The sequence below is a fragment of the Carcharodon carcharias genome, chromosome 15 (genome assembly GCF_017639515.1).
Source record: "Carcharodon carcharias isolate sCarCar2 chromosome 15, sCarCar2.pri, whole genome shotgun sequence".
NCBI lineage: Eukaryota > Metazoa > Chordata > Chondrichthyes > Lamniformes > Lamnidae > Carcharodon > Carcharodon carcharias.
The window spans coordinates 129,799,900-129,851,239 of NC_054481.1; the positions used below are offsets into that span (position 1 = coordinate 129,799,900).

At 40.0% G+C, this 51,340-nt stretch overlaps 1 protein-coding gene across 2 annotated transcripts; it reads right to left on the reverse strand.

Moving 5' to 3' along the window:
- Nucleotides 1-900: 900 nt before the first annotated feature.
- si:ch73-236j9.2 (solute carrier family 35 member E2A) lies at nucleotides 901-49,552 on the reverse strand. 2 transcript variants are annotated; one of them, XM_041207371.1, is made up of 9 exons: nucleotides 49,470-49,552; nucleotides 42,437-42,972; nucleotides 40,929-41,064; nucleotides 30,677-30,804; nucleotides 29,617-29,737; nucleotides 11,799-11,852; nucleotides 10,013-10,085; nucleotides 7,529-7,674; nucleotides 901-3,020 (listed from the first exon to the last, which is right to left on the reverse strand). In XM_041207371.1, the coding sequence occupies exons 2-9, from the start codon at nucleotides 42,756-42,758 to the stop codon at nucleotides 2,801-2,803; spliced, it is 1,200 nt and encodes a 399-aa protein (XP_041063305.1). In that variant the 5' UTR covers nucleotides 42,759-42,972; nucleotides 49,470-49,552; the 3' UTR covers nucleotides 901-2,800. The 2 variants fall into 2 exon arrangements, with proteins under 2 accessions (XP_041063305.1, XP_041063304.1); XM_041207370.1 differs by having other exon boundaries at nucleotides 49,313-49,503.
- Nucleotides 49,553-51,340: the final 1,788 nt, after the last annotated feature.

Sequence of the window (51,340 nt, forward strand, 5' to 3'; positions counted from 1 at the left end):
GAGAGGTTTGGGTCATTCTTGCGGACAGACTGAAGGTGTTCTGCAAAGCAGTCACCCAGTCTGCATTTGGTCTCTCCAATGTAGAGGAAACCGCATTGGGAGCAACAAATGCAGTAGACTAAGTTGGGGGAAATGCAAGTGAAATGCTGCTTCACTTGAAAGGAGTGTTTGGGCCCTTGGACGGTGAGGAGAGAGGAAGTGAAGGGGCAGGTATTGCATATTCTGCGTTTGCATGGTGAGGTGCCGTAGGAGAGGGTTGAGGAGTAGGGGAGTGATGGAGGAGTGGACCAGGGTGTCACGGAGAAAACGATCCCTATGGAATGCCGCCGGGGGTGGGGGTGAAGGGAAGATGTGTTTGGTGGTGGCATCATGCTGGAATAGGTGGAAATGGTGGAGGATGATCCTTTGAATGCGGAGGCTGGTGGGGTGATAAGTGAGGACAAGGGGGACCCTATCATGTTTCTGGGAGGGAGGAGAAGGATGTGTAATCTGAACTGACATTTCAATGCAGTACCAAGAGATTGCTGCACTGCCAGAGGCGCTGTCTTTCAGATGGGACATTAAATCAAGGCCCTGTCTGCCTTCTCAGGTGGTGTAAAGAGTTTTCCCTGGTATCCAGGCAAATTTTGATCACTTCATCATTAAATATTATCTGGCCATTTAACTAATTGCTATTTGTGGGATCCTGCTGCACGCAAATTGCCCGCTGCATTTCCATATTGTAACAGGGTTACACTTCAAAAAAGCTTAAATGGATGTGAAGTGCCTTTGGACATTTTAAGGTTATGAAAGGTGTTTATAATTCAAGTTCTTTCTGTGCCCTATTTTCCTGGTACACAAACAAGTTGACAATAAAACATTCAACAGGTGCCATTCAGAAAAAAAACTCAAGTCAGATGATTTTTAATGAAATATTTTATAAAGTTTACTATATATAACAGAGTATTCATATTAATAAATCAAAACTGGCTCCATACAAATGGTGGTACTTGAGCAACAATGGAGATCAGCTCCAGTTGCCAAGCCGGTCACTGCTCAAACATCATTCACCTCATTGATGATATGTATTATCTAGGAAGATAATTTTGGTTTTGTGCAAGTTTAAAAATACAAATTGCTCTTCAACACTATAAACATAAGGAATAACACCGGCTCAAATAAACTCAAAACCAAACCTCAAGTAATCATATAGGAGGACTCCAGTTATTAAGATCACTGGTTTTTGATTTTGATTCCATAATACTGCTCTAGATAGAACAATGAATTAAAAACAGAGTATTTAACCATATACAATTATAAATGATCTTGACAAGGAAAGCCTTTCTCAAGGGCAAAAAAGTTAGGTTTTTAAAATAGTGGTTTACCTTAGCCTTAAAGTGCATTTGGAAGGATAGAATGTGTTTCAATTTGTAAAGCTTCAAGTAATTTCTTAGTCAAGAAGGGCAATTTGTGTCTTAAGTAGCAAGTACTAGACAAGGTTTAGTTGCCTGGAAAGCAGTTACTTGCCCTGGGTAAAGCAGCAATCTTTAATATTGAGCTCAGTTGACAGATTTTTCTTCAGTTGTACTTTCACACAAAATATACTCAAATATTAATTAATTACGTCATATTCAAACTTTCCCCCTAAGTTTAGATTTACATAGTAAACAAGTAATTTCTGTTTCATGTTAAAAGCTCTGTTCTGGACACCAAAAGCACATGGATGGTTTCATTCAACTTAGTTCAAATCTGAATACAAATCCTTGAAACACCACAATACTGTAAACTCTCCATTCATTGAAAGTTTGGCATTTGACAGAAACAGTTCAAACTAGAAAACCCTGAGGAGTAGCTTCAATGATTACACACATCATTACAGCTTTAAACAAATTCTGGGTGCTTAATTTTAGTGAGAAAAAAGCATATTAATGCACAAAATCATTAACTGTTCTCAAGCAAGAAGCAAACAATACATTTAACTGTCGAGTACTGTGCCCATTTCATTGAACAAACAGCAAATTAAGCTGGACAGGTTAACTACTAAATGTTAACAAACAAGAGCACATTTTCTGGACCAAACACAGATCAGAAAGAATAGTTAATTTTCCTTGGTCTCTCAAAGTTATGGTTTGGCTCAAGCAAAAAAGAAACCTTTAGCTTGATACAATGGACAAACTAGTCAGCAGTCCCTCACAGATTCCTCTGATGATTAACCAAATGCACGAACATGTTGCCCTCTCCGGCAATTGAAGCTCAACGCAGTCTTGGTGCCATACTTGGCCCCCGAGATGAGCTTCCAACCACATATCCTTGCCATCACTAAGACCCTTTATTTCCAACTCTAACATTACCCAACTTTCCCCTGCCTCAGCTCATCTGTTGCTGAAATCTTAATCCATGCCTTTGTTACCTCTAGACCTAACTAGTCCAATGCACTCCTGGCCAGCCTCTCACATTCCACCCTCCGTAAACATTAATCATTCCACCATTGGTGGCCATGCCTTCAAACGCCAAGGCCTTAACCTCTGAAGTTTCCTCCCTAAACCACTATCTTTCCTCCTTTAAAATGCTCCATAAAACCTGTGTCTGTGGCCAACCTTCCCTAGTAACTTGTGGCTCTGCGTCAAATTTTGTTCAATTAACACTCCTGTGAAGTGCCTTTGAATGCTTTATTACGTTAAAGACGCATATCAATGAATGTTGTTGATGTTTGTTGTTTCTTAAAGTTTTAAGGAAACAAAATGCCATCTTTTAGAAACAATTACAAATTTTCACAATTGGAATTTTAAAAAATCTTTAAAATGAGTTTACTTTGAGATTATTAAAGGTCCTCGTTCAGCAGAGGCAGAACTTCCTGTCCGTTATTATTGCAAGATACCAAAGCCTGGATTTTCTCTTGTTGATATTGCCGAGCCCGGTTATACAGAAACACTCCAGTGATGACCAAAGCTGTACCAACGGCAGAATATGCAGTAATCTTGTTACTGAAGATGATGATACTAAGCCAAATTGAAAGGGCATGCTTCACAGTGCTGGCAACACTAAATTGTTAGAAGCAAATAATTAAATATCAAACATTGTCAGTACCAAATCTTTATTTCACATTGCAAATATTCACTCAGTCCTCAACCTAAGTTTTCAAACATTCCATCATTTCAACTCTAATTATTAAAATGATAAATTAGCAAAGCAGCATTTCTTAAGGAAAAAAAACTTATTACAGAATGTTGAATTAAATAGGTTGAAATTTTGTGACAAAATGATGCGTCGGCCAAATAAAAATGTCAGGAGAAATTAGTTATAATTAGCTAAAAATAATATAATCTGAATAAATAGTCTGTAAACTAACATTGAATATAAAGATGCATATGTAGCAGATTCAAATGTTCACATGACCTAGGCAAGGCAATTTATTTCTCTAGGTGTGAACTCTCTATGCAGGTAGAAAATGATGGACAAAGGGACTGGAGACAATCAATATGTAGCCACTTCTCAACAGGATGAGCACAAGTAACAAATGGAAAATGCAACATAATATGCAGCTTTAAGGGAAGAAATAATTAATTCATATTTAGATTTCATAACAGATCATGTTGATAAATATGTCAAGACCAAACTTCTGCTGGGAAGTTTTAGTGATGAAAAAATATAGTCTAATATCACAAACAGCAGAAAATGCAGCTTTTGTATTTCAGTGGCCAAAAGCAAGTTTTCTATATTGATATATTTACAACACTAAATTTTGTGTGAACACTTCATCTCAATCTAATGTGAAGATTTCATTCAGGATTTTGAGCTCAATTAACCTTGGGTCAGTTTCTATTTGGGTTGCACCAGGGCCAGTTAGGTCAAGACTCATTACAGCCTAGGTTCAAACATAGACAAAAGAGCTGAGTTCCAGAGTAAGGCGAGAGTTCCTGCCCTTGACATCAAAGCAGCATTTAACTAACTGCGGCATCAAGAAGCCCAAGCAAAATTGAAGTAATTGAGAATTAGGGGGAAACTCTCCACTGGCTAGAGTTACACCTAGCACAAAGGAAGATGGTTGCGCTCGCTGGAGGCCAATCATCTCAGTTCCAGGGTATCGCTGTAGGAGTTCCTCGGTGAAGAGGCATATCAAGATACATCATGGGATTACCCAGGCTTGGCCAAGTTGCAGATATAAAAGTTTACAAGTGTCTGCAGTTTAAAAAAAAAACGAAAATGAAATTGACCATTTGGTCAGGCCTGGAAGTTAATGACTGGCCTGTGGATCAGTCCATGATAAAGCTGAAGGAACGTGGCCTTAGGGTCAGGATAAATAAGTTTGTGCATGGTCCATGAGTTATACCGTAATAAACTGGGTTGCTTAACCTCAGGGTCAAGCTGAGATATGCAGATGAATTAGCACAGCAGTAAAATATCAGGGTAGAGATGCAAAGTTTATTTTAGAATGAACTGTGAACATCGTTTATGCTGAAGGTCAGATCATTGTGTGATTGTTTTACAAATTCCTCCAGAACAGCCAAGGTGAGCAACAGGTCATTCCCTTTTTAAGTTGTAAACTCATTTAATTAAGGATGCGACAATCAGACATACAAGATTAGAACATTGTGAGCTAATGATGAGATACTTAAAAAATGGTATAAATATCTGACAGAAACTGTGTAACCTTGAATTGCCTTTTAGAGCATTTTGAAAGAGCATTTCCCTTGTGTACACTTGTACTAAATAAAGAACTGCTGCTGAATATACCTACAACTGACCCTGTGTCAAGTGTCTTTTAGATATTCCACAACACTTGGGACAGTGTCTTAGGCCCAAGCATCTTCAGCTGCTTCATCACTGAAGAACATCCCTCCACCATAAGGTCAGAAGTGGGAATGTTCACCAATGATTGCACGTTGTTCAATAACGTTCTCAACTCCTCAGACACTGATGAATTCTGTGCCCACATGCAGCAAGACCTGGACAACATTTAGGCTTCGGCTAAGAAGTGACAAGTATTTGACACAACATTTGTGCCAGGCAATGTTTATCTCCAATGAAAGAGAATCTAACCATCTCTCCTTGACATTCAACAGCATTACCATCGCTGAATCCCCCATCATTAACATCCTCAGGGTACTATTGACCAGAGGTATAACTGAGCCTTCCATATAATTACTGTGGCTACAAGAGTAGGTTAGAGGCTGGGAATTCACCTCCCGACTCCCAAAGGTCAATCCATCATCTACAAGGCACAAGATGGAGAGACGACAAACAATGGATGGCTGCTCCAACAACATTTAAAATCAGCTCGGTTTCTCTCGCCACAGATGCTGCCAGACCTGAGTATATCCAGCACTTTGTTTTTTTATTGCATGTTCTTTCATGGTCAGTTTCAAATAGATTCCAAAATTCGTTAGATTCTGGAAAGGTTCTATAATACTGGAAAGTACCAGTATAACCCCTCTATTCAAGAAGGGAGGGAGGCAGAAAACAGGAAGCTATAGGCCAGATAGCTCGACGTCTGTTGTGGGGAAGTTATTAGAATCGATCATTAAGCGGTTACTGCTGGGCACTTAGAAGAGCTCAAGGCAATAGGGAAGAGTCAGCATGGTTTTGTGAAAGGAGAATCATGTTTAACCAATTTATTTGAGTTTTTTGAAGGAGTAACATGCGCAGTGGATAAAAAGGGAGCCTGCAGACATACTGTACTTGGATTTCCAGAAGGCATTTGATAAGGTGCTACATCAAAGATTATTACAGAAAGTAAAAGCGCATGGTGTAGGGGGTAACATATTAGCATGGATAGAAGATTGGCTGGCTGGCAGAAAGCAGAAAGTATGCGTAAATGGGTCTTTTTCTGATTGGCAAGATGTGACAAGTGGAGTACCATAGAAGTCTGTACTGGGGCCTCAACTTTTTACGATTTACATCAATGACTAAGATGAGGGTTGTGAAGACATGGTAGCTAAATTTGCAGATGACACAAAGATAGGTATGAAAGTATGTTGTGAAGAGGTCATGAGGAGGTTGCAGATGGATATAGATAGGTTTAGTGAGTGGGCAAAAATCTGGCAAATGGAGTTTAATGTGGGAAAATGTGAAGCTGTTCACTTTGGCAGGAAGTACAAAAAAGCAGAGTATTATTTAAATGGTGAACAGTTGCATAATTCTGAGATGCAAAGGGACCTAGGTGTTCTAGTACATGAGTGACAAAAAGTTAGTATGCAGGTACAGCAAGTAATTAAGAAGGCTAATGAAATGCTATCATAAGACCATAAGACATAGGAGCAGAAATTAAGCCATTCAGCCCATCGAGTCTGCTCCGCCATTCAATCATGGCTGATAAGTTTCTCAACCTGATTCTCCCGCCTTCTCCCCGTAACCTTTGATCCCCTTACCAATCAAGAACTTATCTAGCTCGGTGTTAAATACACTCAATGACCTGACCTCCACAGCCTTCTGTGGCAATGAATTCAATTATTAACTATCCTTTATTACAAGAGGCATTGAACATAAAAGTAAAGATGTTATGCTTTAGTTATACTGGGCATTGGTGAGATCGCATCTCGAATACTGTGTGCAATTTTGGTCTCCTTGTTTAAGGAAGGATGGAGATGCACTGGAGGCAGTTCAAAGGAGGTTTACTAAACTGATACCTGGAATGAGTGGGTTGTCTTATGAGGAAAGGTTGGACAGACGGGGTTTGTTTCCACTGGAGTTTAGAAGAGTGAGGGGTAATTTGATTGAAGTATACAAGATCCTGAACGGTCTTGACAAGGTGGACATCGAAAGGATGTTTCCTCTTGTAGGCGAGTCCAGAACTAGGGGGGCATGGTTTTAAAATTAGAGGTCGCCCTTTTAGGACAGAGATGAGGAGAAATTTTTTCTCTCAGAGGGTTGTGCGACTTTGGAACTCTCTGCCTCAAAAGGTGGTGGAGGCAGGGTCATTGGATATTTTTAAGGCAGAGGTAGATAGATTCTTGTTAGGCAAGGGAATCAAAGGTTATCATGATTAGATGGGAACGTGGAAATCGAAACACAAGAAAATCAGCCATGATCTTATTGAATGGTAGAACAGGCTTGAGGGGCCGAATGGTCTACTCCTGTTCCTATTTCTTATGTTCTTATTGATGTTTTGAGAATCACTGATTGGATAATATGATTTACTTTAATCTGTGATTCACTGCTATGGAATTGTCCTAGTTTATGTTTTAAATTATAAAAATAATTTATAGTTACAGCAGAATACTTTGGCAATTAAGAGCGAGAGCAAGAACCTACAAATAACTGAATACAGACACTGTAAATTTGCAGCAAAATTTACTGGTATGTGCATGTGTTCCTCTTTTTGTTGATGTTAGTGCGAGAAAACATTAACGTTAACAGAGGAAAATCGATTGGTATTCCAAGGCAGTTACACTTAGCAGATCAGTTGAGCACTGTGTTCTCAGGTTAAGCCTCTTGATGTAATATTTTCTAATAGATAGCCACTGCATAAGTCGAAGACACACCTTCAGTTTTCTATTCAAATTTGTACTCACCATTTTACTGACTTTTACTTCTCTACACATGAGCTTACCTGAAAGTAACAGGTGATATCTTTCCCATTAAAGCATATGCAGTTACACTCTGAATGTGGAATAAGATTCCATCAATAAGGAGCAGCATCACAATGTCTTGGTCAAAACTGAAACTTTGTCCACTCTTTCCAAGAGCTGGAATATCCTACAAAACAAAAGGAATTGGGTTATTGAGCTTTATATCAATTGCACAAAGGTAACCAAAACATAAACTGCTCCAGGTCCATATATTAATCGCTATATCCCAAACGCAAATTAAATCTGCCTAGAGTTAACATAATTACAAATGGCTAGCTCCATTCAATAATTAGAAAGCATAACTATAATTAGCCCTACCATTACAATATTTAGTATGGATACATAAAGCATCACTTACAAGCACAGAAAGCCATTTCCCAGTTGCACAATACCTTTAGGGCATTATATAATAAAAATTGACCTCCTCTGCTGTTGCTAAAAAGGCAAAAAAATGCATCCACCTACAATGCATCATCCTCACTACACTTTTCCAATTAACTTTCATTTCTGATCGCCTTCCTTTTTTGAACACTAAGTTTATGGCTGCAAGACATTTTATGATTGTTATTTTGGCACCTGTCAGCAGGCTATTTTCAGCAAGTCTGTCAATTCTTCTGTTTTGATGTGCATGTCTGTTGTACAGTTTGCGTGTATCTGTTATGTCTTTTCTCAGTGTAGCATTGGGCTGGCATGAAGGGCTTCTGAGAAATCAAATATCAGGGCAACAACAGTGTGGATAAGGATTTTACTGGTAGTAGGGAATGGTGAGGTAAATGCCAAGGCAGAAACAGAAATGAGAAAACTTGATTATATCTTCGATTTCAAACTACAACTGAAAATCAAACAGGACAATTAAGCTAAGCATATAAATCATCCTGAGCTGTCAGATGGGAAAGGGATATAATCAGGTCAAGGTTATCAGCAGAAACTAAGTAGGTAGCTTTAGTCAACCTAATGTTCAGTTGAGTTCTGGCTAATCCATAACGTTAGAAAAGCACAGTGACATTATCAAGTTGCCAACAGAGTCAAGGATGGTGTAAGGGAGATAAATAAGATCTAAAGCTGGATGTTGTTAACATGGCAGTTCACCCCATGGCTATGGAGAACATGCAAATTAGCAAAAGGAAGAGGTTGAGAACAGCACCTTGGGCTATTCCCCAGATGTCCATGAGAGAAGAAATCATTCTTCTGGTGGGTCTATGATTCTGCAGCTGGGATAAGACTGTTCGTTTTAGTTAGAGGAGACAGCCCATTATGCTTGCTTGCTGAGTCTCAGTGTTAAACGTAGATTCCAGTGTGCCTAAAAAGCAGATTCCAAGTCGGAGTATAAAAGCAGAGCTGCACATGGAGAATGCTCTCCTGAAATAGGATGAAATGATAAAAATGCAAGTAAAATCTTTCAACAATAGTTTATGATAAGTTTTGGCTCAGCTAAATTCCTTGAAGCTTTTGTGAGCTACAGTAATAATTCAAATCAAAATTTAAATATTTAAAAAACATCTGCATGAAGGCAATGCACAACATGATATCCAGTTTTAACTAAAGTACCAGAATTTGTCGTGATAATTTGGTGCCCCACCCTGAATTCTTCTTACAGAATGAGAGTCAAAATGTCTGGGAGAGATGGAGGAGGTAACATGCCCATTCTTGCACTAGGTATTGTGGGCGAACCAAAGCAGAGGGAAAGAAAATAAAATTTCATTACAAAAATACCAAATAAAGCTATATTCCACTGGCCAATGCATTTTCCTAAATTTGCTTCACAAAAAATGATTCTCCCCATTTCCTACCAGAATCTATTAAAAAATATTCATGAGAGCCAATACACACAAACAAAAGGGTTCACTAGACAGTGACACTGTCTGCTAATTTTAAGCATTTAGCTTTAGGATGTTAAATTTTGAATGAGGTCCAAGGGAAAGCTGCCTGCCCCATCCTTTCAGCCACAGGCGGTGCATAGCATAGGAAGGGCCACTAAATGGACAATTTTTTTTTCCAAAAGGGCGCATAACAGCACTGGGGTGTACCCATGCCACATGGACCGCAGCGGTTCAAGAAGGCAGCTCACCACCACCTTCTCAAGGGCAAGTAGGGATGAACAATAAATGCTGGCCTAGCCAGTGACAGCCACATCCATGAATGAATGAAAAAAAAATTACCCCCACATTTAGAAATTGAGACATGAAAATGGCTTTAAAACAAAACACTAGACCATTGTAAGTAAAAGATACTTCAATCCGGTTGCACGATGTCTAGTTTCTCAGCTACATCCAGGATAAGCAGCTTACATAAAAGATAAAAACCTTGCACTTTGACAGAAATTTTAAAAATGAGGTATTCCTTGAGCTCTATTCCTCAACATATATCTATATATTCAAAAATAAAGGCACTTAGATTTTGGAGGAAACACATCTATTTTTGGCTAGCTGAAAACTAATTCTACAGGTTTTAATAAGTTCTCTTACCATAAGAAAAATCCATGTCGGAATTAGCATTACCACGGCAGCAGCACTGGTGTAGAACTGCAGTTCAGGCGGTCTAGAAATCCAAAGAGAAAGCATTATAAAATACATAGAAATGACAGAATGATTGCAGCACAAGGAAGGGTCATTTGGCCCTTCATGTCTGTCCTGTCTGTCTGCAAGAACAACTCAGCTTGTCCCCCTTCCCCAACCTTTTTTGTAGGCCTGCAAATTTTTTCCCTTCAGATAATTATCCCATTTCCTTTTGAAAGGCACGAATGAATTTGCTTCCACCACAAAGTGCATCCCAGATTCTAACCGCTTGCTGTGTAACAAGTTTTTCCTCATGTCATCTTTGAGCTTTTTGTCATTCCCTTAACTCGGTGTTCACTGGTTCTCGATCATTCCACCGAGAGCAGTTTCTCCCTATGTACTCTGTCCAGATCCCTCAAGATCTTGCACACAATCCTACAACACAGTTTTCAATCATCCTACATTGCAGTAAACCAATTTTGCTGAAGCAAATTGGAATGTAACTCTCAACTGCAGTCTTACACAACTGTAAAAATATTAAATGAAGAGTTTCTGTGTAGCTTCAGAGGTGAATAATTATACATTATAGATTGCTCCAGGCTAAAAGTTAAAATTACAAATGCATACAAATGGATAAAAGTATGTGGCAGTATAAATGCTGTTGCAACAACAGTACTTAGGTAGAATTCTATAGTTATCCTGTAAGTCTAATACCAGCCAGAAATACATTTTCAATTCTGCTACTGGGCAATTAGTACAACTAATTTAAATAAAACACATTTCATTATTTGCTAGCTTCTACCACTAGGAAACAATTTCTTTACATTCACTGGTATATATTGATTAAAATGATGTGTTTATATCTAAATCAATGAAAATCTTGCATTTAATGACCAAAATGAGACTTGCAGCATCCTTTACTTTTCATCAATGAAAATTTCAAGTAGTTTATCCAATTTATATCATTTGACTGCAGGATGGTGGTCGCCAGGATGCATTTATACCAGAAAACGTGGTGGAAGTTGAATCCATAAATAAGTTTATAAGGAAATTAAACAGGTATTTGAGATTGAGGAACTTACAGGGTACAAATAATAAGCAGGAATGTAGGACTAAGCAAAACAGCTCTAACAGCCACACAGCTCTTTCTGTGCTGTAAGTTATGATCAAATAAGCCAAGTAAAATTGCTCTAACATCCACTTCTGGATTGAAAAGTCAATTTACACAGCCTCACCTAAAATTCAGTCCTACTTCCTAACTTTCAAGGCACTCTTAAGTTCATTGACATTGTTGTGTCATCGTATGTGATGCAGTCAAAGCCCAAGCTCATCACTACTGTAGTCTTTGAAGTCCAAACTGCAAAAAATTGTTTATGCCGCAGCCTGGGATCAGTTGTTCAGGGTTTTTAAACATATAAACAGCCAAACTAGGGATGGCAGCACAGCCCCAAACTTTACTACAACATTCTTGAAATTCATCCGTTCCCCCACATTTTGCATGCAGTAATGACAAAATGCAACACAAGGGAATCTGAGCTCAGGGAAAATGATTAAAGCAGCACATTCTGGCATAAGGACGCAACAAAAAGACAGAGAAAATGCATTGGTGGGAGGGAGACTCGGATAGTATTGGTTAGTAAATAGAGGAAGGAATTACGCAAGTTTGACTTTATTTTGATCATAGTACATGATACAGATCGAGTCACATCAAGTAAATTAACTGCAATACCAAAAAGGTTAAATGATTGATACTTACGAGAATTTATATTTGTCTCCACTAAGCAGCTTTTTAGAGAAGACATTCTGTAAACTAAAAAAAAGTGTGTTATCATAGGTAGCATCAGCATGCTTCAACATAACAGACATGTTTACTGAGCTAAATTAGCAATTATTTTCTTGGCTGGAAATCCAATTTAAAATTAGTCTCTTATTACAATATGATATAATTCTATTAATTTTTTAATTCATTCATGGGATGTAGGCGTTGCTGGCTCGGTAAGCATTTATTGCCCATCCTGAATTGCCCTTGTTCAGAGGGAATTCACAGTCAACCACAATAGTGTGGGTCTGGAGTCACAAGTAGGCCACATCAGGAAGGACAGCAGATTTCCTTCCCTAAAGGACATTTGTGAACCAGATGGGTTTTTACAACAATCGGCAATGGTTTCATGGTTATCATTAGACTTTTAATAAACTCAAATTTGGATTTGAACCTGGGTCCCCATAGCATTACCCTGGGTTTCTGGATTACTAGACCAGCGACAATACCACTATGCCATTGCCTTCCCCATTAATGAGGCAAATTGCAATGTAAGCGGGAAGCAGGAATTTAGAGTGTTAAAACGAGTCAACGATGTAACTACTATAGCACACAGGAATTCAACGTTAGACTTAAAGGTTGGATTTGCAGCAATTAAACTACTTTATTTGAAAAGGGTTTGAGATTGCTGCTGATTTTAACAGAACGAGGAAGAAAAAAGGGACAACTTTTCAAAAACCTAACTAGAGTTTTCGGTTAAGGGCATTTTTGCTTTGTATTCATGTTTGTTTTTTAAAAACAATAGGTGCGAGTAAACAGGGAGTTAAACTAATAGGAAGCCAAAGAGACCTTGGTCTCAGCAATGCTGAGACTTGCTGATGCTAAGATGTGCTTAAAAATAAAATGAGCTTTTTAAAAGCTATTTAAGTCAGCAAGAAGAATTGTGTGGAGGTGAGGGGAAAATGGGAACAAAAGTTAACTCACGTGTAATCCTGAGAGTTAATACAGAAAAGGGAAAGATTTTAATAACTAGGATTTTCTTTTAAAATAAACATTTGGAATTATAATAATTGTTTTGTATGCAGCAATTCAAGGCAGATGGTCAATAAATATTTATCTGAAATCTATTGCATAGGGCATAGAATTTATAGCACAGATACAGGCCATTAGGCCCAAATGGTCCATGCCAATATTTAAACTCTGCACAAGCCTTTTCCCACACCTTTTCATCTCACCTAATAAATGGAATTTCCTCTCCTTTTCCCCTTCATATGTTTATCAGGTTTTCCTTTATAGGCATCAATGATATTTACCTCAGCTAATCTCTGCGGTACCGAGTTTCACATCTCACCATTCTCTGTGTAAAGAAGTTTCTCCTGAATTCCCAATTGATTTAATAGTGACAATCTTATATTTATGGCCCGTGGGCAGAATTTTCATCCCTACAGGCAGGTGCGCACCCGACCCGCTCGAGTGTGAAATGACACGCATTGACATCGGGCGAGCACTCACTCACGTGCATGCACAAAGTTCCCTGCCTGCCCTCCTCCCCCACCCGCACAGACAGGACTGAGCGTTGCTGCTTGCGTTTCAAGCTGGACAGGCCTTAATTAGCCTGCCAGTTTGAAGTCACAGTCCGGCCCTGATCACGAGTGGCGGTCGGCTTCCCAATCGCCCCTGCCGAGCCCGCCTGACAAGGGCAAGATTCTGCCCTGTCTGTTTGTAAAAACATATTTTCTACATCTACCCTACCAAACCCTTTCATAATCTTAAAGGCCAATATTACCCCTGAACCTCTTACTTTCCAGAGAAGAGAGTCCCAGCCTGTTTGACCTTTCCTGGTTAATCTAGCCTACCAGTTCCAGTGCCATATTTGTAAATCTTCTTTTGCACCATCTCCACCACCTCTATATCCTTTTAATATTATGGAAACCAGAACTGTGAACAGTACTTCAAGTGTGCTTTAACCAAGGTTCTGTACAGGTTTAACATAACGTTACTGCTTTTCATTTCTATGCCTCCAGAAATGAACCCCAGTATTTTGTATTTTTGTTTTCATGGCCTTGTAAACCTGCAGCTCTACTTTTAGTGATTTGTGTTTCCGTACCCTTAGAGTCCTTTGCTCTTCTACCTCATTTAGATACTTTGTTTCTCAGGTATATGAAGCTTTCTTATTCTTCTTAATAAAATACACCTCACAACTGAATTAAAATTCATTTGTCAATTACCCATTCTGCAAGTATATTAATTACTTTTTGTATCTCGTCACAGTCCTCCCGAATATTAACAACACTTCCCAATTTGATTGTCATAAAACTAACTTTTTAAAATTATATTATTGTGGTCTATTGTAAAGTAGGTTTATGGGTGCAAGTCTGTCTGGGTGATTTAATTGAATTAAAGTCAGATAAACTTCAAGCTTGAAATTATCAAAAGTTAGGTGTCAAAGCGTTTGAAATGCTAATGAGCAGACATGGATATGGGCAGCATGTAGGCTATGAAAGAAATTTGCATTTTTAGATAAGTGAAGGGGCTGTTTAGGTTTCAAAGGGACGATAGGATGTTTACAACTAACAAGATAAGCAAGGCCAAGCAGTATGTTTATTTTTCCCAAAGGTGTTGCCAATATGAAAGATTTTTATATTATGGGAAAAATAAATTTCCAAAGACGTATAGAACAATGGAATTTACAGATTAAAGAGAGAAAAACATTTATAAAGAAGAATGAAAGGCTATGTTGGGGGTGCCATGTAAAACCTAAAAGGAACGTGTAAAACAGCCTTGGGAAAAAACCTCCAGCTACTTTTGCAGAAGTCTGGCTTGTCCAGTAACCAAAATTGGAGACCAGCCTTTGGAATTCCACTGTCAAGTGGTTGCTGTGGTAAACTTGCTGGATTGCCTATCTACGTTAAAAATCTATTTTGGACTGTTGCCTTAAAGGGGGTGTGTAGTTGGGAGTCAGGTAATTAGAAATTTTAGGATTTGTTACAGTATTAAATAACTGTAATTTTATGTATGTGCTTGAAATCTTTTCTTTCATTAATAAATGTTTTAGTTTATTTTTTTAAATCTCTAAAGGTGCTAGTAGGCTCATTACTTCTGAATTCAGCACAAAATCTTCTCATAATAAACATAAATTGCAAAACCATTGTGAGTTTCCCTTGTGGATTTGGTCCACCTGGCGCACATCACTTGCCATGTCATAACACGATGTCCGCAAATTTTGAAATTGGACTTCTGCTTCCCATGTCCAAATTATTTAAGTAAATAGCCCAAATAATTTATCTAAACACTGCTTATACCTTTTGATATACAGCTGGTTTTAGGTGCAATAAGTTAATTACCCAGCGTCAGTTTCTGCTTCCAGGATGGAATGACCTACTCAAACGTTTCTTGGGAAATTTAAATTTGCAGATATAATCTAATTTCCCTGAACAATTTAGCTACATTCCTGGATCCTGTCCTTAACGGTTAATGCTAAACTCATCACATTTGGACTGTAAATTTGAATGTAATTAACTATAATGAACATGATTAAGTCCACCGAATTTTCTGAGATTGACATGCAAAATGTATCTTGCTTGTGGAACGCCATCCCTAAACCAAGAGAACTTGATCACTTTTCAGCATCAGGTCTTCCTGTCTAGATACACCTGAGCTTCACGAAGGGAAAAAATTGCAGGGCCAGAGAGTGGGACTAGCTAAATTGTTCTTGCAGAGCCCCAGCATGCACTTGACTGGCTGAAGGGCCTCTTTTGCGCAGCAATCATTCTATGATTCTATTTGATTCATGAGTAAACTGGCATTTGGTACATTTTCATTAAGCCATTTTGTCTACTTCACAGCTACATCATAGAAATCTATGTTACTCAGTTGTTTAATGACATTTTAAATTAACCACTGGAGCAGAAGTGTGAAAGGAACTTATGTTCAACGTGGTTACTTTTCTATCGCAGAAGTGCAACCTCAATTATATTGACCCACACTGTGGTTATTGAATTTTATTATAAGACAATAAGACGTAGGAGCAGAAGTAGGCCATTTAGGTCTGCTCTGCCATTCAATGAGATCATGGCTGATCTGATAATCCTCAACTCAACTTTCCTGCCTTTTTCCCATCACCTTCGATTCCCTTACTGATTAAAAATCTGTCTAACTCAGCCTTGAATATACTTAACGACCCAGCCTCTAAAGCTGTCAGTGGTAAAGAATTCCATAGATTAACTCCCTCTGATAGAAGAAACTGCTCCTCATCTCTGTCTTAACTAGGGGAGCCTTTACTCTGAGATTATGTCCTCTGGTCCTAGACTCTCCCACAAGGGAAAGCAACCTCTCACCATCTACCCTGTCAAGCCCCCTAAGAATCTTATATGTTTCAATAAGGTCGCCTCTCATTCTTCCACACGCCAATGAGTGCAGGCCCAACCTACTCAACCTCTTCTCATAAGAAAATCCTTCCATACCTGGGATCAAACTAGTGAACCTTCTTTGGACTGCCTCCAATGCCAGTACATCTTTTCTTAGATAAAGAGACAAAAACTGTTCAGAGTATTCTAGGTGTGGTGTAACTAGTGCCTTGTTTGGTTTTAGCAAGGCTTTCCTATTTTTATACTCCATTCCCTTTGAAACAAAGGCCAACGTTCCTTCTGCCTTCCCTATTACCTGTTGAATTTATATTCTAGCTTTTTGAGATTTATGCACGAGGACCCCCAAATCCCTCTGTGTTGCAACTTTCTGCAGTTTTCTCCATTTAAATAATATTCAGCTCTACTATTCTTCCTGCTGAAGTGCATAACCTCACACTTTCTCACAAAAATACATACCATCTGCCAAGTTTTTGCCCACCCACTTAACCGGTCTACATCCTTCTGTAGACTGCCATCCTCACTGCTTGCCATCCAACCTATTTTTGTGTCATCCGCAAACTTGGCAATAGTACATTCATTTTGCTCATCCAAGTCATTAATATATATTATAAATAATTGTGGCCCCAGCACTGATCCCTGTGGCACTCCACTAGTTACAGGTTGCCATCCTGAAATTGCCCCCCTTATTCCAACTCTCTGTCTTCTATTAGTTAACCAATTCTCTATCCTTGCTAATATACTACCCCAACACCATGAGTTCTTAACTTATTAAGTAGCCTTATATGCGGTACCTTATCAAATGCCTTTTGGAAATTCAAATATATTACATCTATTGGCTCCCCTTTATCAATCCTGCTTGTTACCTCCTCAAATAATTCTAATAAATTTGTCAGGCATGATTTCCCCTTCATAAAACCATGCTGACTCTGCTTGATTATATTAAGCATTTCTAAATGCTCTGCTATTACATCCTTTATAATAGATTCTAACATTTTCCCAATGACAGATGTTAAGCTAATTGGCCTGCTTTTTGGCTCCCTCCCTTTTTGAATAAGGGTGTTACATTGGCAGTTTTCCAATCCTCTGGAACTTTTCCAGAATCTAAGGATTCTTGGAAGATTCCTACCAGTGCATCCACTTTCTCTGCAGTTACTTACTTTAATATCCTAGGATGCAACCCATCAGTTCCAGGGGTCTTATCGGCCTTTAGCCCCATTAGCTTCCCTAGTACTTTTTCTCTAGTGATCGTTATTGTATTTGTTTCCTCCCCCAACTTTTGCCCCTTGATTATTTAGTATTTTTGGAATGCTATTAGTGTCTTCCACAGTGAAGACTGATACAAAGTATATATTCAACTCCTCTGCAATTTCAAAGTTCCCCATTATTATTTCCCCAGCCACATTCTCTAAGGGACCTATGTTCACTTTGGCCTCTCTCTTCCTTTTTAAATATTTAAAGAAGCCTTTACTGTCCATTTTTATATTACTTGCTAGTTTACCCTCAAAGTTTATTTTCTCCCTCTATTATTTTTTGGTCATCTTCTGTTGGTTTTTAAAACTTTCCCAATCCTCTGGCTTACCACTAATCTTTGCCACATTGTATGTCTTTTCTTTCAATTTCATACACTCCTTAACTTCCTTGTTTAACCATGGTTGGTTTATCCCCTTCCTAGAGTTCTTCCTCCTCACTGGGATATATTTTTATTGAGTCATGAACTATTTTCTTAAACGCCTGCCATTGTTCATTAACTGTGTTTTCTACTAAACTCCTTTCCAAGTCCACTCTAGCTAACTCTGCCCTCATTCCTTTGTAATTACCCTTAGTTGCTTCCAACCCATTTCTCACTCTCAAACTGAATGCTAAATTCTACTGTTATGGTCAGTTTTCTAGCGGATCTTTTACTCAGACCATTTATTAAACCTGCCTCCTTACACATTGCCAGGGATCAAAATAGCCTGATCCCTGGTTGGATCCACAACATATTGTTCTAGGAAACTATCCCGAATACTATGAATTCTTGCTCATGGTTACCTCTGCCAATTTGATTTTCCTAATCTACAAGACTAAAGTCAGCCATGATTAATGTACTGCCTTTTTTACATGCCATCATTATCTCCTGCTTTATTCTCTGTCCTACAATATTGCTACTGTTGGGGGGCCTGTAGACTACTTCCACCAGTGTTGTCTTCCCCTTGTCATTTCTTACCTCCACCCTTTTGGATTCTACATCTTCCAATCCAAGGTCATTTCTTGTTATCGTACTTATTCCATCTCGTGCTAAAAAGGCTACCTCATCACCCTTTCCTTCCTGCCTGTCCTTTGGAAAAGTCAATACCCCTGGTTCCCAGCTTTGATTGCCTTGTAATTATGTCTCTGTAATGGCTATAATATCATACCATTAAGGTCTGTGCCGTTAATTAATTAATTTTGTTCTGAATACTATGTGCATTAAAGTAAAGAGCCATTCATTTTGACTTTTCATCATTTTTCCTCTTTTGACCCTATTTGCTGCTGTTTTTTAATGTTTGGATACTCTTTCCCTTCCTGTCACACTCTGGGTATCATTGCCTAAATAGCCGTCCTGCAAAGCTGCCATATCCATTTGCTTTGTAAGCCTACATATCCCCTCACCAGAACCCTCCCCGCATCTATTTAGTTTAAAGTCCTCTCTACAGCCGTAGTTATTCGATTCGCCAGGATATTGGTCCCAGCATGGTTCAAGTGAAGCCCGTCCCACCAGAACAGCTCCCTTCTACCCAGTACTGATGCCAATGCCCCATGAACTGAAACCCAATCCTCCCACACCAATCTTTGAGCCACACATTTAACTCTTTGACTTTATTTACCCTATGCCAGCTTGCCTGTGGCTCGGATAGTAATCCTGAGATTACAACCTTGGAAGTTCTGCTTTTTAATTTAGCTCCTAACTGTTCAAATTCTTTCAGCAGAATCTCCTTTCTAGTCCTATCAATGTCATTGATACCAACGTGGATGACAACAATGACTAATTCAGCAGGGGGAGGGGACACAGAATGTTAGCAGAATAGGGACACGTCATAATACAGTAAAACAATCAAGTCAGAGGGACTACAGCTGCATTAAGTTTCAAGGGAGTAAGGCAAGGTTGGATGGACTCTACTTTAATGCCAGGAATATTACAGGTAAAACGGATGAGTCAAGGCTGAGGATTGAAACGTGGAATTGTGACATAGCAGCCATCACTGAGACGTGGTTGAGGGAAGGGCAGGATTGGCAGCTCAACATTCCGGGATACAGAATCTTAAGGCGAGACAGGGGAGGGGGTATAAGAGGAGGAGGCATTGCATTATTAGTTGTTAAGGAGTCAGTTACTGCAGTAAGGAGAGATGATACCTTGGAGGGGGCATCGAATGAAGCTTTGTGGGTAGAGCTTAGGAATAAAAAAGGGACAGCCACATTCTTAGGTGTTTACTATAGACCCCCACTTAGTCAACGGGAAATTGAGGAGCAAGTATGTGCACAATTTGTGGAGGTGTGTAAAAACAAAAACAATAGGGTAATTATATTAGGTGATTTCAACTTTCCCAACATTAATTGGGATAGACATAGTGTTAAGGGCTTGGATGGAGTGGATTTCTTGAAATATATACAGGAGAACTCTTTAGGTCAATATGTAGAGGGTCCAACAAGGGATGGCTCAGTGCTGGACCTAATTCTGGGGAATGAAGCTGGACAGGTGACTGAGGTGGTGGAGGGGGAGCATTTTAGCGAAAGCGACCACAACATGGTACAATTTAAGTTTGTTATGGACAAAGAAATAAACAAGTTGCAAAAAAATGTTTTGGATTGGGGGAAGAGTGGATTTTAGTAAAATAAGGCAGGATCTGGCCAAGATAGACTGCAACAGTTACTTGTGGGGAAATCTACAGAGGAACAGTGGGGGGGGGGGGGGGTTCAAAAAGGAAACGGGGAGGATACAGGCTCAACATGTTCCCTCTAGGGCGATAGGAAGGAGTAACAAGCCCAAAGAGCCATGGATGACCAGAGATATTCAGGTTACGCTGAGAAGGAAAACAGAGGCTTTTAGCAGGTACAAAGGAAACAAATCTGCAGAGGCATTAGTGCAGTACAGAAAGTGCAGGGTGGAGCTTAAGAAAGCAATTAGGAGTGCAAAGAGGGATATGAGAAAGCTCTGGCTGGTAAAAGTAGGGAAAATCCCAAGATATTCTATAAGTATATCAATGGGAAGAGGATAACCAGGGAAAGAATAGGGCCCATAAGGGACCAGGGGGCAATCTATGGGTGGAGCCAGAGGACATCACTAGATTGTTGAACGAATACTTCACATCCGTCTTCACCCAAGAGAACGAGGATGAAGGTATTGAACTCTGGGAGAGAGACTGTGAGGTTCTTAAGCAAATTGATATAGGGAATGACGATATTGGAGGTGTTGGCAGGCTTAAAAGTGGACAAATCTCCAGGTCCAGATGATTTGGGTCCCAGACTGCTGAGGGAGGCAAGGGAGGAGATCGCACGGGCTCTGATCCAAACTTTTAATTCCTCTTTGGCCACGAGGGAGGTGCCAGAGGACTGGAGAACAGCTAATGTGGTTCCACTATTTAAGAAGGGTTGTAGAGATAAGACAGGAACTATAGGCCAGTAAGCCTCACGTCAGTGGTAGGGAAACTATTGGAGAAAGTTCTGAAGGAGAGTATCTATTTCCACTTGGAAAGGCAAGGTTTGATCAGGGATAGTCAGCATGGCTTTGTCAGAGGGAGGTCATGCCTAACAAATTTGATTGCATTTTTTGAGGAGGTGACCAGGTGTTTAGATGCGAGTAGTGCAGTTGATGTAGTTTATATGGATTTCAGCAAAGTCTGTGACAAGATCCCACATGGGAGACTTACAAAGAAGGCAAATGCACATGGGATACAGGGTAATTTGATAAGGTGGATTCAAAATTGGCTTAGTTGTAGGAGGCAGAGGGTGATGACAAAAGGATGCTTTAGTGACTGGAAGCCAGTGTCCAGTGGCGTACCACAGGGGTCTGTGCTCGGTCCCCTATTATTTGTCATTTATATAAACAACGTAGATAACTATGTGGGGGGTAGGATTAGTAAGTTTGCGGATGACACAAAGATTGGCCACGTGGTTAACAGTGAGGTTGAGTGTCTTGGGCTACAGGAAGATATAGACGGAATGGTCAGATGGGCAGATAGAATTTAACCCTGAAAAATGAGAGGTGATACATTTGGAAGGAGTAATTTGACAAGGAAGTATTCAGTGAACGGCATGACACTAGGAAATTCCAAGGAACAAAGGGACCTTAGCGTGTGTGTCCATCGATCTCTGAAGGCAGAGGGTCATGTTAGTGGGGTGGTGAAATAGGCATATGGGACACTTGCCTTTATCAATCAAAGCATAGATTACAAAAGTAGGGAGGTCATGTTGGAGTTGTATAGAACCTTGGTGAGGCCACAGCTGGAGTACTGTGTGCAGTTCTGGTCGTCACATTATAGGATGGGAGGGGGTGCAGAGGAGATTTACCAGGATGTTGCCTGGGATGAAACATTTAAGTTATGAAGAGAGGTTGGATAGACTTGGGTTGTTTTCCTTAGAGCAGAGAAGACTGAGGGGCGACCTGATCAAGGTGTACAAAATTATGAGGGGCATGGACAGGATGGATAGGGAGCAGCTGTTCCCTTTAGTTGAAGGATCAGTCACAAGGGGGAATAAGTTCAAGATCAGGGGCAGGAGGTTTAGGGGGATTGTGAGGAAAAACTTTTTTACCCAGAGGGTGGTGACGGTCTGGAATGCACTGCCTGGGAGGGTGGTGGAGGTGGGTTGCCTCACATCCTTTAAGAAGTACCTGGATGAGCACCTGGCACGTCATAACATTCAAGGCTATGGGCCAAGTACTGGCAAATGGGATTAGGTAGGTAGGTCAGGTGTTTCCCACGAGTCGGTGCAGACTCGATGAGCCAAAGGGCCTCTTCTGCAATGTGATTCTGTGACATTGGATCTCTCCCCTCCCACTCCAAATTCCTCTCCAGCCCCGAAGAGATGTCCTTAACCCTGGCACCGGACAGGCAACACAGCCTAAGGAACTCATGCTCACAACTGCAGAGGGCAGTATCTATCCCCCTAATTATACTGTCCCCTATCACTACAACGTTCTCCCCACTTGAATGACTCCCTGTACTACAGGGCTGAGTTGAGGTCGCTCATCCTCACTGTAGTCCCTGTTCTCGTCCACACAGCTTGCAAGAACCTCGTAACTGTTGGACTATTGCAGGGGTTGAGCTCCTCGAATGTTACCCCATGGGTCCCCATACCTGCCTCACCTGCAGTCACACCTTCCTGAATTTGAATGACCTAATCTGAGGGGTGTGACCACCTTCTGGAGCAAAGTGTCCAGGTAACTGTCCCCATCCTTGACGTGGCGCAATGACTGCAGCTCGGACTCCAACTTGGATCCCAAGTTCCTTGAGCTGCAAACATTCACTACAGACGTGTTCACTCTGGATCATCTTGGTGTCCAGCAGATCCCACATGCTGCAGCTGCAACACATCACCTGTCTTGCCATCGCTAACTTATTTTATTTGATTAATTGATTAGTTACTCTAGCATCCCCTCTCTTTATGCTTTATTGTAATTTTTTTTACACCAGTATCGATCTTATGCTTAACAAGTTATTTTTAAGAAAGAGAAAATAAAGACTAGAGACCTAAACACAAACTTAATTTTATTTTAAAGTCTAGAAATACTCATCAATCAGCTACTCTCTCCGCTCTTTTTAAATGAAATCTTCCCTCTCTTTGTTTAAAATGAATTCTCCACACTCGCCCCGCTCGGTTTTTAAAATGAATTCTCCACACTCACCCTGCGCAGTTTTTAAATGAATTCTTGTACGTGCTCATGTGTATTATTAATGCCAATCTGGCCTAAGCTGGTTTTCTGTCATTCTAATCAAATTTGTATTACACAAAAAATAATAAAATTGTATTTTAATTTGATTCAACTGAATTACATGAGAACACTACACTCAGCCCTTTGTAACATTGTTAAAAAGATAAATTTGCAGATTTTGAGAATGCAAATTAAAAACACAAAATGTTGGAACTACAGAGCCGGCAGTTAACATCTGTAAAGAGAAAAGGCAGGTCGACATTTCAGAACAATGTTGAATGCTGCACACATGGAATATCATAACCTACCTTTTTTATAGATACCAATTGAGCTGCTGTGGCTGTTAGTTGGCTTATTTAGAAACTGGATATTATTTTTAAAATGTTTTAGTCTTATAATTATCCATTTAGTACAAGTCACAAGGGTTATATTTGCCCATGAACCCTTGTTAGCAAAATATTGTACTATAACCATGAAGTATCTTCAGATTAACTTTTATATATCATGAGTCAATTGAAGTGTACTTGGAAAATGTACACCTGGATGAGCAGTGCAAAACTTGAAGTAAATGGGAAAGAAATACAAACTTTATTTCTGAATCAGATGAACGTCTTCCCACTATCATCCAGTAGTGTGGGACTGCACTCACCTGGTTCCATTCTTATCTATTTAATCATAGCCAAAGTATCACTTACAATGGATTCTCTTCCTGCTCCTGCAAGAAATTACCTCTGATGTCCTCCAAGGATCTATCCTTGGCTCACTTATATTTCTCATCTAAATGCTGCCCCTTGCAACATCATCCAAAAACAAAGCATTAGTTTCAATACGTCTGCTAGCGACACCCAGGTCTACCTCACCACCACCTCTTTCGATTCCTCCACTGTTGCTAAATTTTCATACTGCTTATTTGTACCGGTAATGGGTGAGCATAAATTTTCTCCAATTAAATATTGAAAAGACAAAAGCCATTGTCTTCAGTCTCCCCTAAAAATTCCATGACTTAGCCACTGTCTCCATCCCTCTCCCTGGCAACTGTCTGAGGCTGAACCAGACTATGCACAATCTGAGTGTCATATTTGACCCCAAAATGAGTTCCATATATGCGCCATCACTAAGATTGCTTCTTTCCACCTCTATAACGTCACCTGAGTCTGCCCTGTTTCAGCTGATCTACTGCTAAGCCCTCACCCACGCCATTGCCACCTCTAGGCTTGACTATTCTAATCTACTCTTGGCTGGCTACCCACGTTTTACACTCTGTAAACTTGAAGTCATCCAAAACCCTGTTGCTCATGTCTTAACTCGCACCAAGTCCTGTTTATCCACAATCTTGTGCTCGTTGACCTACATTGAGCTATTCCTTGACTGTGAGCCAATCGTGAAATTCTCATCTTGTTTTCAAATCCCTCCTTGGCTTTGCCCCTCTCTGACAATACAAACCCCTCCAGCCCGCCCCACAACTCTCCGAGATATAATTTCAGCCTTTTCAGCATCTCCAAGTTTAACTGTCCCACTATTGGCAGCCGTGCCTAAAGCAGTTTAGGCCCCAGTCTATGGAATTCTATAGTTCCATGTCAAAATTTTCCTTGATAATTTTCTAGTGAAGCACTTTGGTACATTTGATTACATTAAAAGTGCTATATAAAGTTAAGTTGTTATAACTATTAAAGCTTAAAAAACAGAAATGCATTGCCATTTCTGACCTGTAATCCTGCCACTTATGTCAACATGCAGTGGGAAACGTAACACTAAACATGTAAAATGTATTCTGTATATTCTAATAACATTAAACCAATGCTTTTAATTCACATTAAAAACTAATTAGAATCAATAAACAATAATATTATTCATTTGCTATACAGTAGAAGCCTATATTCAAGTCAAAAATTGAACTAAAACTGCATGCCTAGAAGACTCATTTGTTGACACTAGAACTAGCAGATAGAACTCCACAGCACCGGAACAATACATGGCTTTGGAATACATTGCCTATAAGGTAATGGATACAGATTCAACGGTAGCGTCCACGAGGAAATATTATAAATACTAGAAGGAGAAAAAGATTGCAGGGACATAGGTAAAATATTGGGGAATGGGGCTAACTGAAGTACTCTTTGAAACAGCCAGTACAGAATCAATAGACTGAATGGCCTCCACTATGCTGTACCATTTTATGATTGTATATCAGAAATCCATGGATTCATGCCCTACTCCAGGAAATAATCACAATCTGATGAGTAATAAGGAACCTATGCATCCTTAAGAGTTCTTAGTTCCCAAATTAAATCATGTCCCAGGAACTCTTTCTGGGGTTCTAGCCAACATTTCTACCTCAACTCCCTCTCTTTAGGTACCCTACAAAGGGCACTGGCGACCGTGGATTCCCAAGTGTTGGTCCATGACAAGGTACTGCAGTGGCTTACCATTGTCTTCCGCAGGCTCAGACAGACCAGGAAACCTTCCTGCTCTTACCACCTGATATAGATACATAAGAAGGATTTGCAGGTTAACAATGTTTGATCACATTATGAACGCACCATCTGCGGTCATCAAGTCTGAGTGAGACTCAAAGCCAGAGCTTCTGGTTCAGAGGTAGGGACTCTACCTACTATGTCACAAGGCATCCCTCCCTCCTTCCCTCAACTACCAAAAACTGGTTAATCATTTATCTAAGTAATGTATGAGAGATTTTGCTGCATTTATCAAGATAACAGTGATTGCAGTCAGTATAAGAATCATTAAAGAGATATGACAAGGCAATTGTCATGAAGAGATATTAATGTCTATAATGTTATTGGAAATTTAAAAGTTCTAGTGGGGTCTGTGTTTACATGTGTGTCTTAATTGGATTAAAGCCAGCTAGTCTGGGTGCTTTGAAGTATGGTACTTTTGAGATGTTAATTAGGTAAATATAAGGAGGGTAGTTGGTAAAGTGTAAATTTGCATTTGTTAAAAGAAACTATTCAAGATTGCGGGTGAAATCTTGCACCTAGCTAGAAGACACCAAGCAATCAATATTTTGCCTCAGTTTTCACAGTGGAGGACACTAGTACCACCCCAATAGTAACAAGTAATGCAGAGAATATAGAGAAGGAACTTAGAACAATCACCATCACTAGAAGTATACTTTGAAGTATAGTAGTTTTGAGATGTTAATTAGGTAAATTAAGGAGGGTAGCAGGTAACATCACTAGAGAAAAAGTACTGAGCAGTTGCGAAGAATGGGTCTGGTCACGCTGCCGTGGAACGCTCCAAGTAGTTGGACTGTGCCGTACCACCTGTCCCTCGTGGAAAAATTTATACAGGGAATCACCTTTGACCACAAGTCCATCAGGCAGTGGTCGGCACGTAACGTCTTAGAGGTCCTAAGGGAAAAGGAGATGGTGGATCCGGTGGGATGGTTCCCCGAGCAGACTGTCAAAGTCATTTGGCAGAATGCCTCATCGCCAGAACTTTCCAACAAGCACCAAGACGTAGCTTAGCTGGTGGTGAGAAAGGCCCTCCCTGTCAGATCCTTCCTACACACCAGGAATCTCACCCCCTCTGCACGTTGCCCTTGAGGTGGCTGTGATGGGGAAGAGACCATTGTTCACCTCCTTGTAGACTGTGCCTTTGCAAAGAAGGTCTGGAGAGAGATGCAGTGGTTTCTGTCGAGGTTCATCCCGAGCAGTTCTATGACACAGGACTCTGTGCTCTACGGGCTGTTCCCAGGGACACACACCGAGACAAACATCAACTGCAGCTGGAGGATCATCAACTCGATGAAAGACGCTCTTTGGTCTGCCCGTAACTTGTTGGTCTTCCAGCGTAAAGAGTTGTCCCCAACCGAGTGTTGCAGACTGGCACATTCCAAAGTCCAGGACTACGTGCTGAGGGACGCACTAGAGCTTGGGGCAGCTGCCGCAAAGGCGCAATGGGGAAAGGTCGCTGCCTGAGACCTTTCTGCCACAGTGCACTGAGGGGCTGGGAACTGTAAGGAGCCCCTCGGGATGTATTGCTCAAAATGAATGTTTGCCAATGATTGTAATATTCATTGTTTGTACTAATACACCTTGTGATTCATGTTGTAAAAGTTGAACCTGACTGTATTTTTGTGATGGTGATTTTGAAATGGTTTGAAATGTTGTTGAAAATTTATGAATAAAGTATATTTTTGCAAAAAAAAACCTGAGCAAATTATTGGGATTAAAGGGTGATAAGTCCCCAGGACCTGATGGCCCACATCCCAGAGTCTTAAAGGAAGTGGTAGCACAGATAGTGGATGCATTAGTTATAATATTCCAAAATTCCATGGATTCTGGAAAGGTTCCAGTGGATTGGAAAAATGTTAATATAATGCCCTTATTCAAAAAGGTGGGGGGTGGGGGGAAGCAGAAAGTAGGAAACCATAGATCAGTTAGTTTAAAGTCTGTCGTTGGGAAATTGTTGGAAACCATTATTAAGGAAGTAGTAATGGGGCATTTGGAAAGTCAAAATGCAATCCATCAGAGTCAGCATGTTTTATGAAGAGTAAATTGTGTTTGACTGATTTGCTACAGTTCTTTGAAGATGTGACAAGCAAAGTGGATAATGGGGATCCTGTAGATGTAGTACAACCGGACTTCCAGAAGGCCTTTGATAAGGTGCTGCACAAAAGATTAATACACAAGATAAGATCACACGGACTTAGGGGTAATATATTAGCTTGGATAGGGGATTGGCTAACCAACAGAAAGCAGAGAGTTGGGATAAATGGGTCTTTTTCTGGTTAGCAAGCTGTAACTAGTGGGGTGCCACAGGGTTCAGTCCTTGGGCCCCCAACTATTTATAATCTATATTAATGACTTGGATTCAGGGATAGAAGGTACTATAGCTAAATTTGCAGATGCCACCAAAATAGGTGGGAAAATAAGTCACAAGGAAGAAATAATAAAGGTGACTTATTATTTAAATGGAGAGAAGCTTCAGAATGCTTCAGTGCAGAGGGATCTGGGTGTCCTCGTGCATGAATCGCTGAAAGCTAGTATGCAGGTACAGCTGGTAATAAGGAAGGCAAATGGAGTTTTGGCATTTATTGCGAAAGGAATAGAGTATAAAAATAGGGAAATGTTGTTGCAACTATACAAGGCATTGGTGAGACCGCACCTGGAGTACTGTGCACAGTTTTGGTCCCCTTACTTAAGGATGTGGTTGCACAGGAGGCGGTTCAAAGGATGTTCATTAGATTGATTCCAGAGATGCGGAGCTTGTCTTATGAGGAAAGATTGAGTAGTTTAGGCCTGTACTCGCTAGAGTTTAGAAGGATGAGAAGAGATCTAATTGAGGTATATAAGATGCTAAAGGGGATAGGCAAAGTAAACGTGGAGCAGATGTTTTCCCTTGTGGAGCATTCTAGAATGAGAGGCCATAGTTTTAGGCTAAGGGGTGGTAGACTTAAATCAGAGATGAGGAGGAATTACTTTTCTCAAAGGGTCGTGAATCTGTGGAATTCACTACCTCACAGTGCAGTGGATGCCAGGACACTGAATAAATTTAAGGAGGAGGTAGACAGATTTTTAATTAGTAATGGGTTGAAAGGTTATGGGGAGAGGGCGGGAAATTGGAGTTGAGGCCAAAATGAGATCGGCCATGATCGTGATGAATGGCAGGGCAGGCTAGAGGGGCTGAATTGCTTACTCCTGCTCCTAGTTCTTATGTTCTAATGTGTTTATTTTTTTTCAGCTTACTAATAAAATTGGTGGGGTGAAGGATGTTATTGTTAGAAGAGGTAAAGTTAAAAGCCTAATGATACTATGGAAAATTTACATTCAAAGAGAAAGATATGTATAAAGGAGAAAGGACATTGTGTGTAGAGGCATTTTAAGATCCAACAAATGTTAGAAGCTTCCAGCCTGTATGCCTCAAGCTGCAGTCTACAAGGGCCCAGAGATGAAAGAAACTCCTTTTGAATGCGACTGTCCAGGGTGTGCTTTGCCAGGTGTCTGTTTAAATCTATGAGATTTACTGTTGCCTTAATGGTGGTGTAACAGAGTCAGATTAATTAGGGGATTTTTGTAGTTATTATAGTAGTAATTTTGTAGATGTATGTATGTTTACACAATCTTTATTGTATTAATAAATGTTTAATTTAGTTTCATAAAAGCTCCTGAGACTCGGTGGTCTTATTACTACTGAATTCAAAGCCTGCATCTCGAAACATCCAAATTGCAAAAATGGCTTACGACAGTTGTTTCAAGTTTCCCTCTGGCAACTGGACAACTCAGCCTTTACCATCAGCTGCTTCATAATAGCAAGATACAAATTCAAGTGCTTTTTCCCTAAAATAACTGCATTCTATGGGATTTAGAAACCATGCTGCAATCCTTGATGAAAGCAAAATACACAAACAAATGGAACAATTTTATGGAATAAAAGGTTGGCAACATCACATGTTCCATTTCAGATCCAATACTGCTGGGCCAATAATCTGTGGACTTGTACATTGCTGCTAAATACTGCATATAGCAATGCAGTTCTTAAGCAAGAAACAAGATCTGCCATTTTTTAACAATGTCAATGTATATCAAGAAGTACTTACCAGTCCATGATATTGGTGGACAAAGCAGCTGAGAAGCCAAGCATGTTAAAGCTGATTTCTGTGACAGTACACAACGCCAATCCACCCATTATAGGCATTAAAGACATATTAACCCATAAACCTAGAATTACAATTCAGAAGAGGTAATGCAGTAAAACAACAACATGCATTTATGCAGCATTTAATGTAACAAAACATCCCAATGCACCGCACAGGAGCATTGTCAAATAAAGTTAGACACCAAGCCACATAAGGATAGATTAGGACAAATGGCCAAAAGTTAGGTCAGAGTTAGATTTTAAAGGAGCATTTTAAAATAGATACAGGGGTTTAGGTAAAGAACATTTTAAAGGAGATACAAAGAGGTTTAGGGAGGGAATTCCAGGATTTAGGGCCTAGGCTACTGGAAGCATGGCAACCAATAGTGGAATGATTAAAATAGGGCATGACAAAGAGGTTAGAATTACAGAAATGCAGGGATCTGAGGGTTGTTGGGCTGGAGAGGGGCAAAGCCATGAAGAGATTGAAAACAAGATTGGAAATATTAAAATTGCGCCATTGCTTAATCAAGAGCCAATGTAAGTCAGTGAACACAGAGGTGATGGGTGAATGGCAAGAGTAAGAATACGAGCAGTTGACTTTGGATGAGCTCAAATTTATGAAGGGTTGAAGATAGCAAGCTGGCCAAGCAAGCAATGGAGTAGTTATGGGTAGAGGTAACAAAGACATGGATGAGGGTTTCAGTGACAGATGAGTTGAGGCAGGGCAGAGTCCATCATACTGGATAGGATTCCTGTTTGTGTGAAGGATGTGTAAAATATTCGTATTTATTAAACTAGGGTTTAGATATTTGTTGTGGCTTGATCTACAGGAATTTCTAAATATTCCAAGTACTGTCCAAGTTCCAGAAAGATGGGACAAAAGCCTGAGTAACAAGGGAAGTCTATTTTCCAACATTATTTACATAGGCAAATTGACATTTATTATCACAATCCACAATTACACTGGGGACAAACTTTGGCAATATTGTTGTATTTTCTATTGAAGCAAGTTTTCTTACCTGTGTATTCTCCCAGAATAAGCCTAGACATAATTACGGTGAAGATTGGCGCTGAACTTTTTACAGTTTCTGCAAATGAAACAGCTACATTTTTCAGGCTTACCAGTCCCAAAACTACTGTAGTAAACCTGCACAACAACAAAAAAGAACAGTACATCAGTGAACCCTTTTAATGAAACGTGAAAGCAAGCAGAAAGCAATGACATAGCTATTGTCAATATCAATCATGAACAAATACAAATTATATGGGACAATGTGCATTTGTGAGGTAAAGCCCTCAAGAGTTATTGCATTTATTATGGAGGCATCACTATCATTGCAGTTTGATGTTAAATTTAATAACATGACATTTTTAGAGGGATCAAAAACAGTCATTTATGAAATTTGATTAATAATTAATTCCCAATGTGTTTAATTTGATGCTTCATGACAATAATTAACTTGGTCCTTTATTCAAGCTGTTAGCTCAGAAAAATTGACTATTACTCCAATAGTTGGATGAAAATGCGTTAACTAATCATGGAATTTACTGCTATGGCAATGTTAATGACAAACACCATGGCCTAGATTTCCAGCCCCGGAGTGGGAATCGCAAGTTGGGCCATTTCCTGACAGCGCAATCCTGCTTCCTGCTGGGCAGTGCACACCCATGCTGTTTTCATGGGGCAGGGGCGTGCTGGAGTTGGGGCCCCACCTCCAGAAGTAGGCCTGGAGGCAGGCAGATTAGAAGGGTTGCCTCCGTTCACTGGGACATTAGCCCAGTTCTGTAAATAAGCGTTAGGCGCCCTAGCTCTCATCCTTCATCACCCTCCAAGATGGACGGAAACATGAAAATCCAGCCCCATAAGTTAGAATGCTATGCGTCCTGATTCTCTAGTAAATATTTGCTTTGAACCGATTAGAATATCTCGTAGGCAGCATTGTGGCATCTCAGGACTGAGGCCAATGGTCAAAGTAAAAACACATTGCAGTATGATGCTAGTCAAGGACTCAAGGGTTTAACTGGATGTTTAAAGTTTGAATTGATGAACAGAAGCAAGTCCAAATTCACTTTACAGTGCTAGTTTGCCTTAAAGGCTGTTTTTATATCTGTCTGGCCAGTTTATTAGAAATTCCCCTCTTCAACCCAGCCTTCCTGAGGTTGCATGAATAAATGGAAACCAGAGGGATTACAGTCTTCAGTTATTCAAGCAGTCTGTAATGCCTGTGTTATTTCTTATTTGCTTTAGTTGCAGTAAGTTTCAAAATAGGCACATTGTGATCACCCTTGACTATATTTACAATGCACATTAAATGATCTGTACTAAATATTTAAAAAGTCACATTTGGATGATGGTTTAAGGCTAGGAAACAGCTATCCACTCTCCCCAGATATACACAATTTATGTTGCTTTCCACATTGCAATAGTGACACTGTTTTAACTGCATCGCTGAATTAAAAAATAACCTAATGAGGGTGGTGCAAGTGTATCTTAATTTAAACAGTAAATGATGATTTCTGTGATTACACAATAAAGACTGAGCCCACCAACATAATTCTACAACAGTCTAAGTGACAGTGGCAATCATAATGGTGTTAATTCAGCAGACTCAATCATTGATTTTAATGGGTGACCGTTATGATAATTAGCTATTCAAATGTTTCAGCAAGAGGAACAGCGGAACAGTTGAAAACTCTCCAGAAATTATGGAATACTGTAAGTAATGGTTGAAGTTACTCATTCCATAACTTACTGGGACTTTTATGCCATAAATCAGGTCCTGTGATGTCAATGTACCATTACAATGGTGCAAATCCTTGGCATATTCTAAGCCTACAATTATAAAAAGAGTAAGCTATGAGGCTGCTTTTACCAGTGCAGGAATGTATAGAAGAAATTGAGAGTATAAGTAAATAAAACAATTGTGAGCAGAGAATTTTCTGTTTTGCAGCAAATTTAAAAAGGTTGGGTTTGTTCTTTTTACAAAAAATAAGTTTGCTATGATTTACTGAAGTCTACAAGCTTAAGCTAAGGACTAAAATTTGATCAAATTATTCATTATGGTGAAGGACTCAAATACTAATGCAGATAAGCTAAAAATTAGAAAGTCAAGGATAAAAAAAAAGTAGAGCCCTTGTAGATAAAGGGTTACAAAGTTGTGCAATAAATTACCAAAAAAAAGGCACTGACATGAATGGTGTTTGCTTCTTTTTATAAATTAAAACGTAGAGGAAAGGGCCAGAGTGCACAATGCAGAATGTTACCAAACTATGATTTTTAAAGCCCATGGATAAGAATGGAAATTAAGACAAGCATTTGTATCAAATCAATAGAAAAATGTTAATTGGCTCAAGAGTCAACAAAATGTGCTACAAAAACAAAAATTGCTGGAAAATCTCAGCAGGTCTGACAGCATCTGTGAAAAGGCATAGTTAATGTTTTGAGTCAATATGACTCTTTCTTCAGAACTAAAGAGAAGTAGAAATGTGGTGAAATATCTACTGTTTAAGGAGGGAGGGCCAGGTGAAGCTGGATAGAAGGCCAGTGATAAAGGGAGGCAAAGGAGAGATTGCAAAAGCTGTCATAAACAAAAGGTCAAAGCGATGTTGATATTGACTAAAGGAGGTGCTAATGGTGACATTAAGAGTAGAAAGCAGAATAAGCAAGTGACAGATGGACCTAGTGGGGGTGGGGGGAGGGGATGGTGTTGGAGAAAAGATCAAAATAGGCTAAAAGGTGGGGATAAAACAATGAATGGAAATAAACTTTAAAAATAATAATAGAAATAGGTGGAAAAATATATAATATACACACATATAAAAATATAAACACTAAAAATAAATATTTGAAAAAAAGTGATCAAAAAGGGGTGAGGATGGAGGAGAGAGTTCGTGATCTGAAGTTGTTGAACTCAGCGTTAAGTCTGGAAGGCCGTAAAGTGCCTAACTGGAAGATGAGGTTCTGTTCCTCCAGTTTGCGTTGAGCTTCACTGGAACATTGCACCAGGCCAAGGATGGACATGTGGGCATGAGAGCAGGGTGGTGTGTTGAAATGGCAAGCAACAGAAACGTCTGAGTCATGCTTGCGGACAGACCGAAGGTGTCCCACAAAGCGGTCACCCAGTCTGTGTTTGGTCTCTCCGCATTGAGATAGAGGAGACCGCATTGGGAGCAGCGAATGCAGTAGACCAAATTGAGGGAAGTGCTTCTAGCTAGAAAGGAGAGAGTTGGAGTGGTGCAAAGAACATTTCTTTTTATTTCTGTTGGACTGTGGACTAAAATTACAATGGCTGCAGCTGAAAGACACGTCCACTGGAACAGTGTGAGGGACATATACAATATTGTTGTCCGGAACAGGGTGTGCCATGAAAGGCAGGATGGTGCCAAGAAGGAGTCTGGTATCTAATGGGGAACTGCCTGGCAATGTTTTAATTGGCTCCTGACCAGAGTTTGTGAGAGCAGTGCAGTGGAATAGCTCCTAGCCTGAAAGGAAAAAAGACATAAAACCTCTCTCTCCTGTGTATGTGTAAGATTCCAGTAATCCTACAATAATAGCTAGCTGGCTTTATCTCCTCATATCTCTATAACTTGCTCTTTTTGAAAACCACTGTCAAGAGGCAATGGGGTAAATCACTGTTAAGGACATTGAAAGGCAAGCGCTCAAACCACTGAACTAAAGACTGAAAGTGCTGGAAGGCCACCTTGTGTCATCAACAAGAACTGAACGGAATTTGGAAGACATCGATCAAAATCAACCCATCGAATCCTGTACTCTGGAATTGGTGCTATTAAACTGTTTTATCCCACCCTGAAAATCCATGTTTTTTTGTGTCTTGTATGTATGTTTATAGAGATTCAAGAAGGGGTAGAGTTTAGGTTATAGTTAGAAATTAGCATTCATATTTCTTTCTTTTGCCACAGGTTAACGACAGCTTGTTCAATAAACAGTTACTTACTTATTAAGTTTACAAACCTGGTGCTCGTATTCTGTTAACCTAAACAATTAGGTGGGTTGATCAAACATTTTCACATTTGTCACGGCTCAGGGAGCAGTGGGGCTTGATATTGCAGCGCACTATCCCCAGTGAGTTGTGACAAAGTTTGGGAGCTTGACCAAGATATTTTGGAACAAAAGATAACGATCAATTGGGTATAGATTTTGTAAGTAATAAAAGCTGAAAGGAAACACCAGGTCTGTACTGTCAAAAATAAGATGGCACTGGAAACTGCTGAAGCTTTCCTGCAAGTGGAAGAGATGTCCCTGACTATTTTACAAGGGATCCCAAAAGCCAGGTTAATCGAATCAGCAAGTAAATTAAGAGTAGGATTACCTTCCAAAGCTAGGAAGGCAGAGATAATTGAAGAGATGGCACAGCATTTGAAATTGGAAGGAATACCTGAGAGACCAAGGGGTGGTCCTTTGGAATGGGTTCAAATTAAGTTGCAAATTTAAAAAAATGGAACCAGAGGCAGCAGAAAAAGAAACAGCAGAAAAAGAAAAGGAAAGAGAAAGAGCATTTCAAAGGGAACAGGCAGGAAGGCAGGAGAGAGAAAGAAAACAAGAAAGGGAATTAGAAATGCAAAATCTTGATGTCCAGAGAGAAAAGTTAGCAATGGAAGGAAGAATGAAGTAAAGAGACAGAGAGTACTGGCTGAAAAAGCAGGATTTTAAAAAGGAGACATCAGATGCTGAGGAAAGTTCTGATGACGAGAAAACCTTTAACCTAAAACCCAGTGGGGAGATGTTTAAATTTGTACAAGCTCTTCCAAAATTTGAGGAAAGAGATGTTGAAGCATTCATTATTTCATTTGAGAGATTGGCTAAACAGATGAATTGGCCAAAGGAAAACTGGACATTGCCCGTGCAGAGCAAATTTACTGGTGGAGCACAGCAGATTTATGCTTCACTGTCAGAGGAGGTTTCTAGGGATTATAATGTGGTGAAAAAGGCCATTTTGAGTGCATATCAGTTGTTCCCTGAAGCATACAGACAAAAGTTTTGAAATTTAAGGAAGCAGCCTGGGCAAAGTTACGTTGAATTTGAGAGGATTAAGCAAAGTAGTTTTGACAGGTGGATACGATCATTAGGAGTTGAAGCTACCTATGAAATTCTCAGAGGCCATTCTCTTGGAAAGAATTTAAAAACTCTGTACCTTCTGTAATAAGAACCCATGTTGAAGACCAAAGGGTTGCAACTGCTAGACAGGCAGCAGTAATGGCTGACGATTATGAGTTGATCCATAAAACTTAACCTTTTTTCCATCACCCCCATAAATTTGAAAAGGATAGAAAGTGGAAGAGTGAAACGAAGGAAAGTAGCCAGGGTAAAGAATGGCTAGCTAGGAATACCTTGAGATCTCCTCCTCAGGTCAGGAAAGAAGGTACTGAGAGTGGAGGTGAAACTCAAAGGCCTAAGTGTTTCCATTGTAATAAAGGGGGACACATTTGTTCAGAATGCTGGAAGTTGTGAGGGAGGCCCATAGGACTTATTGGAGTTTGTGAGAGAGAGTATGAAATGAGAACTCAAAAAAGGAAATGCCACGGATCATATTGTAGCTTTAGCAACAAATAAGGGTCTGGAGGTAAACACTGCTGTGAATGCAGTGAAGTAATTAAGGTAAATGAGAGATATAAAGGGTTTTTGTCTAAAGGAAAAAGAACCCCTTTTTCAACAAATGATGCAGCTAAACCCATAACTATATTAAGGGATTCAGGAGCTATTCAAACTCTTTTGCTGGAGAAGGACCTAGTTTTCCCTCCAGGGAGTTCAATGAAAGCTAAAGTATTGGTAAACGGGATAAGTGGAGAGTATATCCCAGTTCCATTGTACAAAGTGCAATTAGAGTGTGATTTGTTGTCTGGATTGATGGTTGTAGGAGTAGTTAAGAAACTACCCATAGATGGGGTTGATTTACTCCTGGGGAATGATTTGGCAGGAGTGAAGATTATAGCTTCACCCATAATAATGGAAAGTCCAAGAGAGACTAAAGAGACGGAGCAGTTACAAGAACAAGTTCCTGATATTTTTCCATCATGTGTGGTGACCACAGCAATGGCTAAACAAAGTCCGTCACCAGAGGTCAAAAGTAATACCACAAACAGATGTTAGAGTAGCCAAAACTTTCTTTGAGGATGAGGATAATTCAAAGGAAGTGTTTGGCATGTCTTCATTAATTGAGGCTCAGAAAGCAGATCCAGAGTTAAACAAGTTAGCACAGTCAACTCACACTGAAACTGAGGCTGAAGGAATTCTGGAGTGCTATTACATTAAAAACGGAGTTCTGATGAGAAGGTGGAGATACCCTCACAGACCTGCGGATGAGGAATTGATGGTTGTTCATCAGATAGTGGTACCGCCCAAATATCGTAAAGAGATTTTGCGAGTAGCACATGAAATTCCTATGCAGCAGATGTAGGAATACAGAAAACCCAAGCATCGATAAACAGGCATTTTACCTGGCTAAGATGTCATAAGGACATAGTGCAATTTTGTAAAATGTGTCATGCATGTCAGGCAGTAGGTAAATCTCAATATATAGTCAAACAGGCACCTTTAATACCCATGCCAGTTTTTGAGGAACCATTCAGTTGGGTATTAGTAGATTGTGTAGGACCATTACCCAAAACGAAAGCAGGACATCAGTATATCCTTACAATCATGGATATGACAACCCAATTTCCAGAAGCTATTCCTTTAAGGACAATTACAGCTAGTTTGATAGTGGAAAAGTTAACTCAGTTTTTCACTCGTATGGTCCACTGATTGAAATATATTCTGACCAAGGTTCTAACTTCATGTCAAAAATTTTCCAAGACATAAATCAGCAATTGGGTATCAAACAACTAAAATCTACTGCTTATCACCCGCAGACACAGGGTGCATTAGAGAGATACCATCAGACTCCCAAAACCATGATTAAGACCTATTGCCATGAATACCTAAAGGATTGGGACAAAGTATTAGATTTCTTACTATTTGCTACCAGGGATTCTCCAAATGAATCTACCAGATTTAGTCCATTTGAATTGATCTATGGTCATGAAATAAGAGGTCCATTAAAAGTGATTAAGGAAAAGGTCCTAAAGCAGAAAGACAAATCTTCCATGTTGGATCAGAAAGACTCACAGGAGCATGTAAAGTAGCACAAGTCTAGCCATTTGGGTTTAAAAACGCGGATGCATTGTCCCGGGTGTAAAATACTGAAATAAGTTAAAGGGGTAAGAAATGCTAAAGATTGTATAAGATGGTACAAGGGGGAAGAAGGATGAATGGAAGTAAATCTTGTGTTTTGTTGCCCATGTGTCACATACCTTGTGATGAAATGCATTTTTGAAATGGTGTTTCATCTCGTTTAAGGGTGGGAGTATGTATTTTTATTTCTGTTGGGCTCTGGACTAAAATTACAATGGCTACAGTTGAAAGACATGTCCACTGGAACAGTGTGAGGGATATATATAATGTTGTTTCCTGGAACAAAGTGTGCCATGAAAGGGAGGATGGTGCCAAGGAGGAGTCTGGTCCAATGGAGAACTACCTGACAATGTTTTAATTGGCTCCTAATCAGGTGACCAAGGTTTGTGTGAGAGCAGTGCAGCAGAATAGCTCCCAGTCTGAAAGGAAAAAGACCTAAAACCTCTCTCTCCTGTGTAACGTTCCAATAATCCTACAATAGTAGGTAGCTTGCTTTTTCTCCTCATATCTCTATAACCTGTTCTCTCTTTGAAAACCCTGTCAAGAGGCAATGGGGAAAATCACTGTTAGAGACATTGAAAGGCAAGAGCTCAACTAGTGAACTAAAGACTGAAAGTGCTGGAAGAACTAAAAGGAATTTGGAAGACATCAATCAAAATCAACTCATCGAATCCTGTACTCCGGGATTGGTGCTATTGAACTGTTTTATCCCACCCTTAAAATGCATGTTTTTTTGTTTGTCTTGAATGGGTGTTTACAGGGATTTAAGAAGGGATAGAGTTTAGGTTGTAGAGTGAGAAATTAGCAGTTCATATTTCTTCTTTTGCCACTGGTTAATGACAGCTTGTTTAATAAACAGTTATTTACTTGTTAACTACAAACCTGGTGTTCTTATTTTGTTAAACTAAATTAAACAATTAGGTGGGTTCATCAAACATTTTCACATTTGTCGTGGCTCGGAGAGCAGTGGGGCTTGATATTGCAGCGCACTATCCCCAGTGAGTCGTGACAGTGGGGTTATGAGGAATCTGAAAGGGACCAGCTTGTTGGACCTCAGGCTCTTTCCCACTGCTAAATGTTATGATCTAATCCCCTCAAAAGTTTAATTACATCATAAACTCAATTTACTCACACAATCCCATACAAGACTATACATATAAAATTACTTCTACTGTGTCCCAACAACATGCATCAGTCCAAACCTCAGAGGGGCATCCAACTACCACGAATGACAGTTCTTTCATTACCTACAACAGGTGCTGAATTTCCCTCATGTCCAGCCCTGTCCCACAGGGGCGGGATATGTCCATTATCTGACCCTGTTGCAACCCTGGTCCAGTTTCTCAGAGTGGGCCTCATTTACTACGCAGTATAAGACTCCAGCAGAATCTGAGGAAGACAGAGCTGCGATTGTCAGAAGGAGATGTGTTCTATCTCTAATGGACACCTGCAACTGCAGCAGCTGAAGGGACAAGAGTTGATTTAAAAGGACAGAAAGCACCAAAGATCCACATCAAAATGATGTTTTTGGGCTTGGAGTGAGCAACAACCCAGGAATAACCACTTCCCCTCTCCTTTTCTGGCAATCAGTGGGGTTAGTGATACTAGTGCTGGATGGTAGAAGGCTTGAGCACTGTCTCTCCATTGCCATTTCCATACAGTGAGGCAGCAGGCTGCTAGGGGATGTCAAGAGGAATCTTGATGTTTGGACGTAGATGCAGTAGGTCAACCTGCCCAATTTTCCCATTTTCTGCTGCCTTAGCCCATTAGGAACTAGATTAAGACTGCCTAACTAATTTCATACCACCAATAGAAAAAGTGACTCTCTCAGTCTGGGATAGATTTGAATCTAAGTCCTAGAGATGAAAAACCAATGTTACACAACTACACTCAAGTCAAATTTCTGCCTACTTCAAAACTAATTTCTCTCAAATTTTCTTCTCCCTTGTGATGTATGGTTTAAAAAGGGAAGTAGCCTCGACAGCACATGTTGAGAAATTATCCTATCATGAGGAATAACACAGCTGAACTCATCATGTCCTCCTCTGGTGTCCACATTCTTGTATAGACACCTCTCTCCCAGCAGGACACAAAAGCAAGAAATCAGGCTAATCTTCCCTCATGCAGTCCAAGGCTGCTGAGGTCAAATGTAACATCCATTACACTGCCTAGTTGTTATCTCAGAACAGACCAGAAATTAAACTTGGAACCATTTTTTAGTCTGTTATTGGGTGAATTTACCCCTGAGCCACTGGGGAAGATCAGCCTTTTCTTCTTCTGAGAGTTCTGCCTTTGAGCTATTACTTTCTATTACTCCCATCATTTTTCCTACATCTATAATAAGAATCTTGCTATGCAACTTTAACAGCACTGTGGGTGTACCCACACCACATGGACTGCAATGGTTCACGAAGGCAGCTCACCTTCTAAAGGGTAATTAGAGATGGGCAATAAATTTTGGCTAGCCAGCAACACCCATATTCTGTGAAAGAATAGCAAAAATATTAAAATGTGCTCTTATGTAAAAGAACTTCTCAGGCGGCCTGCACTCTGCCACATGTGGGGCTGATGGTGCTTGAAGGGTTGGGTAGATAGGATGTTTGGCGGTAAAAGGTGAACACTAGGCCAAGGTTTAAAAGGAGCAATTAAAAGGATGATTGCATTTTACTTGGACAAAACTTAAGTATATTGTGCAGACACAAGGAAAACCTTCAGTGCATTTTCAGAAATAGATGTTCATATCACTACAATGCAATAATCTAAGTCTAAGATCACTTTACCAGTAATGATTTCAGATAACAAAGCCCATTGATGATTTTTTTTTAAAAGTCTGACTTTAGGTGGAATGTCTGACATCTGAACTATTAAGTCAGTTAAATAACAGCTGACTTCCAGAGACTAAGGTTCTGCTACACAAATGGAAGACTTTTGTGTTTTAGTATACAGCCACCAGCCTGAAGCCGGTTTCCTGCCTACCCCGAATACCCAAGTGACAAGCATAAATCTAAAGAGCAAAATAATACATAAAATAAAAATAGGATTTGTTGATTAATGAATTCACCTACTCTTCTCCAGCTCACCTCATTAATCCTACAAAGAACATAATCATAAGGAAGTTTGATGGATATTCAGCTCGGGTTTTGTGCTGATACAAACAACATGGGACGTACATTTTGAAACAACCAATCACAGTGGTTGTAAGTATCTGAACAGCACCTGCAAAAATCAGAGTAACAAAAGATGATCAAGAGTTAGTACAAACTCCATTCGTCAATCTTCATTAATCAAGAATTCAGTTTTAAATCAATAGTGTTCAAAGGATAAATTCTGAATCTGTTGGCCATAAATAACATATGTTGGTAAACTGTTCTATCATGAGAGTAATACAGCTGAACTCAATCATGTCCTCCTCTGGTGTCCACATTCTTGTATAGACACCTCTTTCCCAGCATGAGTCAAAAGCAAGAAACTAGGCTACTCTTCCCTAATGCAATCCAAGGTTGCTGAGGTCAAATTTAACATCCGTAACACTGCCTGTTATCTCAGGACAGACCAGAAATTAAACCTGGAACCCTTTTTTTGTCTGTTAAATGATGAATTTACTTCTAAGCTACTGGGAGAGATTTTTTCATCTTTTGTTAATCCTGCTTTTGAGAAGTCGTCTTCTATTACTCATATCATTTTTCCTACTTCTATAAGAATCTTGCTGTGCAACTTTAACAGCACTATGGTGTACCTACACCATATGGACTGCAACAGTTCAAGGCAGCAGCTCACCACCACCTTCTCAAGGGCAATAAATGCTGGTCTAGCCAGTGATGCCCACATCCCGTGAAAATGTTTTTCTAATTCTAAAATCTGTTTTTAAAGTTTTCTCCTCCTTCTTAAGCAATCCCTTGGGAGGAGAAAAAAACAGGAGGCTTCTGGATTTGAAAAAGACATTCCTAATATAAATAAAACACATCAGTGGTGTCCAACACCACAGTGATGCCAAAATAAACTTTTTTAAATAGTATTCTAGTGTAGTTAAAGTAATTCCCATATACAGTCTTTTCAGTGCAAATATATTTTTGAGCTCGGACAGCATTTCTGAAGAGAATCAGAGTTAGTGTTTCAGGTTGATGGTATTTCATCAGAACTCATCAACTGGAAACGTTAACTCTTTCTCTCCAGATGTTGCCTGACCCTCTGAGTATTTCCAGCATTTTAGGTTTTTATTTCAGATTTCTGCATCCAGTTTTTTACTCACATTTTTCTATATTTTGATTGTAACAAGTACTACAGAAAGAAAATGATACAACACTACAACTATCCCTTCCATAAATAAAATCTCTGAAGTTGTAAGAGATCAGCATTCTAAGAAAAATGTACTTGCTTATTTTGCCTCTGGTTTCATTTACAATTGTAATTTTCAGAAAATTATGGTGAATGTATAAATAGTGCCTAGGACAAGGATGGGGAGTAGGTTGCACCAGCACATGGAGTTTTAAAAACAAGTTGTTTAGTTCAAAGCTTCAAAACTAGCTAGTTAGGCCCAGAACGGTCAGTGCAAAAACAGTAACACATTAACATTAAAGATTGATTTTACCCAGCACTCCTGGTTCTCCTTCCAACAAAGTCAGGATGTATTTGTTGAGGAAGAGTGTACAGAAGCTGAAAAAATACCAGAGGCTGAGATACATCATGGCTTTGACACTCCAAACTCCAGAGTTTGATTCAATGACAGTTGTCTCTGTGATGGTGATTTTTAATACATTTTCATCTGTACAGCTGTCACTTCTTGTAATTACAATCTTTTCATTCCTATTTAAAAGGGAGCAGCGAGCTGGAAAATTCTTTTCTTTTGACGACTTCTCAACAGGAGGCTTCTTATTGTCTGGCAGAGCTTGGGAATTCGCAGTTAGAGACATGCTCTAGCTAGCTGCCTGTGGCTTGGTCAGTTATGGAAGGCGAAATGTGTTAAATGTTCCAGTAGGACAAAATGGTCACTCTGCCAATAACATAAAGCCAAGAAAGGTTTACGTAAACGGCCCTGCTAAAGGTAAATGTGTAATTTGGTCACCATCCAGTTCCTGTAGCATTGATAATTTCCACCTTATTAATGTCAGAACATCCATTCAGCAGCTGAAAGCAAAGAGAAAGTTTATTTTAAAAATTAACCTGTAAAAATATTTGGTATATAATGTGTCTTGTATAAAAATTGCCTTTTTGCATTCTTGCCTTTGCTAATATTCTATTAAACATTTAAATCCAAACAGGTTTTAAAAGGTAGAAACTACATAATTGGATGGTTCTGACAGCTTTCTTGTCATGCTATGGATCAGGAAACTCAAATATCCTTTAGCGAAGTTGAAATTAGTGGGCTGAGAATTGAAGCCCGCCTTTTCTCCACATAAATGGTTGGGGAGGGAGAACAAAGGAATAGGAGTGTAGAATTCCTGGAGACAGGTGTCTCTGATCTTCAGGGGCCTAATGAAATCTTGTTCATTCCCAATACTGATGGTGGTTCCATTGCTTCCCTGCTATTGATTTGGCCTCAGTGGCGCTCACACTAGTCACAGGGTGGGCTGCTGGCCTCCCTTGCAATGGGCTGCACTGTGCAGATCCTACCCCTGGAATCCTCCTACCATTCCTAATTGGACAGCAAACGTGGTGGTGACCTAATTGGCCACCCACCATAAAATACCACCAGAAGGTGCACCATCATCTCAAACGGGTTCACAACCCAGAAATGAACCTGATAGATATTGGGTTCCTGATGCTTGTGGCAAAATTCAAGCCAGTGTCAGCCAGGGCTGAGCTGGTAGCACTCAGAATCAGAAGGTTCCAGGCACAAGTCCCAGTCCAGGACTTGAGCACAAAAAATCAAGGCTGACATTCTAGTGCAGTGCTGAGGGAGTGCTGCACTGTCAGAGGCGCCACCTTTCAGATGGAATGTGAAACCCAGGCCCAGTCTGCCCCTCAGGTGTACGTAAAAGATCCCATGACACTATTTCAAAGAACAGCAAGGGAGTTCCCCCTATGTGTCCTGGTCAGTATTTATCATTCAATCAACATCACTAAAAACAGATCATCTGGTCATCATTACACTGTTTGTGGGATTTTGCTGTGTGCAAATTGTCTATCATGTCACCTGTATTACACCAGTGACTACAGTTCAAAAGTACTTTGCTGGTCGCAATCATGAAAAGCACTGTATAAAGGAAAATTTTAATTTCTTTTAATACATCTCCTGCGCAAAGACTTTCCGAGGCACAGATAGAGAGTGCTGCATCAGAATTCTTTTAACCTTTGCCACGATTTCTCGATATCAACGTGACACCAAAGCACCTGCTATACCCATGGTGACTCAGCACTGGGCTCAATGCAGGAGCAGTGCTGCACTTTCCCTCACAAGCTGATGTAGAATTTCATCAGCAGAGAAACAGCACCAGAAAATAGAATTACTGAAAAACAACACATGCTGCTGGTGAACAATCCTTCCAGTGGTATGAAAAGGGGTGGATCCATAGCTCCAGAACATTTATTTTTTAAATTCATTCATGGGATGTGGGCGTCGCTGGCTAGGCCAACATTTATTGCCCATCCCCAATTGCCCTCGAGAAGGTGGTAGTGAGCTGCCTTCCTGAACCATTGCAGTCCATGTGGTGTAGGTATACCCACAGTGCTGTTCAGAAGGGAATTCCAGGATTTTGACCCAGTGACAGTGAAGGAACAGTGATATATTCCAAGTCAGGATGGTTTGTGGCTTGGAGGGGAACTTCCAGGTGGTGGTGTTCCCACCTGTCTGCTACCCTTGTCCGAATAGATGGTAGCGGTTGTAGGTTTGTGGGAATGAGGCTTGACAAGTTTCTGCAGTTCATCTTGTAGATAGGACACACTGCTATCATTGTGCATTGGTGGTGGAGGGGATGAATGTTTGTGGATGGGGTGCCAATCAAACAGGCTGCTTTGTCCTGGATGGTGTCCAGGCTCTTGAGTGTTGTTGAAGCTGCACGCATCCAGGCAAGTGGGGAGTATTCCATCACATGCCTGATTTGTGCCTTGTAGATAGTGGAGAGGCTTTGGGGAGTCAGGAGGTGAGTTACTTGCCACAGGATTCCTAGCTTCTGACCTGCTCTTGTAGCCACAGTATTTATATGGCCAGGCCAGTTCAGTTTCTGGTCAATGGTAACCCCCAGGATGTTGACAGCGGGGGATTCATCAATGGTAATGCCACTGAATGTCAATGGGCGATGGCTAGGTTCTCTCTTGTTGGAGATGGTCATTGCTTGGCACTTGTGTGACGCGAATGTTACTTACCGCTAGCCAGCCCAAGCCTGGATATTGTCCAGGTCTTGCTGCATTTGGACATGGACTGCTTCAGTATCTGAGGAGTCGTGAATGGTGCTGAACATTGTGCAGTCATCAGTGAACATTCCCATTTCTGACCTTATAATGGAAAGAAGGTCACTGATGAAGCAGCTGTGAACCAGTTCTAGTTTTAATATGAAGAAAACTGGAATGTGTTCTTTTAAAACAAATCTGCATTTAATCCAATTATGTAGTATTTCAATTCTTACAACTGAATTCTAAGGAGAGCCCACTGTCTGAAATTGACAATGCCAAGAGCATTCCCGAAATTCTGGATTAGATTCAACACATATTGATGGAATTTTCTGCCACATTGCACATGGTTTTCAATATTATAATTCTGGTAATTAGTTTAGTGTGTTCTAATGACCCATAATTATTGTTTCTTTCATAAAATTAAATGAAAAAAATTCATATTAGTGAATTTAATACACTACTTTAAGCAACAAAATACTAGGTAAAAGTCAACTGTTGGGTTTCATGCATAGCACCTCAGCATCGACTGAAGTTTTGTTTGTTGCTCATCACAAAGAAGGCTGCAAGTCACCATCTATTGGCCTTATTGTAAAAGCTATGTTAAAGAACACTGGTTGTTTGGAAATGCTACCGAAATCTCAAAGCATAACAGAAACAGAAGGTTCCAGTGACTCTCATTCAGTGTCATGACAAAGCATATCATGAAATGCATGTACAAAACAAAACGATGCTGTGATAGCCTTTAGCATAATATTTCAATACTAAATCAGCATTAAGCTCTTCAGCATTTTATATAGCAATTGTTCAAATGTCATTAGACCAATTATTTCCAAACAGGCTGATAATGGAGCACGATGCTTTCAAATAAAAAGCAATCACTCAAATAACAAGTTTGAATTTCAAACTTGCAGTCTCAAACTTTGTAGCTAAATTTTCAATGCAGAATGAAAGACAAAATTAGGGATTAAACCATTTACTCTGCTTGGCCAATAAAATCTGAAGAAAAAACAGACCCGTATTTAAATCACATCTTTCACAACCACAGGATATCCTGAAAGAAAATGTGATAATCTATTTTAGTAATGCTGGTTTAGGGATAAATGTTGATCAGGACCCTGGGGAAGAATTCCCCTGATCTACAAAATAAGTGTTATGGGATCTTTGACATCCATAAGAGAAGGCAGGCATGGTTTAACATCTTATCTGAAAGATTGCACCTGACAAAGCAGCACACTCTGTATTGCAAATCATCTTAGACCTTGACCACTCTGGAGTAAGACTTTAACCTAAAGATCAACATCAACAAATTTTGAATATACTCAAACATCATTATGGATTGTAAATATTACCACACACAAATAACTCATTTGCCACATGTCAAATGAAAACATTTGAAATAATGCCAGCCATTTATGTTCATTGCATTTCTCTCTAGAAAATTTAAACTTCTCATATAATTTAATTACCATGATCTTGTGTAATTTGTTAGGATTCTTTAGGAAAACATTTAAATAGCCCCTTATCACATCTGTTGTATGCCTTAAAGTACTTTATACATAATGAACTACTTGAAATTAAATCACTGAAATAGGTAAAAGAGGCATTTTGCATAGTCCCCAAACAGTAATGATATTACCAGTTAATCCGTTTTTGATAGTATTGGCTGCAGGAAGAATATTGGTCAAGGTAGCAGGAAAATACACCAATCTTCTTCATAGTGTCATGAAATCTTTACTGTCCACCTGAACCATCAGAACAGACAAATGGGCTTAATATTTCAGCTGAGGCACTGCATGTGCACACTCTTGCTCACTAATTAGCTGAGTAGACTAACTGCTCAAGTCCTAGAATGGGCTCGAGCTCAACCTTCTTGCAAAGCATTGGTTGCCACGTGGAACTCCAATTCACAGCCTCATGAAGCGATGGGATCGGAATTGAACCATCCAGTGCCCCAGACTGTAGATTTGCTGTTGTAAGACCGTAAGACATAGGAACAGAAATTAGGCCATTCGGCCCATCAAGTCTGCTCCGCCATTCAATCATGGCTGATAAGTTTCTCAACCCCATTCTCCCGCCTACTCCCCATAACCTTTGATCCCCTTACCAATCAAGAACCTATCTATCTCAGTCTTAAATACACTCAATCAATGTCACTTGTCAATTGTGGAGCTGTGAAAAACAGTGCTATTGGGAGATCAGAGCCTATCCCACAAGGTGAGAGGAAGAAAAATGGCACAGGTAGAAATCTGACAAAGCCAAAGCAGGTTCATGGCCCAGTGATCACGGAAAATAGAAAAGTAACTTGGGTAAAGGAAGCAGATATCCAATAATAAACGATTAATCTAGTCGAGTGACAGTATTTGTAAAACTTTGGATGAAAAATTCTGATGAAAGGTCACAGACATGAAACACCAACTCTGTTTCGCCCTCCAAAGTTGCTGCCAGGCCTCAGTTTTTCCAGCATTCCGTCTTTAATTTCAGATTTCTGGCATTTGCAGTATTTTGCTTTTGTGATTAAAAAACTGCGTACTGGTTATTTTAAATATTGTGAACACTACAATTTGATAAGATTTTACTTATCTGGTGAAGCCACTTTGTTCATGGTTACTGTTTCAAATAACATACAGTCACCAAGTCACCTAAAACAGCACATACTGGTTGGTGTTGTACAACAAACAATAGGAAACAAGGATCCTTCGGTATTCCCTCAATAATCAAGTCAGATTATTCCTCAGCACAAAAAAAAGATTGATAAGATTTTTTGATTGGTAGTAAATATCCCACTACTGACAAGAGAGCCATGTCCTGAGGCTGCACTGTTAGGGGATGCTCTCTAACGTACAAGATGCTAAACCAAAGCCATCTACCCTCTTGAGTACAATCCATGACACTATTCAAACAGCAAAGAGTTTTCCAGACATCCTGACAAATATTTATACCTCAAACAGCACCTAAAAAAAATCTGGTTACTTGTTCAATTGCTATTTGTGAGACCTGGTGCACAAACTAGCTGCTACGTTTCCTACATTACAATAGTGGCTGCAATGCAAAAATAGTTCACTGGCTGTAAAGTGCTCTGAGACATCCTGTGGTCGTGAAAGGTGCTATATAAATGCAAGTTCTTTCTTTCATTCATCAGTACAAACGCCCGTCTATTTTCGGGGGGTGGGGGGGGGAGTATTCCACCTCGTACTTTTCATCAGGTTGAAAATAAATCTTGTATGTAAAGCTAGCTACAGGCCAGATACCACAGATGCTGTAACTGAGCAGGTTTACTCCCAGTGCAAAGTAAAAGCTAAAAAAATGTCGAGTCAATACTGACTAATGCGCAGGATTTATCTAGTACATCACTTATCAAAATAAGCACTATTTAAATACAATGAACTGTTTTTAATTAGCATGCAAAATCCATAATTAGGATTATTTTTGTCGAATTCATATCCAATAAGAGATCAACTTTTAGCAAAACAAACCAGCTCCGTGAGACATTGCTACTTGGTAAGTGATGAGAGCAGATGAAAAAGCTTATCTTTATGAAGTTTTGGCCTGAGAACTGCATACGTAGGTGCTACTGTTAGCGATTTTTTCTCTCTCTCTCTCTCTCTGTTGCAGGTTTGTGATGCGCTCTAGGTCAAATCACTGCCACAGAAGGGAAAAATAACTTTTTTTTTTAATCCAGTTAGTGGCGTGCAAGCTACCGAACTGAATTACGCGGTGCGAGATTCAAGTTATTTTCCGAGGTGGAAAGAAACACACAAGTCGACGTTCGTAAACCCACCAGGGCTCAGGATTAACCTCCACACAAGGACATCCTGCTTCTACAATGCAACGTTTGATGTGGAAGAGAAGTTACAGACTGGGTTTCAGCGCATGCGACAGTTCGCAGTGGATTTTTTTTTTTTAAAAAAAAGGACCGAAAGCATTTCTTGCAGCAGCAATCCCAGAGGATCTGCCAGAATTCAATCACAACTCCCCCTACCGCAGACCAAGTCAGTCAGTCAGTCAGTCAGTCCCCCCTCCACGGTCAGACTTAGCCTGACTCATTGCCCCTCTCCGGTCCGCATCGCCCTTGCCCCTCTCTGGTCCGCATCGCCATTGTCCCTCTCCGGTCCGCATCGCTCGCTCGCTCACTCACCCGCCCGCTCGCCGCCGCTTCTCCTCACAAACAAAGGCGGAATTCGCCTCTCCCCAGACATCCTAACCACGCCTCCCATCGTTCTGTACAGGCATACGTTTTGAGGATAAATCCCCCCAACTAAGTGCGCTTTAACCTAGTGAAGAGCGGCGCCCACCGTCACACTGCAGCATCGGTTGAGACAAGGAGCGTCAGGTGGCGTCAAGAGTATCCTCCGCTGGGCATTGTGGGCTGCAGCGTGTCAGCCAGAGCGACAGCTCCATCAATAGGGTGACCTACAGGATTTTCAAAAAAAAATCAAAACATTGAAAAGCCACGGGGAGGCGGGGCTCGGTGATGATTGACATGTTGCGCAAACACCCTGGGGGAGGGGCAGTTCAAGGTGGGAGTTCATGTCATTGGCACCTCCTGAATATGTTCAGCCAGTGTTGGCAACCCTGTACCCAATTATTGAAGACAATAGTTATGAGCCACAGACTTTTGTTTCAATTGGACTTCTGCCTCATTTTCTAAAGAAAACAGAATCAAAGCTTCATTTGTCAAAGATCAAGAATCTTCTATTCCTCTTTCACTTTATTGTACGACGGCAAGACCAAACTCCATTTGAAAGCCTCATTTATTTTCATTTGCACACTGGGTTTCAACAATAGATGTTTTCGGCCAGTGGTGATCACCTGAGCCATCTTCTGCTTTATCTGTAGATCGAAAATGCACTATGTTCACAAGGACACAATGTACAAACCTCTAGATAAAAGCGGGGGAAGGGGGGGGAGGTGTCCAACATCACCCTCATCCTGAAGGCTGCATCAAGCTGTGCGAAGACCCGCGGTATGCAAATACCAAGTGTCACTACATGCTGAGGTTCTGCCTGTCCCTGGTGTTGCGCAGGATGGGTCTGGCCACATTGCCACGGAATGCTCCAAGCAGTTGGACCGTACCGTAATACCTATCCCATTTGGGAAAGTTTATGCAGATAAACACCTTTGATCACAGGTCCATCAGGCAGTGGCCTGCAAATAATGTCCTCAGAGACCCAGCAAGAAATGGCAGTGGTAGATCCTGCCAGATGGTTCCCTAAACATTCTGTCAAAGTCATTTGGCAGAATACCTCATCACCAGAGCTTGCAAACAAGCACCGAGACATAGCTTGGCTGATGGTGAGAAAGGCCTTCCTCATCAGATCCTTCCTGCATGCCTGGTGTTATGACTCAGCAGATGGTAAATGCTGAGCTGTTCAAATCCCAGAGAGAAACTTGAAACAACTGTCATAACTAATTTTAAATTTGTATAAATTTCGGGATGCGTGACTTGAAATCAGTAGTAATAAGACCACCAAGTCTTATAGGTTTTTACAAAACTAGATTAAACATTAATAAAAGAAACATTTTTAAATACATGCATAGATCTACAAATTACTACTATGATAACTTCTAAATCCCCTAATAAATCTAACTCCCAGTTACATTTTTGTTAAGGCAACAGTAAGACACATAGATTTTAAAAGACCCAGGCAAAGAAACATGATATCCTGAACAAGTCGAATTCAAAGTGAATTCTCTTAACTTCAGTCACTGGAGGCATAGATGCCGAAGGCTTTTTCACACTTGTAAGATCTTAACGTGCCTACCCTTACACACAGCATTTGCTCCTTTATACATATTTCCCTTTGAATGCAAATACCCATTATTTCACCATGTCTTTGGACTTTATCTCCCGGAAAATAAAAATCTCTCATAGCACTAAGTTTTACCAGTAATCTTTGGGAAAAATAAACACACTGTTTCTAAACTTCACCTGGCTAGGTGACATATTTCACTCCCTCCTTTGAAAACAATCTAGTCTGGTTTATTTAAAAATGCAAATGTTCCCTTGACACTGATGTTTCTAAATTTCCCCATGTTTACCTAATTAACATTTCAAACCTAACTTCTCTTCCTACATCAAAGCATCCAGACCAGCTGCCTCTAATTCAATTAAGTCTTACAGACACACACATATAGACACGTAGATACATTGCACTATTACTCT

Coding starts and splice junctions, on each gene's coding strand:
- si:ch73-236j9.2 (XM_041207371.1), bottom strand. CDS start 42,758: ATGTCTCTAACTGCGAATTCCCAAGCTCTGCCAGACAATAAGAAGCCT. Junction 41,065..42,436: donor AGGAGAACCAGGAGTGCTGG/GTAAAATCAATC, acceptor TGATTTTTGCAG/GTGCTGTTCAGATACTTACA. Junction 3,021..7,528: donor ATATCACCTGTTACTTTCAG/GTAAGCTCATGT, acceptor CTAACAATTTAG/TGTTGCCAGCACTGTGAAGC.